This window comes from Colossoma macropomum, unplaced genomic scaffold, assembly GCF_904425465.1.
Source record: "Colossoma macropomum unplaced genomic scaffold, Colossoma_macropomum, whole genome shotgun sequence".
Taxonomy (NCBI): Eukaryota; Metazoa; Chordata; class Actinopteri; order Characiformes; family Serrasalmidae; genus Colossoma; species Colossoma macropomum.
Window position 1 is genome coordinate 1,509,792 of NW_023494793.1, and position 72,089 is coordinate 1,581,880.

General features: G+C 40.5%; 2 protein-coding genes across 2 annotated transcripts in view; both read right to left on the reverse strand.

Annotated features, from left to right (window-relative positions):
* Nucleotides 1-5,633: 5,633 nt before the first annotated feature.
* Nucleotides 5,634-55,797, reverse strand: LOC118814016 (glutathione hydrolase 5 proenzyme-like). Its single transcript, XM_036579687.1, is given in 24 exon segments — nucleotides 5,634-6,247; nucleotides 6,336-6,446; nucleotides 6,636-6,748; nucleotides 10,489-10,580; nucleotides 11,687-11,871; nucleotides 13,034-13,164; nucleotides 13,281-13,427; nucleotides 15,749-15,909; nucleotides 16,613-16,787; nucleotides 21,278-21,364; nucleotides 22,005-22,151; nucleotides 33,391-33,499; nucleotides 33,658-33,768; nucleotides 35,802-35,914; nucleotides 36,003-36,094; nucleotides 37,362-37,546; nucleotides 40,443-40,573; nucleotides 41,743-41,889; nucleotides 43,175-43,335; nucleotides 46,678-46,855; nucleotides 53,534-53,617; nucleotides 54,366-54,493; nucleotides 54,845-54,867; nucleotides 54,869-55,797. Coding segments are annotated over 24 exon segments (3,096 nt in total). The 5' UTR covers nucleotides 55,007-55,797; the 3' UTR covers nucleotides 5,634-6,100.
* A 2,492-nt stretch (nucleotides 55,798-58,289) lies between these two features.
* The window catches only part of LOC118813039 (glutathione hydrolase 5 proenzyme-like), an 18,406-nt gene continuing 4,606 nt past the window's right edge, over nucleotides 58,290-72,089 (reverse strand). The window contains exons 4-12 of the mRNA XM_036578172.1: nucleotides 69,488-69,668; nucleotides 68,088-68,248; nucleotides 66,393-66,539; nucleotides 66,146-66,276; nucleotides 65,130-65,314; nucleotides 63,969-64,060; nucleotides 59,000-59,112; nucleotides 58,723-58,833; nucleotides 58,290-58,636 (exon numbers count right to left, since the gene is read on the reverse strand). Coding sequence (XP_036434065.1) covers nucleotides 58,490-58,636; nucleotides 58,723-58,833; nucleotides 59,000-59,112; nucleotides 63,969-64,060; nucleotides 65,130-65,314; nucleotides 66,146-66,276; nucleotides 66,393-66,539; nucleotides 68,088-68,248; nucleotides 69,488-69,668 — 1,268 coding nt within the window. The 3' untranslated portion in view covers nucleotides 58,290-58,489. The remainder of the gene's footprint in view (nucleotides 58,637-58,722; nucleotides 58,834-58,999; nucleotides 59,113-63,968; nucleotides 64,061-65,129; nucleotides 65,315-66,145; nucleotides 66,277-66,392; nucleotides 66,540-68,087; nucleotides 68,249-69,487; nucleotides 69,669-72,089) is intronic.

Genomic DNA, 72,089 nt, shown 5'->3' on the forward strand with positions numbered 1-72,089 from the left:
AGCTGCACCCTCCAGCCAATGATGGCATTCCTCAAGGGCTAGTTTAATGGCCAACAATTCACAATCACCGATTTCTTGAGTGGACCAGGAAATTTGGGGGTCATGTTGCTGGAGCCGAGAAAGACCTAATATTAGGGAGAAATTGGATTAGTCTAATAACAAAATGGGTAACTGTTCCTTGTGGAGACAGATAGCTTCTAATTGAAGGGGTTCCATGATGGAGATGGGGTCCAGTCTGAGGTAGGAGCTGAAGTTCGAGCTGGAACTGGAACAGGGACTGGAGGTGGAGTTGAGACTAGAACAGAAGCTGGAGTTTACATAGGTGCGAGGATAACTCTTGTGCATAGGCTGTTTTTGCAAGAGTTGGTCTAGACAGATTAATGAGTTGGTCCAAATTCAAATTATCAGGTTTACTCACTGGGAAAACTGAATTAACACTGACTGGAATGGTCTCTGTAGGAGAGACTGGGACAGATAAAGAGGAAGGTGAGCAAACAGAGGTTATGCAGTTGAGATGAAGTGTCCTTTAGGAGCTGAGTGAGCTGGGCTTGCTGTCCAGCTTGCTGTTGTGTGAGGTTCCCAACTGACTGAGTAACCCCTGAAGGGAGGCAAAAATGTCTGCCAGTATAGTGAGATCATTTTACTTAATAAAATGACTTAAAACAAATTAATGTCTAGAAATAACCTAGACAATCTTATAAGAGCACAACCTCAATCCCAAAATGGGAAATATTAAATATATTGCCTAGATTTAAGATCATTTCACTTCACAAGATATATTATTTTGTGAAGTGAAAATAATGGGGTGGGGTGTGGGTGGAGAGGGGTCAGAGGAAAAGTCTACTCAGGCTTTAGCAGAGCTCAGTAACAATGAGATTCATAAATGATCATCACATTGGTTGGTTCAGGCTTTAAAAGGAACCTTAGTTTTTGTAAAGAAGCCTTTTTTAGTTGTTCTTTAGAGCGTGTCTTTACATGTTCTGTGCTAATTGTAAAATAGTTAAACAAAATTTGATGGGGTTTCTTTGAAACAGTATATTGTAGTGGGAGAATGCAAAAGCACTAGTGATTCTATTAGCCAATCAGCAGCCAGCACCCTGTTCTTATGACTCATCACAGGCTGCAGAACTAAACCCGTTAGCATAGTTCGGGTGCTGGGGCTAGACAGTCTGTTCTTGTATGTTTAAAAAGCAAAGCCTTCACTAAAGTGTCTAATCGATACCCCCTTTGTCTGTGAACTTCCTACCCAGGCCTGTCCCCTCACAGTCTCTCAGGAAAGGACAGTTTCCAAGCACCAGGGCAGCACAGAAAATGAGGTGAGCAAGCTGCTATATACATCAGGGACCAAATAAGCTGGCAAATTCAAAAGGAGCAGGCTAGTAAAGTTAACCTGCGGACCGCGACGGGCTAGTACATAGAGACTCCCCATGCACCACAGCTCTTTGTAGTGGCACATGTGTACAGCAGAAAGCAAAAAACAAGTTTAAAATGACTTTAAACGAGTGGCACAGAGGCAGTCTTGGACAAGTGCAGAGAGAGTAAACAGGCTGCATTAGCAACTGAGAGGGCCTGGTGTCCATTTTGTTTGTTCCTTGCCAGAGCGTTATAGAGAAGATTATGTTTTCCTGACAGAAAGGTCAAATCAGCGGTATGGTCAGATTTAACCACATAACACTGCATGTCAAAGCTTGAGTGAGTTATCAAAAGCTATCACCTGAATTTGCGTAAGAAGTGTGTCAGCTGGTCACTCTGGCATATCCAGGAGTGAATTTGAAGAGCAGTTGGTTGCTGATGCATTTTTAAGGGTGCTCCTCAGCCAACTAATCGCATGTGAGGTGATGAATAAAGACCCCCACACACACTTATGGCCCACAAGTATAACTTCAGGGCTATGCTAGGCTGAGATGTAGATGCACAGGGCCACAGACCATGAACTGTGCAACTGTACACCAGCTGAATAAAATAGAGCAGCTACAAGTTGCCATTGTGTCCTTAGCTCGTAATGGGACTGCTGCACATGTGTCTTCCCCAAGCTTTGAACAGGGGTGGCACAACACACACCAGCTAGGCTGTTACCATCATTCTGGTTGTTCCTGATCTTGAAGCCCCTCTACAAGCAGCAAGGCTGTGTGTTTCCACTGCAGTGTGACAGGCTATTTTATACAGCAGTGTTCCCGATCCAAGCCCCAAGCTGCGAAAATCTCCAAAAACCCAGGCCTTTTTTGGGGCTCTGCAACTACTATCTCTGAGATTTGCAGTGCATAATATGAGCTTCAAAGGAAAAATACAGATTTCCAGTGTCAGCTTTCAGAAAATAGTTGCTGTGTTAACCCCAGATTGAGTGTCATCAGGAAGTGCTGAACTACCGATAAGAGAATGATGCTGGGACCCTCACTTGACTCAGCCTGCTCATGCCCAAGTCTCTTATGAGGAAAGTTATAGATTCCTGCCACAGCCCACCCTTGTCTGGTCATCTAGGGGTTGGAAAAAATGCTTTATCAAGCCCAGTAACACTTTTTCTGGCACAGAATGGGAATGGATATTCAGCTCTTTTTCTGGAAATGTTCACAAGGTCAAGCAAGCAAATCCATTGGTCTGACTGGAAGAGCTCCCTTGCAGTTGTACAAGGCTGGAGCACCCATGGATCGGGTGCATCTGGATGTTGTTGGTCCTTTCCCCCTCTCAAACTCAGGCAAGTGTATACTGGTAATCATCGATCATTTACCTGGTGGGTTGAGGTGTATCCCATCCCAGAGCAGACAGCAGAGATTATGGCTTGTAAGATTGTGTTTGGGTTCATTGCCTGATTTGGCTCTCCTCTTTAAATTCATACTGATCAAGGCAAAAAAATTTGAGAACGTAAACTCCATTCATGATGGAGGGATACATGCAGGGTGCTGTGAGGCAAAATAGTCCCCAAAGAAAACGTATATTTCAGATTTTCCACTATTTTCCATCATCAACATTCCATATAAACTCAGAAGACTCGTGTAGGTTCACTGGTGGTTCTGGATAGTAAATAAAATGTCTATATTTGTGCTGTAGTCATGGCGACCCCTGGTTCCTATGACCATCACTGTAAAGAAATCTGAACCATTTCACACCAAACCACTCTGAATCACATCTCAATCACTGAATTATGTATACATTTTGAAAAATGAGTGGTATTCCCCTTTAAGTTTCCAAATAGTACTACAATATGTACTGTTCAGAAACTGAGCTCTTGTTCTAAATGATCTGAGCAGCTGAACAGTCTCACATCTTAAAGACTCAGGGAACCTAAATCTGTTTTCTTTCTAATCAGGTTAATCTGGTTCTTGCAGAGAAACAGTAAACATGTAATAAGTTTACATTGTGAATAATGTTCCACTGACCAATAAATGACTGATGTATTTCACCATATTTCTCCCACCCCTACACAGAACAGTTTCAGAGTCACATGTCTGTAGCTGCCTGTCACCCGTTCACTCATTTATCTATACCAACTCCTAAAAAGTAAAAGCTGAATAATGATGTTAGTTCTGTAAGAGGGGCAGAGCAGGCTAGGAGTGTTGGACAGAGAACCGTCAATCACACTGCTCATAAGCCACTCCCACACAGCTCTCAGATGGGGCAGATCAGCGGTTTTTAAGCCGTGTTGTTTTGTCATATCTAGTATTTTTCATTTAATTGTGCAAAAAAGAATATGAAGTGGTTAAAGCACAACAAGCTTTACGAGCTTTTGAATCTGTATTTGAGCGTCTATTTTTCTCTAATGGGCAGTATAACATCAGTTTATTTTAAGGGACCCCCAGGAATTTAGATTCTGAGACATTCAGGGGGTCTACAAGGTTAACTAGGAGGTCCCAGACCCCCAGAACCCCCTGTATTTTCCACTTGAAATTGCCCAATAGTGCATATGCATTATTTGTTTAGGTGTGTTACCATGGCTTAGTGGAATTGTTGTACACTTGTTGACTTTTTTAAGACAAAATAAAGCTTTTCATTGGCTCATTCAAATATAATCACATATAAAGTAACATATTTGCAGGAATATCTTATGTTTTAATTGTTTTTGCTGCTTTTCCTCACATAATTAGCTCAGAGGTTCCACTAAAGTACTAAACTGTTTTATGAGTAGCTGATCATTTCAGAGTTGATCAAGACCATGTTTAGAAATAAATCTAAAAATAAAAGTAATGCTGTTCATTAATAATAGCAGTCCAGTCCACCTTTCCATGTACGCATGAAGTAATGTGTCAATGGAACATGCCAACCAGATTCAAACGCTTGCAGATGTAAAAAAACAAATGAGGCTTCACTGAAAGATTCTAAGTCCAGAGTCGTCACCAAACAGGCAGGGGTCAATTCCAAAAGGCATAGCACATACAAACAGATGTACATAACACAAGGCATACAGTCCAAAAGGGAGAGGCAAAGATGTCAAAGATGCAGGCAAAAAGGTCAAAAAACAGGAGTCAGATGATGAGGCAAACAATCCAAAGGGCAGAGCAAAAAAGCAGAGTCAAAAGAACGAAAGGCAAAGGTCAAACATAAAATACTAATTATAGATCAGTAGATCACAAAATGGATACAATACCTCACAACCATCTAAGGCTAAAGCCCGGGCTTATAAACTAAACTATACAAGTCATATGACCAACAGTACAGGTGAGCTGTATGCGCTAATTGGAGCACGATGACCCACCAGGAGTCATCTCTCAGAGGAGTCTGGGAGATCGAGTCCAGATCCACGCTGGGACTCGGTGGATGCATGACCGTCGACAGAAGCTTTTTTTTCTTACCTACTACCAATTTCAAGGGCACTCAAGCCCCCATTTTCTTTCTTTAACAAATAAAATATTTCCATATTCACACTCCATAGTATCATATTGCTAGGGTTAGTATACACTGAACAGACATTAACATTCTGACCACCTCCTTGTTTCTACGCTCATTGTCCATTTTATCAGCTCCACTTACTATATAGGTGCACTTTGTAGTTCTACAGTTACAGACTGTAGTCCATCTGTTTCTCTGATACTTTGTTAACCCCCTTTTACCCTGTTCTTCAGTGGTCAGGACCCCCATGGACCCTCACAGAGCAGGTACTATTTGGGTGGTGGATCATTCTCAGCACTGCAGTAACACTAACGTGGTGGTGGTGTGTTAGTGTTTGTTGTGCTGGTACGAGTGGATCAGACACAGCAGTGCTGATAGAGTTTTTAAACACTGTGTCCACTCACTGTCCACTCTATTAGACACTCCTACCTTGTCGGTCCACCTTGTAGATGTAAAGTCAGAGACGATAGCCCATCTGCTGCTGCACAGTTTGTGTTGGTCATCCTCTAGTCCCTCATCAGTGGTCACAGGACGCTACCCACAGGATGCTGTTGGCTGGATGTTTTTGGTTGGTGGACTATTCTCAGTCCAGCAGTGACACTGAGGTGTTTAAAACTCCAGCAGCTCTGCTGTGTCTGATCTACAAAGTGCACCTATATAGTAAGTGGAGCTGATAAAATGGAAAATGAGCGTAGAAACAAGGACATAATGTTATGCCTGATTGGCATGTATGGATAATTTATTAGGTTTGTTGCTGCAGCTTCTGTTGAAGGAAACATTACTACTAGAGTGGTTGATCCTAGTCAGACATTTATTTAATGGGAGCAAGTTAAAGTACCAGTATATTTGGCAGTGTAGTTCATCAACATTCAAGTTTATTTCATTTGCAAATGAATGACCGACTAAATCCATAGTATGTGCCTACGTCAGGAAACGTGACTCAAGTCCAAGTCATGTGACTTAAGTCCTCACCTCTGGTAGACAGGATGTTACACAAAATCATTACATTGCAAAAAAAGTCTAATTTGAGATATAAATTTAAATATTTAGGAAATTCACTTGAATAAAACCAAAGATCAAAGCCTATAGAAAACCTTCCATCTCAGACACACAAACAAGAATTTCTACAAATCTTCTACTTGTGATTTCTTGATCAGAACTTAAAAAAAAATTATGTTCCACAAAACTTTTTCAAAACACCAAATTTTACTTCCACACAACATTTTCAAAAATGCCAAAATTGAAGTACTGTGATCTTCTGCGGTAAAGAAGGAACAGATCAGTAGCCGGCAGCCTCGCCATCCTTCCGAATATCTGAATAAGCGTAGATGGTGCCTCCTCGCTTTGATATCGCGTTGACCACATTATAGAAATACTTTTTGTATTTAACTGTGTCTTTACGGTCTTTGAGGGCCTCTATGACTTCCTGAAAGAGAGAGAATTAACAGTCATCAACATTCGCATGCAAGACCTGTCTATGAAGCTGAGTGTCTCGAGGTCCACAGCTTTCTTACCTCGTCAAAGTCGGTCTCAAAGCTGAGCCTATTCTTGCCGTCCACAAACACAACAGGTTCTGCGATGGAGTGTTTCAGACTGTTTCCGAACCACAGGTAGTTCATGAGAGCCTGAATAGGTTGCAATATCAGAATAATGTCTTCAAAACAAGGCTGGAAAAATTACTTCAGAAACCACTTGTAAATATCATCACTGATCAGAAATACACCACAGCATTCAGTTCTCTAAACTTTACCACACAGTGCTGCATAAGAATTCAAAGATCAATGTAATTAACCCATTTCTGGACCCAAACTCACCATGGTCACCCCGGTGGTGATCATGGTGCCCCCTGATCCTCCAATAATAATCAAGTCATCTGTTTTTGTGGAGCGAAGGATCATGGGAGCCATGGAGGAGGGGGGACGTTCTCCTACACACAAAAGCACACAAAAAGACAATCTTTAATAGAGATGTACCGATCCCACCTTGTTGTGGCTGCTACCGAAATCAATAAGCAATACTTTAAGATTATTTAGAATTTTAAAACAGGTTCACACTATAATCCATATACAACCAATAATTCAAATACTGAATAATTTCAAATAATATGCTTTGCATAATAATAAATAAAACCAAAATGCAAATCATTTAAACCCTTAATTTAATTGAAAATAAGGCAAAGACAGCATATCAAAAGTTTAAGCTGAGAAACTTTATTATTTTTTGAAAAATATATGCCAGTTTTGAATTTCATGCCAGCAACATGTTTCAAAAAGTTTAGATAGGACAACAATAAACTGGTAAAGTTGTGTAGTGCTAAAAACACCACTGATGGAACATCTCACGACTAATTAGGTTAATTAGCAACAGGTCAGTAACATCACTGGGTATAAAGAGCATCTCAGAGAGGCTGAGTTTTCAGAAGTGAAGATGAGGAGGGGTTCACCACTCTGTGAAAGACTGCACCATCAAATAGGGCAACAATTCAAGAATAACATTTCTCAACATAAAATAGCAAAGAACTTCTGCTTTTCATCATCTACGGTACATAATATCATTAAAAGATTCAGAGAATCTGGAGAAATCTCTGTATTTAAGGGACGAGGCTGAAAACCAGTATTTGCTGGCCGTGATCTTTGGGCCCTCAGACAGCACTGCATTAAAAACAGACATGATTCTGTAGTGGAAATCGCTGCATGGGCTCAGAAACACTTCTGAAAACCACTGTCTGTGAAAACAGTTCATCAATAATTCAATAATTTTGTGATTAAGAATCAACATTGGATTGGAATGTTAAATCTGTTAACATAAATTAACATTGACACTTCATTATATTGTTATATTGATCATTAATATTGTTTTAATGATAGATCACAATCTGGGACTGTATACTGATAAATACAAGCTCAAATATATGTTAATATATGTTACAAGCTTCAAATAAAACATATGGAATATCTTTACAAGATTCAAATGGCTGTGTTCAATCTAGAATGGCCAGTAGTTCATGTTCACCAGCACTAGCTTAGTCCTAACATATTGTGGCGTTTACAAAGAAGAACACGCAGAAAATATTGAGCATACGGGCAAATTACAAAGTGACTACAGGCCAGTAGCTCTGACCTCTGTAGTCAGGAAAGTCTTTGAATGCCTGTCATACATGTGACTCACCAAGACTGATTTCTTGTATGTGCAACACACTTGGTGAAAAAGTGATTCTGAAATCTAAATCTTTCAGATTTCATTTTTCTTGTCACTTTAAAATAAATCAAAGACCTTTTTTTATACATCAAAAATTATACAGTATTATTATCTGAAGTGTAAATTTAGGGGTTAGTTTTTGGGACAGACTCCTCCCAATAGAAAGCACCCCATAAATGATGATTTTGTATATATTTAGCTTATTACTACCTCTATTAATGCCTTGGGTTTAAATAGATCAGAACACAATCCTTGTAAATATCTAAGATCTAAATACTTCATTGTTTTTTCAAAATAGTTTTTTACTGTGGGACTGCAGGCTGAACTAATTCGGTAGGAACTGAAGACGGTTTGCTGAGGAACACGTCAAAACTGAGCCACAGTGCCGCAAAAAGCGAATCACTTCTTACTGTAGACGTCTTGCAACAGTAACTGCCGACAACAGCTTTGCAACTAAGTACTAATGTTATACGGGGAGATTCACTCGAAAGAGGCCCCGCATATTCTGTAATAACTGTTATATGGAGCATCGAACAGGCTGTGATGCCCCTGCATCGGAGCGATGAGGTAGGCACTGGACGTCGTTGCAACGTTTAATCTCTCTAATGCTGGCTGATACGTTCAGAAACATGGAGCGCCGAGTCAAAATGTGTCTGGCAGAAAATAGAGATCACTTCCAGCATCGCATATAATGCAATCAACTACACACACGTCAAGCTTTGTAGTGTATTTTTTTGGTTCTGATTGCTTCATCCTAACGGGAGTTACAGCAGAATATTCAGGGCCCCTTTCGAATGAATCTCCCTGTACTTTTGTGATGTCTGAATACTCTCTTTCCTATCAATTTCATTTTTTAAAATATCTTTGTTTATGTTTTAGTTCATACTTAGAAGTACTACTATTATGTGTGTAAATACAGTTACAGTAATACAAGAAATTATAAGTATTAATGTAGAATCTTAAGAAAATGATGCAGATAAAAAACTTTAAAATCTATCCTGAGCAATACAGGCAGCCAGTGCAGCTCTTTTAAAGCGGGACTGATCTGATCTCTTGGTTTTGTTTTTGTTAGGATGCTGATGCGTTTCATACGAGTTGTAAAGGATGTGTTGTTTTCTTAAGAAGTCCAGTAAGAAGATCATTACAGTGATCAACTCTGCTGTAACAAATGCATCAACAAGTTTCTCTGCGTCACTCTGAGAGAGAAAAGGCTGAACTTTACTGATTTTCTCACATGATAAAAAGCTGCTTTAGTGACTGTGTTTACATGCAGATCAAGAGTCAGAGTCTAAGATCACCCAGGTTTCTACTGCAGGTTTGGATTATGAAGATAAAGAGCTGAGTTTCTCATAAATCAGCTTTCTCTGAGTTTTGGTACCAACAATCAGTATTTCAGTTTTTTGTGATTTTAATTGTAAATTTTTTCTGACATCCACTGAAAAATATCTGACACACAGCTGGTCAGTCTGTCTACAGAGTACTGAACAGCAGAAGCAATAGAAATGTATAATTGTGTATTAGCATGCATGCTAGCAACTACAGAATGAAAGTTTTTAATATTTCTATGCTTATTCAAGAGAAAAATTCAGATTTCTTTGACTACACAATCATTTTTTATTGTATTTGTATGTGTGTATGTGCAGAAAAATGTAGCGTAGTTTGATATCCATACTAATAAGCTTGATAGCAATCAAGACTTTCAACCAATCTTGGTACCAATGAAGGCATAAACTGATAGAATAACATCACCATGTGTTAGTACTTGGTAATGTAATGAAACTAAGATTTTAGAGATACACACAGCTAGTAGTTAAGTGTGTCTTTGATGTGTCTTCCCATCCAAAACAGGATGTAAAGGGTATTCCCTGTAACAGAGGTCACTAATAGGCAGACCACGGTCTGAGTCCGGACCCAGACGCTGTCCTATGCGGATCTGGACCTATAACCGGTAAACTGTGGAGAATTATTTAATTTCGACGAGGTGGTCCTGTTTTAATCAGCGTAGCTTTTCTAGCCTTCACAGTACCAGTTTAGCAACCCGGGAGAGTCACAGACCAATCACATGCGTTGTAAATATCACACGTGACGCTACTCAGCCAATCAGATCTGTGCATTATGTTGAGCACTCGAGTGATGCACACACAGGGGAGGGACGAGGCGAGACAGTTGGAGAAAAAAGTGAGCCAGATTATTTTACATGCTGTGCTCTAAAAAGAGAAAACTGACAATTATTGTTGAAATGTTACTGAATTGTACTTTATTTGATTTGACATTCAGTTGTTGACTGTATAAGATGTTGATATACCTACTAGGCTACTTCAGTAAACAGTATATGACACTGAATCATAATGCAAGTTAGACATTATGATGTTCTGGACCTTTGTTTGTGGAAATTTTCTTTAACTGGACCTTAATGAATTTTAATTAAAGACCTCTGCCCTATAAAATACCTGTAGACAAGCGACTCACCAGTTTGAATCTTGTCTGCTCTGTCACAAAAATCTGCAAGTTGATTGTTAAAGATGACGCCTGTCTGGGGTGAAAACTCTCCACATCCAAACCTGACACGAAAGGTAATAATGGTTAGTAATCATCAGAGCCTTGTCCTTAATACAAACTCATTTCCAAAAAAGTTTGGCTGCTGTGCAAATTGTAAATAAAAACAGAACACAATGATGTGAAATCTATTTAAACTCTACTGTTGAAACAGAGTTTTTTGAAAAATATATGCCCATTTTGAATTTGAACATGTTTAAACATGTTCCAAAAAGTTGGGACAGGGTGAACAAAAGACTGGAAAAGTTATGTAATGCTAAAAAAATTCTGATGGAACATCTTACAACAATTAAGGTTAACTGGCAACAGGTCAGTAACATGATTGTGTATAAAAGAGCATCTCAGAGAGGCGGAGTCTTTCAGAAGTAAAGATGAGGAGGGGTTCACCACTCTGCGAAAGACTGCACGGATTCAGAAAATCTGAAGAAATTTCTGCAAGGGACAAGACCAAAAACCAGTATTTGCTGGCCGTGATCTTTGGGCCCTCAGACAGCACTGCATTAAAAACAGACATGATTCTGTAGTGGAAATCACTGCATGGGCTCAGAAACACTTCTGAAAACCACTGTCTGTGAACACAGTTCATCACTGCATCCACAAATGCAAGATAAAGCTTCAAAATGCAAGAAGAAACCAAATATAAACAGGATCCAGAAACACCGCCGCCTTCTCTGGGCCCGAGTTCACTTAAAATGGAGTGTCCTGTGGTCTGACAAATAAAAATTTAGTATTCTTTTTGGAAATCATGGACATTGCACATCCTCAGTTCAAAAACACTTACAGAGTGCTGTTAAAGAAGAGGTGATGAAACACAGTGGTAAACAGGCCCCCGTCCCAACTTTTTAAAACATGTTGCTGGCATCAAATTCAAAATGGGCATATATGTTTCAAAAGACAATAAGATTTCTTAGTTTCAACATTTAAGTTGTTTTTGTACTATTTTCAATGAAATATAGGGTTTAAATGATTAGTACATCATTGCATTCTGTTTTAATTTACATTTTGCACAGCGTCCCAACTGTTTTGGAAACAGGGTTGTATTTTAATTCCTACTTTGCCTTGATTGCACATTGCTGAGCATTATGGCTAAAGTGAGAGTAGATCTGCTCACAAGTAGTTGATGGAGCTTGTGACGGACACAGCCATGCCATCCTCGTCCAGCACAGACACATGAGAGGTGCCCTGTGTGTCCACTTCAGGAGTGACGTTGTAGTACTGATTATCGTGGGTTTGGTCATCTGTGATCATCTTCCTAATGCGGTCAGCAAACTCCTTTTCAGTTATAGCATATGCCTTCTGTTCAACACACACAGAGGCACACAAGCTGGTGACAGTGTCCAGCACTGAGGACGGGTTTAAATGTCCATTAATATCTACTATTATCGTATACACTGATCAGGCATAACGTTATGACCACCTCCTTGTTTCTGCACTCATTGTCCATTTTATCAGCTCCACTTACTATATAGGTGCACTTTGTAGTTCTACAGTTACAGACTGTAGTCCATCTGTTTCTCTGATACTTTGTTAGCCCCCTTTTACCCTGTTCTTCAGTGGTCAGGACCCCCATGGACCCTCACAGAGCAGGTACTATTTGGGTGGTGGATCATTCTCAGCACTGCAGTAACACTGACGTGATGTTAGTGTGTGTTGCACTGGTCTGAGTGGATCAGACACAGCAGTGCTGCTGGGTTTTTAAACACCTCAGTGTCACTGCTGGACTGAGAATAGTCCACCAACCAAAAATATCCAGCCAACAGCGTCCTGTGACCACTGATGAAGGACTAGAGGATGACCAACACAAACTGTGCAGCAGCGGATGAGCTATCGTCTCTGACTTTACATCTACAAGGTGGACTGACAGGGTAGGAGTCTCTAATAGAGTGGACAGTGAGTGGACACAGTGTTTAAAAACTCCAGCAGCACTGCTGTGTCTGATCCACTCGTACCAGCACAACACACACTAACACACCACCACCACGTCAGTGTTACTGCAGTGCTGAGAATGATCCACCACCCAAATAGTACCTGTGAGGGTCCATGGGGGTCCTGACCACTGAAGAACAGGGTAAAAGGGGGCTAACAAAGTATCAGAGAAACAGATGGACTACAGTCTGTAACTGTAGAACTACAAAGTGCACCTATATAGTAAGTGGAGCTGATAAAATGGACAATGAGTGCAGAAACAAGGAGGTGGTCATATGTTATGCCTGATCGGTGTATATTGAGGAATGCCAATCAAAACCACTTATCTTGATATTTTCTGGCTGATTTTATGCCGCTTAAAACATTTATGACTAACAGACAATTTGAGGCCATTTTTACTTCTTCTGGGGAGCTATAAAGTAAAACCAGAGAATGCCCCCCCAAACCATAAATCTAGTGACACAATTCTGCTAAGCACATTACCATATTGTTCTGTGTGTAAACAATTCAGGCATCTCATCCAAGGACCTACTGTTATATTGTTGAATCTGGGGTCTTTCATTAACTTCCTCTGTGCATTAGCAAATTTACAGGCCTCTACGTAGCGATGGTAGGTCAGCACACGCTCTTTTCTTTCTAAAGAGGCTGGATTTAGGTTGTAGCCTGGAGAACACACAGAACATCACCGTGACAATACTTCAGACAAAATAGAACTGTCTGGTGAAAATCATCAGTCCATCAACTGAAAATCAGATCAGTTAGTAACACAGTTCTCTCACCTTCCATAACATTGAGGATGAAGCTGACCACTGAGGCCCCTGAAGGCGGAGGGGGGAAGTACATGGTATAATCGCCCAGAGACACTTTCCAGGGTTCCAACTCAGACACCTCAACTGATCTCAGATCCTCCAGAGTGATACTACCACCTTAAACACAACATAACACACAGTTTAGCACACAGGTTTGTGGAGCTGTCAGATGTAGCCTGAGAGCTGGAGAGCCGGATCAGATACTAGGGTTTGAGTTGTGCCTGAGCTGTACTACAGTTGTATAATTGCTTGAATGGCTTAAACTGCAGCAAGCTGGGACTTTTGAACCTGCAGTGAATGTGAGCAGTTATCTTCTCAATCGTGACGTGGTGATGAGCAAGGCTGAATACGTGCTGATGTTCAATGATGCTGTAACACAGGTATGTCAAACTGGGGACTTTCCAGGCCAAAGTGCTGCAGAGATCAGTGTTCACCGTCATCTAACGCTCTGAATTCAGTTCATGAAGTCTTTGATAATTAGCTGATGAGCTCAATCAGGTGTGTTTAATGAGGCAGTGAGCTGAAGTCTTCAGTGTTTTGGCCTGTGAGGACTGGAGGCTGACACGTGTGGTGTAACCGTAGATACACATACCTAGATGCCACGTTGGGTCCAGCCAGGCACGTCAACGGTGCCACCATTTTGGGGTGGTCAACATCACTGCTGGACTGCATTCAGTACCATTACAGAGCGGCAGTTTAAGAAAGATACTGTCCAAAATTACACTATTTCAGGAATATTGCTCTCAGAAAGTGGGACAGGATTATATAACGGAGGGAACGCAGTGATCCACACTCATGTCTGTGTGATGTGTATTGTCTGTGTGATGTGTGTGTGTGTGTGTGTGTGTGTGTGTGTGTGTGTAGATATGGCCGTGTGGTTGGTGAAGCACAGAGAACCTGTTGATGTGATCCTCTGGTTTTATATTAAGCTTATTTCATTTAATAGTCTATTCAGGATCTTAACTCTATTATATATTTACAATGATGGTTAAAGCTTTGTAGCTGGGTAAGTTATAGCATTCCTTAATCCATGTAGATAGTAATAATAGATTAATGTCAGCACCTTCTTACATGAAGCTGAAGTCAGTGTATTTGCCAGCTTCTTATTCAAATTTTCCCGCTCCACCTTAAGTGGTGCATCAGCCAACTTCTCAGTCAAAGTTTCCCGTTCCACCTTAAATAGTGCAGCTTCAGGCACCAAACAGTGATTACTGCACCATTTAAGGAATCCGTCATAACTGTGCAGTGTGATTTTCGTGGGCAGTGAAGCTTCAACAGCTCAGAGCGTTCGTCGTTGGTTCCACAACACTGGATGATCTCCGAAATCGCACTGAAAGAGCCGTGAGTGCAGCGACACCCAACACGCTCAATCCAGTATGGGATGAGTTTGACTATGGTGTTGATGTTGTCTGTACAGCTGGAGGAGGTTCATACTGAGACCTTGTACAATTACATAATAAATGTTATGCTCATTTAAACCATTTACAGTTTAGTTCATTGATCTGTAACGATTTACAAGGGAAAATTTTGAAGTCAGACAAGTCTTCTTGAATCACCCTGTAAAATAGATCTCTAGGAAGACGTTTGATGACAACTGATCTTGGGGGCGTATGGGAGCAAGGTAACAGTGGTGTTCGCTGCTGTGGGTGGTGGGTCATTATGGTGGTCAGTATGGTTAATTTTGTGTTAGTATGTTTCTAAACTGCAACTATATCAGTGGGTCAACGTCATTTTTTATATTAGCTTTAGTCATAATTAACACACCATGCAATGGCCTAAAAGATGACATAGTAGAAACAATAGAAACAAATAATAGTGCCGCATGTTCAAGGAATATTTTTGACTTTTAGTTTAGGTTGTTTGCTCTTCAGCATTTATTTATTGGGTTTAATTTGCTAAGGCTGTTATTGGAGATGGTGAGGCTAGACAGCACCCCTGTGTGTGTGTGTGATAGAAAGAGACGTGAGCTGAGTCAGAGAACGAGCTGTTAGGCAGAGAAAAGCTTTGCTTATGTATGGCGTAGCTGCGGCCGACAACAGCTGATTAATAAAGCACCATGATACTCTTTTAATAGTGGTGAACACTGCAGTAGCTTTAAACTGTAGCTTTTAGTGCTATTAAAGGAGACACAGCTGATGCACAAGTCTTTGTGCTTTATTAATCAGCTGTAGTTGGCCACAGCTATGCCGTAGCCTAAGCTCTCAACTAACATCTGCTCTCCCTCAGCGCTCAGCTCCAACTGACCCAGTTCTTTCTGAACTACGCATAACACAGGCAGGTCCCTCCCTTCAGAATAAGAGTCCTTAGCAGAATAACCCGGTAAATAAACAATGCAGAGCACAGACATGCTTGAACACGCTACAATACTATACAGATATGTGTGGGGCACCCTTTGCAAAGTAAAGCAGAATGACTGATCTAAACCCAAGGTTTATCACCTGCTCGCTGCATATCACAGAGAAGCTTTTCGGCTGTTTCTCCTGTGTAGAATTCATCTGCTCCGTTCTCTGCTATCTCCTCCAGGGTATCGGCAAGTTCCTCAAATTTCATAGTGTCCCCTTCCTTCAGCATCCTTCCCTTTTCGTCCTCGAACAACTGACTGAGAAAAAGATACAAAGGGGGAGAGAAACGTCACAGGCCTGATTACTGGAGTTGGACTTTTTCTGAGTGACCTACGGTCTGTAGGGCTGTTGTAATACTAATGTAGTATAATAAACACAGGACATACATTCTGTGTTTCCTAAGAAGATCACATGAGAAAAAACAACACAATTACAATTACTGATTGAGCATATCTGTAACTACTTTGTTTTAGAAGAATCTTGTGTATTTTTGTGATTCAACGTATCCTAATTGCGTAAATGTCAAATCTTCTTGCTGAAGTTTGTGTGTTATGACAACATACATGTTCATATATATGGAAATACACCGATCAGGCATAACATTCTGACCACCTCCTTGTTTCTACACTCATTATCCATTTTATCAGCTCCACTTACTATATAGGTGCACTTTGTAGTTCTACAGTTACAGACTGTAGTCCATCTGTTTCTCTGATACTTTGTTAGCCCCTTTTACCCTGTTCTTCAGGGGTCAGGACCCCCATGGACCCTCACAGAGTAGGTACTATTTGGGTGGTGGGTCATTCTCAGCACTGCAGTAACACTGGCGTGGTGGTGGTGTGTTAGTGTGTGTTGTGCTGGTACGAGTGGATCAGACACAGCAGTGCTGTGAGTTTTTATGTGCTCCTGTTTGTGAGTATGTGAGTGTATAATTTAATGTCTTTGTGAAATACCGTGCACCGCGATTTTCTGATGACATGTAGATAACGCGCAACTATTTTGGACATTTTGACCCCCTCTCTGGCCAGGCGGATGGTGGGCTGAAACAGACGGGACCATGGCAGACGACCGTACAGCCTGTGAACACGCTCATAACCACGGATCTCACCGGGAACACCCATCCAAACAATACCTCCTACAGAGAGAAAGAGAGAGCGTTCTGTAAATCACAGGGTGGTGAGCACATGTATGTTGTGAGACTAAATCTCAGGTGCCAGCATGCAAAGCCATGTCTGAGTGAGTTAAGAGCTTCAGAGTCTTATCATTGTTTATAATCCATGTTTATTTTAATAATGTAAAGTGTAGAGCTGACATGACGTTTGGCTGTTGTTCAAAATAGCCACATTATGGAACGTGACACTTTCTTAAATAGATTATTAGCGTTTTATTGGTGGGATTTCCAGATTACAGGTTACTGACAGTCAGTACTGCATCAGAAGAGGCACCACGATCGATCTCATAAAAACCAGCCTTGCTGAAGTGGAAAAGGAAGAAGAGCTGGGGTAATATAAACAACCAAGACAGCACTTGTACAGTCTGAGTGCAAAGGGGCAGGGGCTCAAGCCCCCTTCGGGTCTATCTGTGTGCCTGGCTTGTATGCTTTTTGTTTATTGTCCTGCTAGTAGGTGTGAAAGGGTTATTCTCATGACCATGACAAACACTGGGACTCAACTTTATTTTGGTCATTTTAATGTTTTAACGTTTTCTTTTTTGGATGTACAAACAACATGCCTAGTATGCCTAGTTGAATAATAAAAAATAAAACTTAATTATATAAATATTTCTTGTCTGTGTGTAACAGTGGCAGATGGAACCAGACGCTCACAGCAAAGGCTTGAATTAAGGTCTTTAATAACAAAAGAGGTCATCCAAAATCCAAAAATCCAAAGCAGAAAGCTGAAAACCAGAACACCAAAACAGAACAAAAGGGAACAGCCGAAATCAAAGTCGTGAACAGAAAACAGGTCATACACAGGTCAGCCAACAGATACACAAGAGAAACGCTCAGTAGGGACATGGGTGATGAAAGTTGTCTTAGCCTAAAGCCTGGGCTTATATACTGAACTAAATGACAAGGTAATATGGAAGAGGTGTGAGTGCAAATCAGAAGTCCGGAAAAGACGAGCGCTGATAGGTGGATCTGTGAGAGTCTGTAGTCATGTCAGAGCCGGTTTATGAGGAGCCTGGCCACTTCGTATCCCCCCGTTATATCAAAAAACAGGACTGCTAAACAGCAGAGGGCGCCTGCGAGTCCTCAATGAATGGGAGTAAATGGAGCTCAACTGCTGCTTGTAGGGGCAGGAGTGGAGGTATGTGAGTCATGCAAGCCGCCCAGACTTGAGACCACTGCCAGCATTCTGAAAGTGCCGAGTCAGGGCAGAGAGAGTGTCAGTAGCCAGGGAAGTCACCCAGGCCAGAGCAGCAGATAAAATGAAAATGGATTTCAGTTGAATGTTGGTTGGACTGCGTTGAAGGATGGCAGACGGCCGAGAAGAAATCAGGAGAGAAGAGTCGAGGTCTGTGGCTCTGATTCGTAGCAGTGCTGGCGTCTCATGGCTGATGGTAAAAAAAAAAAAACTTTACAGTTGCTGGCTTGTCACTTACTTAACGTTCTGGAGTCTGGGGGCGTTCTCTCGATTTCTTAAACTCTCCTTTAAAGGCTCTTCATATAACATGATCCTCATATGTTTCATATCTAAATGCTCCGTTATCTTCATCACTACTTTCCAAAACTGCTGCAGCAGCTTCAGCTGTAAACTCTCTGCACGCCGTTTCACATGAGTCTCCGATGTGGACTGAATGAAGAATGAAGGGTTTCCGGCGTGATGGTCAGTGCTTAGTGATTTCCTGAGTGTCCGTCGGTCAGTTTCACACAGAATGTAGATGGACACACGAATCCACCAGTTCCACACGGTGAGAGGGAGATGGCGTGTATCTCAGCCCCTCTTCATAGGCTCATAACTCCGGATGTGAGTCTCGTATGATCTCGTGATAAGATGGAATGGAAAGGGCGACTCTACAGATTCAGGAAGTGTTTGAACCGTATTTCTGCGCCGTATTACTGCAAAGATAGAAAAAGATATATGGACACATCGAATTTGATGCATGGATGGACCCCAGAGGGCTAAAATGCATTAACAAAGACAAATTTACTCTTCGATCTCAGCTTAAAATCTCAGGGACTCCATCAGTTTCTCTGTCTTTATCGCTCTCTCTGTCAGCTTAAGCCTCAAAACTAAGGCTTGGAGACAGGTACAGTTTTAATATAGCAAAATCACAGTCTCTTGTACGGGCAGGGTCAATTCTGGGTAATCACATACAGATCCCTCACAGCAGAAACACAAATCAAAACGTAGAAACCAGAATACAAAGCAAAAGACCAGAACCAGGAAAGCAGATCCAGAAACAGAACGCTTAGAATTGCTTAGCTTGACTAGAACAAGACTTTGCAAAGAACAAAGTCTAGACCATGTGGTTATACACAAAATGGCCACTACTGAAGGTCAGATGACATAACTACTCTAGAATTCAGGAGAAAGTGAACTCTGTAGGCGAGGAGGAGAAACGTGTGGACACTCTCTCTTTCTCTTTCTCCCTCTCTCCCTCTCTCTCTCTCTCTCTCTCTCTCTGCATTAGTGTGTGTCTTTAACTGTGTTCAAGGCCGCTTAGCTGTTTAAGTGTTAAGTAAAGATAATTGTCTGATTCTGTATGAAGTAATCATGTAAACCATATTTTTAAAGGAAAATGCTACAAAGACAACATTTCAAATGTTGAAACTGAGAAATTGTATTGTTTTTTGAAAAATATATGCCCATTTTGAATTTGCTGCCAGCAACACGTTCCAAAAAGTTGCAGTGGGTGCATGTTTACCACTGTGTTTCGTCACCTCTTCTTTTAACAACACTCAGTTCCCAAACACCTTTAACACAGCGTTTGGGAACTGAGGAGACACTGCTGTAGTTCTGAAAGTGAAATGTTTTGCATTCTTGTTTGATACAGGATTTCAGCTGCTCAACAAATGTATTTTTCATTTTATAATGTGCCAAATCACGCAGAATGTGATTTTACATTGTCTTGCTGAAATAATCAAGGCCTTCCCTGAAAAAGACGTTGTCTGGATGCAGCATATGTTGTCAAAACATGTATATATCGTTCAGCATTAATGGTGCCTTCACAGATGTGCGCGTCACCCATGCCATGTGCACAAATGCACCCCCTATACCATCATGAATACTGGCTTTTGAACTGTGCACTGATAACAAGCTGAGTGGTCTTTAGCCCGGAGGACACAGTGTCCATGATTTCCAAAAAGAATTTCAAATGTTGATTTATTGGACCGCAAGACGCTTTCCACTTCACCTCAATCCATTTTAAATGAGCTCGGGCCCAGAGAAGGTGGCAGCGTTTCTGGATCCTGTTTTTGTAAAGTTTCTTCTTTGCATTTTAGAGTTTTAACTTGCATTTGTGGCTACAGTGATGAACTGTGTTCACAGACAGTGGTTTTCAGAAGTGTTTCTGAGCCCATGCAGTGATTTCCACTACAGAATCATGTTTGTTTTTAATGCAGTGCCGTCTGAGGGCCCAAAGATCACGGCCAGCAAGTTATTCTTGAATTGATGGTGCAGTCTTTCACAGAGTGATGAACCCCTCCTCATCTTTACTTCTGAAAGACTCCGCCTCTGTGAGATGATCTTTATACAAAATCATGTTACTGACCTGTTGCCAATCAACTACCAGGTGTTTTTTCAGCATTACACATCTTTACCAGCTTTTTGTTGCCCCGTCCCAACTTTTTTGGAACACGTTGCTGGCATTAAATTCAAAATGAGCAAATATTTTTCAAGAACAATAAAATTTCTCAGTTTCAACATGTGATATGTTGTCTTTGTACTATTTTCAATTAAATATAGGGTTGAAATGATTTGCACATCATTGTATTTTGTTTTTATTTACATTTTGCACAGCGTCCCAACTTTATTGGAAATGTTTTTTTTTTTAAACCTCATACAAATACACTTAATTAAACAGCAAAACTATGCACAGCCTTTCAGGGATTTTTTTACTTTGTAGGAAGCAGATAAATTAGAAAGACTCAGATAATCTTCTGACCATGAATTGCATGTAGTTTAATGCAAAACTTGTGCTTTACATGGCACACAGAAAGAAACTGATCAGTCAGCTCAGATTTTATTCTCATGTAACATGTTTGCCGTTAGTTTTGTTTGTGCAAATATTTTCAATGATATCATCAAGTCAATTCAGAAGTATTTTCAGACTGTAGTTTTTCAATAAACACATTTTTTACTGCTACTTGAGTAATTTCCTTTATTAATATTTCTACTTGTTCTCAGGTAAATCATCACTACAGTACCAGTACTCGTACTTAAGTAAGGATTTTCAGTACTTTTTCCTTCCCTTATAAAAATTTCCACCACTGTACAAATAACACAAAAACAGAAATACGACAGGAATCTGACCGCTTTCTAAATGCACTTTACCTGAGCACTTACAAATAGTGAGAAGGCATGTGTGTGCATGCCTTAACACGGTAGGTCGTACAAAGCAGTAAGCATGTTTATCCAGTAAATCCAGTGACAGGCAGTGATAACAGATTCTGTGTTTTACCTGTTTCACTGCACGGGCAATCTGATAAAAGGTCTTCTTTGACAGCCTTTGGAACCGTCTCTCTGGAGTTGATGATCTTCACCGAACCTAGAAATGTGTAAAAATAATATTATCTGATCAAACTTTCACTGGTGGAAAGATTCCTGCAGATGTGAGTCCTCCTTACCGTTTTTTGACATTATAGTGAAAACAGATCCTCCTCCGATGCCCGTGCTCTGTGGGTTTACGACTGAAGTACATAACAGGGCAGCTATTGCAGCGTCAGCCGCCGAGCCGCCTTCCTTTAGAATGTCTCTGAGAAACCGAAAGCAAGACACACTTAGTGACCTTCTCCTTTAAGATAATGACAAAACCTTAATAAACTGGACTATGAAAATCCCATTATCTTTGTATTAATTTGGAAAAATAAATCACTGTGTATTTTTGTCCAGAATTTGAATTTGCCACTGAGTTGATTGTTGTTTTCACTATATTGCAGATACCAAGCAGATATAATTGCAAACAAGATTAATAAAACCAGAGCAACATTTTGTGAATTTATAGGTTCAGCAACACTCACCGTCCGACTTCTGAGCAGATTTTTGAATCAGCAGCAACCACAGCTTTATATGGGCGGAGAACAATAACAATCACAGCAATACAAATACATATCAACAGACTGAAGGTGAAGAAAATACATATTTTTTTCCAGTTGGCCATGTGTGGGTCTGGGAGTCAAGCCTTAAACCTGCCACTAAAGCAGCAACACATTCAGCTATGTAGCCACCCACATGAAACACCTCCTTCTTCCTCTTCTCAGAGCTGGGCAGGTTGGATTGGTCCTGTCCAACTGGCAGTCCTTCAGGTTGGATTGGCCTTTTTTCTGTCAGATCTTCTGAGAGCACAGAATTATGTGCTTTGATTTTTTTATACTTCCAGTTCCCTCCAAGAGTATGGTCAGGTTTCTGTGAACATTTAGGTATCAACATCAGTCTCACCTCTGGGTATCATTCACAGTCGAACAGTCAATGCGAACGAGTGAATCAAGATTTAGGAAATTTTTTTTGGCCATTTTGTAGTAGTAACCCCACTGACTGGTCCCAGTATCTAATCACAAAAACTATTTGATTTAGTTCTGCAACTCAAGTAACTCCCTTTCAGTGTGTGCTGTGTGATATCAGCTTCCCTTGGCACCTTGCACTACTACCCCTTCTGACATCCCGGCTGTTGACGATGGGACGAGACGCCGTGAAGAGGTATGGGAACAAATCCACTGCAACATCGAGGTGGCCATCGGGCGTGCTAAAGAGCAAGTGGACAAGTGTCATGGCGGAGACCCCCTCCTTTCAGCCTGAGGACCAGGTCTCTATGTCCACATGGGACCTCAGGTTTGGGGAGGGTAGCCATAAGTTACAGCCCAAATACATTGGTCTGTTCCAAGTGATGAAAAAGATCAACGATGTGACTTACAGATCTGCCAGCTCATTTCCGAATCTCACCTTCTTTTCATGTTTCCCTCCTTAAGCCTGTGGTCGCAGGGCCCCTGGAGAAGGCGTCACCTGACGGAGTTTCCACCGGAACATCCTCAGCCTGCAACTACATTCCACTACCCATTCAGTCACAAACTACCCGGTGCCTTTGTGTCTCCTAATGGGGTTCGGCGAAGCATCGTCACAAACCGCTGGAGGTGGAGGGCACACCGATCTACGGTGTCTGTCAGGTGCTGGACTCGTGGCGGCGTGGAGGGAATCTCCAGTATCTAATCTACTGGAAAGAATACGAACCAGAGGAGAGGAGCTGGGTGCCAGCTAAGGACATCCTGGACTCTGGGTTGGTTACACAGCACAGTAACACCTCACAGCTCCATATCAATAACAATCAGCACAGTAACGCTCACAGCACTGTAAAACCCCACAGCTCTACATCAGTAACGCTCACAGCACTGTAAAACCCCACAGCTCTACATCAGTAACGCTCACAGCACCGTAAAACCCCACAGCTCTACATCAGTAATGCTCACAGCACCGTAAAACCTCACAGCTCTACATCAGTAACACTCACAGCACAGTAAAACCCCACAGCTCTACATCAGTAATGCTCACAGCACAGTAAAACCCCACAGCTCTACATCAGTAACGCTCACAGCACCGTAAAACCTCACAGCTCTACATCAGTAACGCTCACAGCACAGTAAAACCCCACAGCTCTACATCGGTAACGCTCACAGCACAGTAAAACCCCACAGCTCTACATCGGTAACGCTCACAGCACCGTAAAACCTCACAGCTCTACATCGGTAACGCTCACAGCACCGTAAAACCCCACAGCTCTACATCGGTAACGCTCACAGCACCGTTAAACCTCACAGCTCTACATCGGTAACGCTCACAGCACCGTTAAACCTCACAGCTCTACATCGGTAACGCTCACAGCACCGTTAAACCTCACAGCTCTACATCGGTAACGCTCACAGCACCGTTAAACCTCACAGCTCTACATCAGTAACGCTCACAGCACCGTAAAACCCCACAGCTCTACATCAGTAACGCTCACAGCACCGTAAAACCCCACAGCTCTACATCGGTAACGCTCACAGCACCATAAAACCCCACAGCTCTACATCGGTAACGCTCACAGCACAGTAACACCACTCAGGTATATATTAGTAAAATACAGATGAATTTTCTTTTTTTTTTTGCTTGCTTGAATGCATCATACATGAAAAAACTTATTTTCTTTACTTCTCACTCAGTGTCTGTCTTTATCAAAACTTATTATTTCTGTAGATCAAACTACAAAGATTTTCATACACTGTCACAAACCTGTTCCACTGAACTCCACCGCCTCTTATTAAACTGCTTTAATATGTTATATGATCTATTTAAACTGTTTTTAAATAGACCAATCCAAACTGATTCCTATCTGAGCTGAAGTCCTACCTACATGGTGATGATTTATAAAAAGTGGTCACTGCTGTAGTCATTTTGTTCAGAGTGGACAGTCCTTTGTGCTTATTAGTACATCCATTTATTTATATTAGGTGTGAAGTGTATTATAATATGTGACCAGATGATGCAGAGCATGTAGAGTAACATTTACAGTATTCTTTGCTAGATTATATAAACTCCTGGATTTTTTCAGATTCTATTACTTCATTTGTTCCTATACTATTAAGATATAACATTCTGTTCTGTAATGTTTTTTCTGATGTAAATAGTTTTTTGTTTTTTCATTCAGTGTAAAAAAAGTCTGTCGGTTCAACTAAAAAAAGGGATTTGCTAACAAGCAACTGAACTATTTTTGCATTTTGAAATTAAATAATTTCAATCAAAATAATTTGCAGTAAAATTTTAATTCAGATGAGCAAAATCAGTATCTCACGTAGATTTGAAACACTTCAAATGAGCTTCTGTCCTGTTCCACAGTTTCCAGAGTTGTTTGCATAATCAACCAAAGAACATAGTGTGAAACAAAACTACAGAGCAGGTAACTCTTTACCACTTCATAGATTTGTATTAAAAAGAGGATCTGCCCTAAAGCTAACAGTTGTTAATGATGATGATGATAATAATATCTTTATTAATGAAGCCCTTCTTGCTGTGAGGCGACAGCGCTACCCACCGCACCACAGAGCTGCCGATGCCCGCCTGGGCGACCAGGGTCCTCTCTGTGTGGAGTTTGCATGTTCTCCCCGTGACGGTGTGGGTTTCCTCCTACAATCCAAAGACATGCAGTCAGACCTATTGGACGTGCTGAATTGCCCCTAGGTGTGAGTGTGTGTGTGAATGTGTATGTCTGTCTGTCTGCCCTGTGATGGACTGGCGACCTGTCCAGGGTGTATCCTGCCTTCCACCCAATGACAGCTGGGATAGGCTCCAGCACCCCCTGCGACCCAGAAGTATGAGCTGTTTAGAAAATGTGTGTGTGTTGTTTATGAAACACTTTTCATACCGATGACAGCTCAGTGTGCTTTAGTCCTGCATCAGTCCTACTACAGCTATGAGGGGGTCTGGCCTTCCAGCTACAGGCAGAAGCTGCCCAGAACTCCAGCCAAAGTTCTCAGAGTTCTCCCCCTCCCTCAATCAATCTTCCCTCATACTATCACCACCATGTTGAAATCATGGTCTGAAGTTACAAAACAGGTTTTGCTGTTGGAATAACACTAGCGAGTTTATTTTTAGATGTTTTTCCGTTTTTTATAGTTGTGCAGCATGATCAGATGAGACACTTTACTCCAACCTATGTTATCCAATTATGACCCTATGAAGACATTTTACATTTCCTTTGCCATTGACATTTTTTTACCTAATTTGCAGTTGTGAAGCCAGATCCCAGCACACTCTTTTATGCCTGGAACAGTTGTTTATTTTTGGTTTCTTGATCCCATGCTCATTGTCAAGAATGGCCTTCACTTAACAGGATTCAGGATTGTGGGTTTGTACCATATGGGTCAATGGTAGACTTGTGATTGCAAGATAGACAGCCTTCAGATATGGTTCTGACTTCTGTGCCAGAACATTGAATGATGGACTATGAGCCAGCGAGCTAGGAGACCATTCAGTATATTAGAGCCAAGTTGAAAATGTTGTCTGACTGGTTGATCTGGTGCGGTGTTCTGTGTCAAAGGTGCAACGGTTCCTGTAGAACCTGTTGAATAAAGATTGCTCTTCATCCATGCTTAATGATGTGTTGTTTTTGCTTTTTAACAGTCATTTCCTTAAAGACATGCACAACCTTCATCTGCAGTGCCCACCCAAAAGTCTGCAATGGGATTTCCCATCGTGTAAGACTTTCTGCACAACCCATCCTTTTGTATGGAAACGGGTCGATTTTTGTCTTATTTGACAGTTCATCAATAGTATGTTTGTAGTTTAATGACAGCAAAGGCTTCCAAATAACTCGTTGGCATGTAAAGGTGACATCTAATTGTACTTTTGAAGATTTTGTGATGTCTGCATGTTAAGCTTTGAAAAAAAAAGTCTTTTATACATGAAAACAGCCCAAAAACATCAACCTAAAACATTTCCAAAACTAAATATGAATTCTAGATTTTCTTATTTTGGACTAGTTAAAAGATCTGTACAACCAAAAAACTTGTTGCCTTTAACGTTCAGAGTGTGAAACGCTGTTCTAGATAAACTTACTGAGTCAGAACTGTTCACAGTGGTGGTGATAGGAACCAGAGGGCCACCTCTAAAAGCTCCCTCACAGAAAGTCTCACTGATGTCTGAAACATTTTTTGTGATAGTTTTGATAGATTTTGGCCTAAAACACATATTTTAATATATTCAGGGTGGAGGGATAAATGCAGGGCAATGTAGTTCCCAATTTCAGATTTTCCACTATTTTCCATCATCAACATTCCATATAAACTCAGAAGACTCGTGTAGGTTCACTGGTGGTTCTGGATAGTAAATAAAATGTCTATATTTGTGTTGTAGTCATGGCGACCCCTGGTTCCTATCACCACCACTGTAAAGACATCTGAACCATTTCACACCAAACCACTCTGAATCGCTCTGTTTACATCTCAATCACTGAATTATGAGGAAACATTTAAAAAACACATCATCTAATCTCACCAGCAGTGGGCGGTCTGTTCACATGTATTAATGCACAGAGCAACCTGTAACAATAATAATGACTGTGATGATTATTAAGGCACAGTTTTTCATCTGTTTTCATTGAAGACTATAGATGCTGGTGTAAAACATTCTGTTATCAGAATATTATCTAGGTCAGTCCGTAACAAAAATAAAAGGAGTGTGTGTTGTGTATATTAACAGCAAAAAGAACAAAAGTGGATGTGGGAGATGGAAAAACACCAGTCACTATTATTAGGTTTAAAGATGTTTTGATCTGTTCACACAGAACACCAGCAACAGACTTCAGGGGTGACCCAGACCAACACAACAAACAAAACCCACACTAGGTCAGCAAACCCAACTACCCTATACACACGCAAATAAAGCAAAAGACAAAGTGCTAACTTACCTACCTGACTAGGCGTGCACAAAAACAAACCCCATTCCCAAAAAAAAGGCAGCCACTCACTATAACCGGTGCTCACTGACTCACTGACTCACTACAACATATTAAAAATATACACAGCTACCAGTTTTACAGGGGACAAGCTAAATCAAAGTCTAATACAAGCAAATTCAACAACAAGCAAAATATGGCAAAGGATTGAGTTTTAACAAAGTGTACAAGTGGCAAAACCGAGGGTAAGATGAGGAAGTTTCCTTCTGAGGGTCCTGGTGGTGCCTTTTAAAGCTGAAGGGAGGAGACTAACCACAAGGTGTTGGACAGCAGGATCCCAGAGTGGAAGAGTCGAGATGGAACCTGGAATGCACACACAAAATACTCAAAACCACTTCAATCAAGAGCAGTCTAAGATTAAATACTTCCCAATATTGTATTTAAGACGATTTTGGTGCCAATGTCCAGAAGCACTTTAATCAGTGAGGAACCCTCAGGGCCTTCTAGTTCTTCAGTCTAATGATTTTGATGATATGATGAATGTCTAATGATGAACTTTTGGTTCATATTTACAACCCCAATTCCAAAAAAGTTGGGACGCTGTGTAAAATGTGAATAAATGTAAATAATAATAGAATGCAATGATTTGCAAATCTCAGACCCATATTTCATTCACAAGAACACATATCAGATGTTGAAAGTGAGACATTTTACCATTTCATGAAAAACACTAACTCATTTAGAACTTGATGGCAGCAACGTGTTTCAAAAAAGTTGGGACAGGGCCGTGTCTACCATTGTGTAGCATCCCCTCTTCTTTAATAACAGTCTGTAAATGTCTGGGAAGTGAGGAGACCAGTTGCTGGAGTTTTGGGAGAGGAATGTTGTCCCATTCTTGTCTGATGTAGGATTCTAGCTGCTCAACAGTCCTGGATCCCCTTTTCAGATTTTTCATTTCATGATGCGCCAAATGTTTTCTATTGGTGAAAGATCTGGACTCCAGACAGGCCAGTTCATCACCCGGACTCTGCAAAGCCATGCTGTTGTGATGGATGCAGTATGTGGTTGATTGTCTTGCTGAAATATGCAAGGCCTTCCCTGAAAGAGACGCTGTCTATATTGGAGCACATGTTATTCTAAAACCTCTATATACTGTTCAGCGTTGATAGAGCCAGATGTGTAAGCTGCCCACGCCATAGGCACTAATGCAGCCCCAGACCATCAGAGATGCAGGCTTTTGAACCGTACACTGATAACAAGCTGGATGGTCCGTCTCCTCTCGAGTCTGCAGGACACGGCGTCCATGGTTTCCAAAAAGAATTTCAAATTTTAATTAATCTGACCACAGAACAGTTTTCCATTTTGCCTCAGTCCATTTTAAATGAGCTTTGGCCCAGAGAAGACGGCAGCGTTTCTGGATTGTGTTGTCATATGGCTTCTTCTTTGCATGATACAGCTTTAACTTGTGTTTGTGGATTGCACGGCAAACTATGTTCCATGCAGTGATTTCCAGTACAGAATCTGTTTTCAGTGCAGTGCCACCTGAGGGGCCAAAGATCATGAGCATCCAATACTGACTGTCGGCCTTGCATACAGGGATTTCTCCAGATTCTCTGAATCTTTTGATGATATTATGTACTGTAGATGATGGGATATCCAGAGTCTTTGCAATTTTACATTGAGAAACATTTTTCTGAAATTGTTCCACAATTTTTAAACACAGTTTTTCGAAGATTGGCAAACCTCTGCCCATCTTTGCTTCTGAGAAACTCTGCCTCTCTAAAATACTCTTTTATACCCAGTCATGTGCAGTAGTAGGCAATTGCAGTAGTAGGCAAACTGGTGTGGGTCCAGTGTAGCAGGCAGACTGGACTTCAAATGTGAAAGTACTAGTCTTTCAAAACACTTGGAAATGATGGAGGTGAGTGCGACAGGGCGGCAGTCATTCAGAGCTCAAGCTAGTCAGGACAACCGACTAGGCCAGCGACAGATTGAAAATGTCTGACCCCAGCCAGCTGCTTAGCACAGGCTTTTAGGTACTCCATCAGGGCCAGCTGCCTTTTGTGCATTCACTTTGCTCAGAGCAAGTATAGGAGTGGTTGAGCTCATCGGAGAGTGAGGCACAGGTTGGTAATGGAACAGTGCTGGGTGGTTTAAAGTGAGTAATTGACAGCATGCCTTGTCACATATGCCGGGGGTCAGAGGAGTTGAAGTGCTCTTCAATCCGCTGTTTGTAGCAGTGTTTAGCCTTTGAGATGCCTCTTCTGAGGTTGGCTCTGGCTGAGCTCTAAGCCTCCTAATCTCCAGACCTGAAGGCAGCATCTCTTGCTTTGAGCAGAAGGCAAACCTCTCTGTTCATCCAGGGCTTCTGGTTAGGGAAAGTCTTTATTATTTTGTGAGTTGTCACTCTCTCCACACAGCCGTTGATATGATCCAGGACAGAGTTGGTGCAGATGTCAGTGTCTGTGTGGTGGCCTGGGTTGCAAGCACACTCCAGTCTGTTTGCTGAAACTTGTGCTGAAGCAAGGATTCAGCCCCTTCTATCCAGATCTTCACAGATCTTGTTGTGGGTTTCACAAGGTTGATGACTGGGGAGCTGAAACAAAGAGGTGGTCAGACTGTCCCAGGTGGGGGAGTGGTGTGGCTTTGTAGGCGTAAGCCACACTGGTGTAAACGTTTTCCAAAGTTCTTTGTCCTCTTGTGGTGCAGGAGACATTCTGATGAAACTTTGAAAGTACAGATCTCAAATTGCTGTGATTAAAGTCCCCAGCAACAATAAAGCCTCCGTCCGGGTGCACAGTTTGCAGTTTGCTAATAGCAGCACAAAGATCTTTCATAGCCACATTAGCATTAACGTCTGGGGGGACGTAAACCGCAGCAGCAACAATGCAGGTAAACTCATGTGGAATATAAAAGGGTCTGAACATAATAATCAGAATCTCTAAATCTGCAGAGCAGTGGGCATCAGCCACGACCGAGTCCGTGCACCATGCTTTATTTACATTAATACAAACACGACCACTGCGGCTCTTACCCAAAGCTGTGGCTGACCTTACCCAAAGCTGTGGCTGACCTATCAACTCTTCCATTGGCAAGGAAGATGCTAGGTAGCACTGGCCACTGTGGGTTTAGCCTTAGCTTAGCACGCAGACCTCTGCGCTTACCCCTTCTTTGTTTACGGTCTCACGGTCGGTGCCAGGCTGTTCCAGTCGGTATGAATGATTCGCTCTGTCTAGCTGGTTGAAATCTAATGGAATTTCCAAAATGTTGTTTGTGCAGCGATGATTAATATCAAGCAGTGTCTGTCTGACGTATCTGAAGTTTGCATGAGTGAGTTGAGTGAAAACGCAAGAGATTGTTAGGTAAAAAATCACTATATTGCTAAAACTGGTGAGACGCTGAGATTCGCGATGCACATCTGCTGCCATCTTGTTACATCTCACACACTGAAATATGAAGAAATTTTGAAAAATGAGTGGTATGCCCCTTAAGCATCTAAATAGTACTACAATATGTGCTGTTCAGATACCAAGTAGTTCTTGTTATAATTGATCTGAGCCTTAACAGCTGTACAGCTTAAAGACTCAGGGGAACCCAAATCTGTTTTCTCTCTAAACAGGTTAATCTGGTTCTTGCAGACTGATATATTTATATATAAATATAAATACATAACTGACCGATATATGTCATTATATTTCTCTCCTCTCAGTGTAAACTGTGTGGTCCTAATCTCGGGTAACGCTTCCGTAAATATTCCAAATATTTCAGAGTCAGGGAAGCTTAGTGAGCTAAAACTAACCTAGTATAATCAAAAGCCAGCAAGCCAGACGACCTGTCTGTAGCTGCCTGTCGCCCATTCACTGTCTGTGACTTTGTTGTCCAGTTAGCGTCACATGAAAGCTGGATAATGATGTTAGTTCTGTATGAGGGGCGGAGCTGGCTAGAAGTGTTGGACAGAGAGCTGTCAATCAAGCTGCTCATTAGCCACGCCCACACAGTTCTCAGATAGGGCTAATCAGCGCTTTTTATCATATCTATGTTTTTCAAAAAGAATGAAAAAGAACACACACACACACACACACATATATATATATATCTCATATTATATGATATATAGTATATATATATTCTCCTGGGCAAAAAAACAGCTGAAAAACATTACCAAGCTAGTTTGTGTTTAATGAGAGACCAAATATTCTCTATAGGCTTATATTCTCTAACACAAAACCACCAGTAAAAACCATTATATTTTGGGCTTGGCCCATTTTTTTGCCCAGGAGTATAGATATACATATGTAGAGCCCAAACGATCCAGACCCAGCTTTGTAGCTATCGCCAATGCAGTTTAGTAGCCAGCCTTAATTAATGGTGCTGAAACATGTTTTTGTGTCTGTATTGTAAGGATGTACACATTGTCAGTCAACACTTCTGTAGTATTAGAGAATACTGTGGCAACAGCAAAGAAGGAGACACGGGGAGAGACCGTTATACCTGACACCTGAAGTGGGCTCTTTTATTTACAGCAACAGAAAAGGCACATGAAAAGCAGCCAGGCACAGCAGGCAGGTCATTTCCAGCCATACAGTTTCACTTTATGGCAGCCACACTAATCCACACCCCACAGCCCAACATGATAACACAGCATCATCACATACACACATCTTGAACTGACACACTGAAGCAGTAGAACCCAGAGGGAGTGTGTTATAGTGAAATAACATCACGGCTGTGATTCGGTCGCCGTAGATCATCACAGCTGTGATGTTATTGGCGATAACACACTCCTCGAGTGTTCTACTGCTTTAATACAACAGTTAAATAAATAAAGTAATAAATTAATAAACTGGGCCGTGAACGCGGCGTTTAATATGTTTTAATGTTCGCAGTTCCTTCACCCAATTATAGTTCCTTAACGAGCAGCTCGTTGCTACGTCAGAGTAACGAGTTCCGCCCACTCGCTGCACAGCCGGCAGTTCGTTCTCCAGCTCCTTACACTAAATTCCCAAACGGTCATCACCACTGAGCAGCTTTTTTGTGTTTTATTGAGTCAGTTTTATGGCTCAGTCTGATTTGGTCAGACTCTGAAGATCAGACTACACGTTTGGCGAATGGTGTTGGGTTCATTTCTGGCTGATTCCAGGTTGTTCAGCTGTTCTTCTGTCTCAGCTGCCGACTGAAAAGCTGCTCAGTGGTGATGACAGTTTGGGAATTTAGTGTCGTCTCATCTTCAGAGTCGGACCAAATCGGCTGTCGGTCAAATGTGATCTTAAAAGTGTCCGTTTTCTGTTTGTGGCAAAGTAAGAAGTAAAAACATTCAAATGGCTCGAGCGTCTCCTACAGCTGTCAAAGTCGTTGCTTAGCAACGGCGCCTCAGCGGAGTGATACAGTGTTTGTGAAAAAGCTGTGATGTTATGGTAAAATAACAGCTCGGTTCTGTTCTTTGCCTGCTCATTGCACATGACAGCAATGCGTTCCTGCGCCCTTTTCCTGAACTGTCCCTGCTTTTCAAACTTTTTAGTATCAAGTTAAAAGATCATTTCAACTGACCTACTGATCTACTACTTTCAACTGAACTATTCATGTTTTTATCTCTTATTACTATTATATCTAGTATATGTTTACATTATATTTATCTCTTACTATATGTTTTTCAGCTCCACAACCTTCTGTCTCATTTGAGTCGACAGCTCTTTGGTTTTACCCTGTTGATGGACGACAAAAGGATTGTACAGGTGTGTAGCCTCATATTTATTCTCCAGGGAAACAGGAAATACCTAACATATCACACACAACAATGGAGCTCCTGGAGAGTGGAAGCAAATAACAAGAAAGATTTTTTTACTCAAACGTGCAATTTTATTTTGATGTCATTTAAAATGCTCTTTAGGGGTGCTAATAATTTTGCTCCACATGCTTTTGAAAGAATATGCTATTCTTAATATAAAGCAATTCTCTTACTGGAATGGTTTCTGTTACATTAATGGTAAACGGTTTTTGAGAAACATTTAGATCATTAAATGTACTGTTTAGTTTAGGATTGTTTTTGTCCATTTTTTTAGGGGTGTCAACAATTCAGGAGTTGACCGTTTGATTGAAATGGATGAGGAGCCCTTTTAGAGGTCAGTATCCTGCAGCTTCGCCCATCTTCCGACCATCTGAAACAGCCTCAATGCACTCTCCATTTTTCTTCGATACAGCGTTGACTGCGTTCTGGAAAACTGGGACGCTGTGCCCGAGTTCTTTTAGAGCCACGATGACCTTCTGAATGAGAGAGAGAGAGAGAGAGAGAGAATACAGTAACACAGTAAAGAGTTTATAAATGTCTCATAAACTGTATTAGCATTTTGCTCTTTATTGTAAGAACCACTGGTTAAGCTGAATGGCCCAGGATTCAGGCCTCACAGTTTTAGTTTCAGTACCTTGTCGAAGCTGTGCTCAAAATTGAGTTTTTTTTCAATGTCCACAGTCACAATGGTTTCATCGATGGAATCCTTCAGACTCTTCCCGAACCACAGGAAGTTCATTAGTGCCTGTTGCAACAGTAGAACGAGGTAGACTGACATCAGAACACGGATAGAGCAACTACAAAATCCACCTCCACTTGCTTAAATATAGTTTAAGTTATACTTAAAGGGCCCAAATCACTGAAACCAAATGGCCATGAACATGTTTACACACCACCACTGATCCAGCTGGATGTATTACAGTCCCCTTTTTTTACCTTCTATAAAACAGCTGTAGAAATAACCTCAGGTTATATTAATCCCATACAAATCAACATTAAAATGTAGATAAAGTTCCTATGGTATTCCGCAGAGAAGGAGTTGAAGTAGATTCGAAGAAGCATTTACTTTTGTTCTCTGCAGTTAAAATCAAACCAAAGTATGCAACGTTACTGTCCTGTCTCACATTTACAACTCAAATTACTGAATTAATAGCACAGATCAATCAATTAGATTACAGCATAAATTAGAATTACACACACTTACACCATCTTTAAAATTTCCTTTCCAACTTATTTATTGGTTTTCACTGAAAAACAAACTTTTCAACCCTTTGAATATTTTAGTCCAGGATATTTCCTTGGAAGAACAAAATATTAATATTTTGCTAAACAGCTTTAGGCTGTCTAAGTAATCTCCATAAATGCTGGATTATATGTGGTCAAAAAACAGTGTTAAAACAGAGATTCTTCTTTTCAGAACTTAAAATACTACTAAACACATGCACAGTACGAACACACATAAAACACACATATAACCCAAAAGCGCACATACAAGTCCCAAACTAAATCAATAAATTGCTCTCACATATTGTTTAGTCTTTACCCGACTGATGCTGCTCTTACGAAGTCTCGTCCACCCTGGCTAAGGCTAAATCAAGCTCTGAGTTCCAGTCACGCTGACTAAAACCACCCTCCTGGTCTCTCACTGGTAGGGAATGGTGAAACTTCACCGTACTCCAAGGACCCCCATGGACCCTCACAGAGCAGGTACTATTTGGGTGGTGGATCATTCAGACACAGCAGTGCTGCTGGACTTTTTAAACACTGTGTCCACTCACTGTCCACTCTATTAGACACTCCTACCTTGTCAGTCCACCTTGTAGATGTAAAGTCAGAGACGATAGCTCATCTGCTGCTGCACAGTTTGTGTTGGTCATCCTCTAGTCCTTCATCAGTGGTCACAGGACGCTGCCCACAGGACACTGTCGGCTGGATGTTTTTGGTTGGTGGACTATTCTCAGTCCAGCAGCGACATTGAGGTGTTTAAAAACTCCAGCAGCACTGCTGTGTCTGATCCACTCAGACCAGCACAACACACACTAACACATCACGTCAGTGTTACTGCAGTGCTGAGAATGATCCACCACCCAAATAGTACCTGCTCTGTGAGGGTCCATGGGGGTCCTGACCACTGAAGAACAGGGTAAAAGGGGGCTAACAAAGTATCAGAGAAACAGATGGACTACAGTCTGTAACTGTAGAACTACAAAGTGCACCTATATAGTAAGTGGAGCTGATAAAATGGACAATGAGTGTAGAAACAAGGGGAGGCTCATAAGGTTATGCCTGATCGGTGTGCATCCAATCAATAATGGAAGACCCATATAAGATTAGACTGCACTGGGCACATGCTCTGCATGTCCAAACTAAACTTTGGACACTTTTTTTTCCTTTTAGAACCATACAGTTCTTTTTAACTCTAAAGTTTTTCTCTTCTTTCTTATAATACTTTCACAGCTAAACCATTAAAACGTTTCTTTAAAACAACTGTTTAAAACAAACTAATTATTGCTTTTCTTCTTTTCTTTCCCAAGGGTTACCTGTGCTGACTTAATTACACTTAGAAAATCAACAAAGACATAACACTGTATGTTTCCATGTAAAAACATGCACTATTACTATGGTGAAATGGTTCTTCAGATTGATGGAGGATGTGCGTAAAGGCCTTTAGTGGTGCTGGTGGTGCAACAGCTGTAAATTCCTCTCTAAAATATGGTTTTAACTACAACTGACTTAGCAGTTAAGTCCATCTTGAGGTCTGTATGGACCCAAACTCACCGTGGTCATCCCATAGGTGATCATCGTGCCCCCTGAGCCTCCAATGACCACAGTGTGGTTTGTAACTTTGGAGTGAATGATCATCGTAGCCGTGGACGAGGGAGGACGTTCACCTACACACGCAGAGCTCTTTTATGTCAGATATGAAATGCTGTGTTTCTATGGAATTTTATTATACAGTCTCCATATAAGATAACTCACCAGGTTGAACCTTGTCTATTTGCTTGCAGAAGTCTGTCAGCATGTTGTTGAGGATGATGCCTGTTTTGGCTGAATAAACTCCAGACCCGAATCTAACAAGACAGAAAAATTAAGGATGTAACAATACAGCATAAAATGCTGTTTAAGCAACAGAACATTGGGGGTGGGGTTGTTATTGCGAATAACATCACCATTCATCACAGCCATGTTATTCGCCATAACAATCTCTAATGTTAAAGCAAAGAAGCCCCAAACATGGCATCAAATGTGCTTTAATTTCGACAATTCCTTCCACCACAAAGAAGTAGTGCCCTATTGCGTCACAGACAAAGCCGTAAAACTGAATATCAGGTTGAGCTCAGCTTTTCCAGTGTTTCTAGAAGAAGCTGAATGTGCTTTAGTTTCAGTGTGTAAAGTGTTTCACAGCCTGTCTTGTTTGCTGAATTGTATTCTCTTGGATTCTAGCCGACACCAGATTGTTTAGTTGCTCAGCTGCTGACCAAAAATCTCACTTAGGATCACCAAGAGTTTTGGAATCTGATGCAGTCCTGCGCCATCTTCATCAGAATCTCACCAAACAGGCCGCAGGTCAAATACTATTTTACAGAAGTTTTTATTTTGTTTTTATATGTGTAGAAAGTACAAACTTAGAAGCTGCAGAGTAAAGCCAGTTGCTATTTAGCTGTTGCTCAGCAGAATGTGAAGGCTATAGCTGGCCCCAGCCGCGCTGTGCAAAAGACAGCTTTTGTCAAATAACTCGCTCTAGACCACGGGTCAGCAACCCGAATGTTAAGAAGAGCCATTTCGGCTTTCAATAAAAATCAAACCACCTTGGCGGCCACAACATTTTATGTCAACTTCCAACTACTATCTTGGCTGTAAATATGTCTCAGTATTTGCTGATGTGCTAGTATAGACAAAAAAAATCTAATATAAAAGAAAACGCAGACTTTGCTCTGCTTTAAGCTTTAGCTCAGCTATAGCTGCTTTTCTCACATCTCCAGCAGGAAACCTTTCCTTAAAAGTAGAACAGTTTCTTGTAAAATGTCTCTCAACGTCTGCCTGCTGCACCATTTAAGGTGGAATGGAAAATTCAAACATTTCAGCTTTGCGACTTTTTAGTGTTTCAGTTTCTCGCTGCAGATTAAACGTATCAGGAAACCAGCTGGACTGATTATAAACGCAAATAAGTCCGTTCGTCTCCAAAATATCGATGTCCGTCTTAAATCTCTCTCTTTGCCATTTCGTTAGCTACTAGTTGTACTGTCCACATCAGATTATGTAATCCAGATGATGTGTGGCCCATTTCTAGCCAGCACTGACTGTAAGAGATGAGTTTCATATAGTGAAAGTGCTCACATGTAGTTGATGGAGCTGGTGACGGATACAGCCATTCCATCCTCATCGAGAACGGACACATGTGTGGTGCCCAGTTTGTACTCCTTTTTGCTGATTCCGTAGTGCTCATCATCGTGGGTGCTGTCATCTCTGATCTTCTGTCTAATTTGGTCAGCATACTTCTTCTGTATTACTTCAGATGCCTTCTGTTTAACACAAATACAGATGATATGATTACAAATAGGGCTACATCTACAGGCAATACGACCCAGAGCACCCAACCACTGCCTCCACCACAGCCGACTCAGGGCCAAACCACACTTCTGCATCTGCAAATCTGTTGATCAGGGTAGTATTGCACTTATCAAACCAGGATCTAATGAAAACAAAGGAGGAACAGAGAAAGAGCCGTTTATTTTTCAACCACAGTCACAGATGGTGGGCTCTCAGAATTAGCAAGGTGGTGATCAGGAGTTCTGTAGAGCAAGCAGGGCACACCACAGCGTATCAACTCAAACCACCAAGTCGTTTAAAGTATTCTGCTGGCTTGAGTTTGAGTAGGTTTAGGCCCAAACCCATTTCATCCCTCGCCCCTACCACTGAGCCCTTAGCCCTCTGTTTTGTGCATTCACGTCCCGATTCTTGTTGAGATAGAGGGGTAGGGCGAAGTGTTAGAGCTACGTGACCCTCCAAACGGAGGTTTTTCAGAGACTTCAAACAGAGAGATGTGATAAAAAAAAGAAAAACCGGCAAGATGGAGAACAAGAGACCAAAGAAACCCACAAATGTGAGAATCTTTTTGGTTAAAAAATTACGATAACCATTGTATTATCTTAGTTTAATGTTGTTTCAGTGTATTTTGGTCATTTTCTTCATAACAAGCATTAAAAATCGCTAATAGCACGCCAATGTCTCGGTAGCTAGCTAACTTTCCCGTTCCACCTTAAATAGTCCAGCAGTTCTGACACCTGAAGCGCCAGAATGTAACTGCTGCACCATTTAAGGTGGAACGGGAAAATTCGAACAAGAATATCTGACTTCAGCTTCATATCACTGAAGAATTAGTGGTGGGTGATAATAAATAATTGCCCCCCTCTTTGAAAACATATGTTACCCTAAATGTAACTAAAGCCCAGCAGTGAGGAGCTGAACTTTACCCTTCTCTCCTATCACTGAAGTCGGGCCGGGTCGCCTACAGAGCAGCACTAGTAGCTGTTAATGAAGTAATGTTTTTTATTTTATTATTTTTTTAATTTGAGGGTCCCATTTCATAGGGCAAGATTTCAGCCACTACCCTTTGTAACTCTGTTCCAAGGGGTTACGGTGACACTCGAAAACAGGGGTAGGGGTGAAACGGGACTGGGTCTAAATGTTAGTAGGGTAAGCATGTAGTAGGCTACGTAGGCTGACTCCATGCATAAGCATCCAGGCCTGATCCAATTTTCATGCCCCACTACATGCAGGAGTTGTGGCTATGGAGAGCAGCCATATGCACTGACTCTTGGAAGGTTGACTCAAGTCAAGAGGCTTTTATTGTCATTCCATCTGTGTACGAGTACACAGTGGAGTGAAATTACGATCCTCCAGGACCAACACGGTGCAACACGGAACAAAATAGACAGTACAAAGTGCGAACGTGCAGACATAAGTGTGCAAAACATTAAACTAGAAACAATAAATATGATAAATTAAACAGACATTAGACACAGTAAACAGACAGGACAGTGCAGCGCCGACACAGCACTCATTTCAGAGCATGAGGTAGTGGACAGCAGTTACTGAGGTAGTACATGAGTAAACACAGTGTAAACACAGTTGGCAGCAACGTTCCAGATAGTGCAAGTAGAGCATCAAAAGAGGTGTGTGTGTGTGTGATATTCAGTTCAGTCCTTGTGAGTTTAAAAACCTGATCACTTGAGGAACAAAGCTGTAGCAGAGTCTGGCAGTGATGGCACGGATGCTCCGGTACCTTCTGCCAGACGGCAGCGGTGAAAAAAGTCAGTATGGGCGATGGATGGGGTCGTTCACAATGCTGGTGGCTTTGCGGATGCAGCGTGTGGTGTAGATGTCCATGATGGAGGGGACAGAGAGTCTTGCAGTCAGAGTCGGAGGCGCAATTCCCAAACCAGGCGATGATGCAGCTGCTCAAGATGCTCTCCACCGGACCGGAACTCGGTTAATCGATTGACTTTAAATCTTGTAAATAGTTCTTGATCTTGGTTTGGTAGTGTGGTATGTGTTACTTGTGTTATTTGCTGAGCTGTGGGGTGGAAGTGCAGTGTCTGTGCGTACCCTCAAGTTGAATTGTAAGGCTAGAAGTGCCCTGCCTGCTATCTCGGCCATTTCAGTAGCGCTGGACGGCAGTTCTCCGGCAGTGTTCAATAAAGAGCATTCAGCCAAAGCCAATGTTTCCCGCATCTCCAAGATCTCATTGTATTAATGAAGTCATTTGCACTGACCTCTGACTCTCACTTCAGTGACTCGGGACTCTACTTGTACCTCAACGGCTCACACCTCAGAGACTCAACACTCAGACTCACACTTCATAGACTCGAGACTTACCTTGGACTCCCACACTTGAGACTCGTCTCAGGACTTGCTTGAGGCAACTTGTGAACGTCTTTGTTGCACATGTGCACATTTTCAGTCTGGGATCCGCATAATGTTTTATAACTGAGGCCCCTGGATTAGAGCCCACAGGGCCAGTACCACCTGCTTGGGGAGATTTTGCTGGACTTTGTGGTTGCTGCTTGAATCATGATTCTGTGGTTCTGCTCACCAATTACTCTGATTTTAATCAGTTAAAAGAACTTTTTTGTTACGTTTACTTCCACTTCCAGTAAATAAAGAGTTGTGTTTGTGGATTAGTCTCTTAGGAGAGGCTTTCTGACTGTAACTGTCTGAAAATGCCATCATGACCTTTTGATAAATTAATGATTTACTTAATTAATTTTGTATATTCTGCTGCCTGAAGTAATAACGGAGCGGAATAGTGCTGTCATTACTTCACTACAGATACAGGTGCAGATAAACGTCCTGAGTCAACCACAGACAAACACACTGACAAATTGTTTTGCTCTCAAAAGTTCTAGCAGAACCCACCGTTATGTCATTGAATCTGGGGTCTCTCATGAACTTCCTCAGTCCTTCAGCAAACTTACAGGCCTCTACGTAGCGATGGTAGGTCAGCACACGCTCTTTTCCTTCTAGAGAGGCTGGTGTTGGTTTATAGCCTGGAGAACACACAGAACACATCTCTATCAGCCTGTTCAGAAGTCCATACTTTCGGTTTGGGTTCTTGTGTTTGTTCCATTTCAGAAATATGCAAAAACACTGTGTGCAAGATCACACTATACACACTCTTTTCCCACTATAATACTGTATTAAAGCAGTGCTAGTACACTCCTGGGCACAAAAACAACAGTCAAATAAGCCCAAAATTTCAAAACATTAAGCTTTTAATCATCTCAACAACTAATCATTAAACAAATAGATAAAGTAAGTTAATATAAGAGAGCGTTTCACTCAGATTTCTTCAAATAAACAGTTTTTTACAGAAAGAAGAGTCAGTATGATTCTCTCAGCACTGACGGCTTCAAACAGCTGAAAACATTGCAGAGCTGGTTTGTGTTTGATGTGAGACCAAATATTCACTATAGGGTTTAAATCTGGACTCTGACCAGCCAAAACCATCAGTAACAAACATGATATTTTGGGCTCTGCCCATTTTTTTTTGCCCAGGATTGTATATCCCACAGTTCAACACGCTGGTGAAGTTTTAACCCTGTAGTTCTGTTCATTCTTCACTTTTGGAAATAGAAAGCCTTTTATGGTCTACATTGATATTACAAATAAATGTAAACTATTAACTGACAGTGCCATAAATATCACTGTTTATAATAAAAACAAAACTCCAGCAGCTCTGCTGTGTCTGATCCACTCAGACCAGCACAACACACACTAACACACCACCACCACGTCAGTGTTACTGCAGTGCTGAGAATGATCCACCACCCAAATAGTACCTGCTCTGTGAGGGTCCATGGGGGTCCTGACCACTGAAGAACAGGGTAAAAGGGGGCTAACAAAGTATCAGAGAAACAGATGGACTACAGTCTGTAACTGTAGAACTACAAAGTGCACCTATATAGTAAGTGGAGCTGATAAAATGGACAATGAGCGTAGAAACAAGGAGGTGGACTGAAGTGCTTAGTGAGTAAAATGACTAAACGACACGTTAAATGACACACAAGTGTACTTAAAGAGAAAAATTATGATAACAGTGTACAATACATTAATGAGATACAGTCCACTTAACTGAGGAACGCTGGGTCAGCTGAAACTGGCAACAAAATATCTGTAAAATATCTACAGAAAATCATTAAGTAATAATTTATCTCACCTTCCATAACACTGAGGATGAAACTGACCAACGCTGCCCCTGAAGGTGGAGGGGGGAAGTACATGGTGTAATTGCCCAGTGACACATTCCAGGGCTCCAACTCAGTCACCTCAACTGAGCGCAGATCCTCCAGAGTGAGAGTACCACCTTAAACACACCACACATCAGATAATGTACACACACACAAGAGCTCGCAGACCCCTGACACGTACTTGCACAGGCTGCTGATGGACTTTTTCATGTTGAATTAAACTGAATGTGAATTGGTCAGTGGTGGACAGTGACTAAGTAAATTCATTACTGTACTTAAGTAGTTTTTTGTGTATCTGTACTTTACTGAAGTATTTAAATTTTGGACAACTTTTTCCTTTCACTCCTCTACATTTCAAAGTCAAATATCTGACTTTTTACTCCACTACATTCTGAGAAATCTGTCGTTCCTTTTGGTTTATGTGTGAATAAAAACGTAACATGTCCTCCTGGGTTTCGGCACCAATGTAGCACAGCATGGGGCTGAATATGAGGTTTTGAAACGCAGATGTCACAGTCAGAGCTGGAGAAATATTTCACTACAAACTGGCTGCTGATTTGAAATTAAAGAGAGTGATGCAGCTATACAGAAGGTCGACTTAAAACCTTTGGCAGGTTGCTGTGGTTCACATCCCTCTCTGTCTACATCAAAACGGGATCCATGTCTTCTGCAGGGGGAGGTAAATATCCATGATATTATAATTGATTTAGGTAGCTTGCAGCTCATTGGCTAACTACATACCTACTTGGGGCCTGTAGTGGCTCCTGGCAGTAATGAACTTGTTTCAAAATACAAATGAAGAATTGTTGATGTACATTATTAGATATTATACAACAGTTACTTCCGGGAAACGCGAGCTGATTGGTTGAAAAGCGTCCTAACTGTGCTGTTATTTCACCATAACATCACGGGTTTTTCACAAACACTATCACTCCACTGAGATACCGACAGCCGATTTGGTCAGACTCTGAAGATGAGACGACACTAAATTCCCAAACTGTCAGTTGGTCTGTGTGGAGCTGGAGATCAAACTGCCGGCTGTGCAGCGAGTGGGCGGAGCTCGTTACTCTGACATAGCAACAAGCTGCTCGTTAAGGAACTATAATTTGGTGAAGGAACTGCGAACATTAAAACATATTAAACGCCGCGTTCACGGCCCAGTTTATTAATTTATTACTTTATTTATTTAACTGTTGTATTAAAGCAGTAGAACACTCGAGGAGTGTGTTATCGCCAATAACATCACGGCTGTGATGATCTACGGCGACCAAATCACAGCCCTGATGTTATTTCACTATAACACACTCCCTCTGGGTTCTACTGCTTAATTGTTATTGCCTTACTGTTATATCAATAACTTGTTATTGTTTTATTTATTTATGTTTATAAATGTTTTATTACCTGCTTCCTGTATGTCACTGATCAGGTCTCTGGCTGTTTCTCCTGTGTAGAACTCCTCTGCTCCACGCTCTGCTATCTTCTCCAGGGTGTCTGCAAGTTTCTCATACTTCACAGTGTCTCCTTCCTTCAGCATGTTCCCCTCTGCGTCCACGAACAGCTGCCTGAGAAAGAGGAGAAACCCACAGTGATTTCCACAGCGGCTGGAAATGGGCTGGAACACACTGGAACCCTGTTCCAGAATTAATAGTAGAGACAGAACGGTGTTCCGGCTCAGATCTCATAAACCTAGGTATAGGGAAACCTTGCAGAGCAGTTTTACTCTGTTTTACTGTGTTCTAAAGTGTGAGTATCAGGCAAAGTGTCTATTAAAGGCACCTCAAGTTCGACCTACACCACCTTCAGCCAATGGGAAGTCATGCTGCAGCAGGCTCTGCCCACCCAGTCTCCATGGTAATGACTGTCAGTATGCTATGGAGGACCAGATTTGCCAAATTGAAAAATAAATAAAATGAAAAAATAAATGGCTCAGTAAATTAATCAATAAATTAAAAATCTAAATAAAGTATATATTGCTTATTGTGATTGCAATTATACACATTTCCTTTTTCTGCAGTTATATATTTCTCGATTTATTTCTGTATTATTTATTGTTTTTATTAATGCCATTTTTATATATTTTTTGTATCTATGTTTTTAACAATTGTTCGCTTTATTCATTGATTCATGCATTCATTTATTTATTTATTTTTTCATTCATTCATTCGTTTATTTATTTTTTCATTAATTCATTTATTTATTTCTGTATTTCATCGCTCATATGATAATGAGGGGGCGTGTTTTTCACGTTCAGGCTCAGCAATCAAGCCCAGGAGGAGAAGAGCTGATTAAACTGTTCTTTCACTCCATAAAGAGCTGCAGTGCCACCGACAGACAGACCTGCTGATGAATAACTCTCGATGGCTTCCATAGGCCGTATGTGAGACGAGCGTCCGAATGTTTGAGTGATCTGAATTTTTTGCAGAAAAAGGCGATGAACCGCCTCCTCCAAAGCTCTGAACACTAGGGGTCGACCTCTGAACCAGCCTCCAATGGAAGAGTCAATAATCCGGACCTGCATTTTCAGCCAGATCAGCCGAGACTCTCAGATCTCTGACTGTCTGCTGCTGTAAGAAGCCGTTACTGCACTGCCTGGTCCTGCCTGATAGAGCAAGACATGAACAATCGATCTACATAATCTGATATTGATCAACCAATAGCAATATTAAGATGCTGTGACATCATTGACTGACAGCCCCTGTATTAGCATAAGGACAAGGAAATACAGAAACAAATAAATAGAGAAATAAATAAATATAGAAATTAATAGTTATGGAAATAAATGAATAGAAAAATAGAAACAATGTTAATAAACAAATATAAGTAACAAAAAAATAAATACAAAAATTAGTGAGAAGGGGAAATTACTAAATAGACATAAATAAATGCAGACATATTAATTTATATAAGAATTTATTTATTAATTTATTAATTGTTATGTATTTTTATTTTTTTAGATTTACCATCATTATTCTTTGCAATTCTACTTCATATATTAATTTACTAAGTCGTTTATTTTTAATTTTATTTATTTTTCAATTTAGCAAATCTGGTCCAACATAGTGTGTTTGAAACGTGAAGGCAGCCAAAAACTCCACAATCAGTAATATTAGTGGAGTTTTGCTTTCTAATGCTCTTCGAACTTTGGTTAGTTGGTATTTGGTTAGCAAAGATACTTTCTCTAGATAGACAAAGCACTGCTTGTAAGTCGCTCTGGATAAGAGCGTCTGCTAAATGCTGTAAATGTAAATGTTTGGATCTGTGATCTGCTCACTGTAATTAATATTATGCAATGTTTTGCACACTGAATGCTGAAAATTTCAATCGGTTTAAAATGTCCACTATAGTTTAGCACGAATACAAGGCAGCGTAATGACAGACGATCAGCTAGTTAGTTAGTTAGTCAGCCATTCATTCCAAGCTTGGTATCCAAACATAAACACGTCTAATGTAAAAGTAATTGCACACTGAACGCAGTGAAAGAGGTCGCTTAGTATTTCTGATGCAATAGTTGTTCTGTTGTTTTGACAAGCGTTGGAAAGCTTGTTTGGATTCCTGCTAGTTAACGTCAGTTTTCAGTGAAAGTGCCGTTGACTTTCAGGAGGCATCTAGACCCCTTATGTTATGAACAGAGTCAGTGATGCTTTTAAACTTTCGGATTTTGTTCCATTTTCCAGACTATCAACCCTACACAGGTTACCAGTTAAATTTCGCATTGATTATAAAATTCTCTTACTGACCTATAAAGCTCTAAATGGACTCGCCCCTCTGTACCTGAGTGAACTTCTCTCTCACTATGAACCATCACGCCTACTTAGATCACAAGGTGCTGCTCACTATTAGTACCTAGAATTAATTAAGTTACGTTAGGGGGGAGAGCCTTCTCATACAAAGCCCCCCGGCTTTGGAATAATCTTCCTGTTAATGTTCGGGACTCAGACTCAGTCTCAGTCTTTAAGTCTAGGCTAAAAACTTACTTGTATAGTCGAGCCTTTGGTAATTAGTTTTCCCTGTCAGATCCAGACCTGACGGCGTCTCTGCTGCTCTGCTAACACTGTAATCTGTGATCAGCCACCCATTACAGAACTGACACCCATTACAGAACTGACTCTCTGTGTGTTTTGCTTTCTTTCCTTTGCCGAGTTGAAACAGCTGCCCATCCTGTGCATCTGATGCTGCTGCCTCTTCTGTCTTGATCAGGTGCCACTGCTCGCCATGCAAACCTCACCCTCATGACCTGACCCCACTGATGCTGCTGCTGCTGCATGAACTAAACTAATCTAATTAATCATTGCTCCACCTGTTTTCCCCATTTTGTACTACAATACCTTATACTAACAATGTTTACTATCCAGTGTTGACCAGAGGAGGATGGGTTCCCCTTCTGAGTCTTGGTTCCTCTCAAGGTTTCTTCCTGTTTCTCTTTTTTGTTTTTTTCTTGCCACTGTCGCCACTGGCGACGCTCATGGGGGCTCGGACCCGGATTTCTTTCTGTAATGCTGATTTCCTTGTAAAGCTGCTTTGTGACAACACCTGTTGTAAAAAGCGCTATATAAATAAACTTTGCTTGCTCCACCAGCTCCTGGTGTTTAATCAAAGCATTGATGATTATGATTTAGCTTTAACAATAATTTGTCTTTCAGCATTAGAGAAAAACTGTACTATACTGTAGCGTGTTCAACATGTTTATTGTAGGTTATGTGATTCTACAGCATTTGTTCTCTGGGTTTGCTCTTCTGGGAACTCTGATAAGTGCCAAACTGTGCTGGGGGAGATTTCCCCAGACCCCCCCGGAGGGTGGTGGAGATGGGGGGCTCTGCCTGAAATAATGCATAAGCTAGCTGTTAGCAGGTAACAGATTTAATACATTTTTTATTACATTTTTTTAAATAAATCTGCCTAAATACCGTGTACTTTGCCTTTCGGCGATGGGGAGATAACGTGCCACTATTTCAGAGATTTTGACCCCCTCTCTGGCCTTGCGGATGGTGGGCTGGAACAGACTGGACCAGGGCAGACGACCATACAGCCTGTGAACACGCTCATAACCACGGATCTGACCAGGCACACCGATCCACTTACTACCTACAGAGAGAGAGAGAGAGAGAGAGAGTAAGAGACAACACACACACAGAGAGAGAGAGAGAGACAGAGAAAGGGATGGACAACAGACAGAGAGCAAGAACAGGGAGACAGAGAAAAGGAGAAGTGGTCAGGAAATGTATGTTCAACCGTAGTGTAACTGCTCACCTCTCAGGGTTTTTTATTACCCGAAACGAAGCGTCCGTTAAACCACAGTGTAGCTGATGGTCTCTCAGCTTTTTATTGCCCACACCTCCACACTGTGTCTGTGACGCTGAAGTGCGAATGGGCTGTAAGTGTGAGGTTTGTTTGTGTAGAAATAAAGCTCACAGTAAATCACTCAGGCAGGATTCAGTGTAGAGATGGGGATAAATGACAGATTTGGTTTTTTATTGATGAGGTTTTTGATCTTTATGAAGGGGAGTTTGTGCCAAATTGAAATGCAGTGGAACACAAGCTTTCCTGAAATGCAGTCAGCACACAGCACCACACAGTAACAACCAGTTAGCCTTTTCACAGCCTTCAGGTGCAGATCAGACACATCCTGCCCTTGCGTTGGGAACAAATACAAATGTTTGCTATGGTAATGGTACGCGGTTTCTAGGTTGTTGGCCCTGCCAGGTAGTTTTAGACAGGTTTTTTGGTGATTTCTAGTGTTGCTAAGTGGTTGCTATCCAAGGTTGTCCCTAGGGTGTTACTAGGTGGTTGGTAGTGTTTCAGGTGATTGCTAGGGTGTTACTAGGTAGTTGCTAGGGTGTTGCTAAGTGGTTCATATGCTATTCCAAGTCATTGCTTGGGTGTTGCTATCTAGTTGCCATAGTGTTTCAGGTTGTTTGTAGCCATAGTGTTTTAGGTGGTTCTTAGATTGTTTCTAAGGTGTTGCTAGGCAGTTGCTGTCATATTTTTGGTTTCTAGGGTGTTGCTTTGATATCTAGTTTATGGGTTAAAAAGCCGCACTTCCAAAAGATTTTAGAAGTGCAGCTGATTATATATTCTGCATGACCTACTGAAGTTTGAACAGTGGCAGCCAGTTTTGTGTTGATTTGCTCTGCTTTTCAAAACCAGGAGTGCGTTTGCTTCTTATTTAGGTTCTCAGAGAAGTGTCTGTAGACAATTACAGCAGACTGGACAAATGCATGAGCCTTGAACACAAGCTGAAAAGTTTACCATCAGAATAACACTGTTTAGACTTTCTGGATCAGACGTATGCGTATGGGAATGTGCTGTGATGAGCTCGCAATATGCATTCTCAGTGTCATTTTTCCACAAACTCTATTTAAATCATGCAGTGGGGTTTAATTGGTGGAGAGAACTGTTTTCTGTGTTGTCTCAAGCTTGTTATTTCATTATCCTTCACACCACCACAGAGCAGGTATCATTTGCGTGGTGGTGCATTTTCAGCTCTGCCGTGACACTGATGAGGTGATATGTGTTGTGCTGGAATTCAAAAAGGTAAATCAGTGTAAATACTTGCATGCAACAGTGTATTATTCCAAACATGACATGTGTAGCTGAGGTATTATTACTTTTTTTATTATGTACTTTTCCCTGTTTTATTTGTTTTGCTGTAATAATGTTAGGAATATTTGTAATGTGAACTTCATTTTGGTTTTCTAATTGATGTCTTTTGTGTAATGAAAAGTTAATAGTTAAATAGCTAGACATTTTCTCTTACAGTTTTTGGTTCCTCCCATGTGTTGTAGCTGGGGCCTCAATTACTGTGACACCCAGGGGAAACCCACGCAGCGGTTTTACCCGGTTTGTTAGAAGCACAGTGGATGCTTGTGCGGGTGAGACGTACTGAACAGCTCTCTTCCTAAAATGTCTTAATAAACCTATAAAAACCATGAATGCTGTTTAAACGGCACATAGAATGTAGATCTTAGAGAGACAGAATGTGTTGAAACGCTGTGTGGTGATTTTAGGCTGAATTTGAATGGAGCTTTGATGATGTTTAGCTCAGTCACGTTTTGGCTATCAACAGGGGGCGGGAGAGAGCAGTTCTGGCTGCATGAGCTCACTAGTGCCCCATGCTACTCTCATTCAGGCATGTCCATGTCTTGTGTGTTTGTAAATGGTTTTAAATGAAATGTTTTGAGGTCTGTTTGGTTCTAATATGTTAGTTAAGACGCTATACGGTCACAGTGCATTTTTAAGTTGTACTAATGTCGTTTTTTTGCTCTATGTTTCCCGAGCGCCATCTGGTGGCCTTATTGTATACAGCACTTGTGCTGAAACCAAGCTGCACAGTTAAGAGTAGCTGAAATGATTATCTGCAATACTTTAAACATGTAAATTGAAATTCATCCTAGACTGTGTTTAAATCGTAAGTGAATCTACCTCATTTTGTTTCATATATTGTACAAATGTATTACACGTTTGTGTACACGAAGAGAAGCATAGTGGATGCTTGTGCGGGGAGTGTGAGAGAGCTGTTCTGGCTGCATGAGCTCACTACTGCCCCATGCTACTTTCGTTCAGGAATAAACCTTCCGATCTCCACTTCCTGGGTGTGCGTGCCTGGTCTCAACTACTGTTTCGAGTCTGCTACACATGCATAGACCGGCAAATATCAAACTAGAACAGTGCAGAGTGATTGTGCAGCTTAAACAATTTCCAGATGGTTGCTGTGGTGTTGCCATGTGGTTACTATGGTGTTTTAGGGGGTTCCTAGGATGTTGCTAGGTGGTTGCTATGATAGTCCTGATGGTTGCCGGAATGTTGCTAGGCAGTTGCTATGGTGTCCCAGGTGGCTGCTAGGGTGGATGATATTAGGAGGTTGCTGTGGTTGCTAGGGTGTTGCTAGGTGGTTGCTATGGTGAAGCTAAGTAGTTTCTAGGGTGTTACTAGGTGGTTGGAATGATATCCAGAAGGTTGCTCTGGGGTTGCTAGGTTGATGCTATGGTATTCTAGTTTGTTGCTAGGTGAGCGCTATGGTATCCCAGGTGGTTGCTAGGGGGTTGCTAGGTGGTATGATATCCCACATGGTTGAAAGTGTTTTGCAATTGACTTGTATCATTGTGATATAAGCTGGGTGCACAAATACTTGTTCCCATTCATTCTTATGGAAGAAAAATCATTAATTAACAATGATTGACTTGAAAAAACTTATGTCCAATCAAAAAGGTGTATACAAGCTCACATTTGTTGATCACGCCAAACATTCAGGAGTTGAAATGGTGTTCATATCTCAAAAACTGCAAAACGAGTTAGAGGACAATAATCCAGCAGAAGAAGAAAAAGAAGAAGAAGAAGAAAATAATAAATAGAACAGCAATAGAGTTGCACATTGCTTTAAAAACAGAATTAAACTTAAAAATAGAATTTAAAAATGGAATTAATAGAATTATTTGTTTTAAAAAATGCTTTAAAATAGGATTAAACTCAATTACACTAGAAAGGGAAGATTTGCGAACAGACTGTAAGTTGGCTCGACAAAGCCAGCTGATAACACAAGTTAAAGCTGTAAATGGCTTTGTAATTGTTGTTAAACTTGTGTGGGTTTGTATAGTAATGACTGTTTGAAGCTAATGCTTAGAGGGGTTTGTGTTCATTTTTAAGTTTATGGGTTATCTGAAGCTTAATGGATGAATTGTGGGGGTTTTTTCAATGTAAACAGAGACCTTGGTATTCCACATAGTTGGTGTAGTGTGGATATACAGTTCTTACAAAATTCCAAATGGTTGCCATGACAATGTTACGTGGTTTCTAGGTTGTTGCTAGGGCATTGCCAGGTGGTTGCTATGGTGTTACTAGGTTGGCTGCTAAAGTGTTGCTAAGTGGTTCATGTGCTGTTCCAGGTCGTTGCTAGGATGTTGCTATGTGATTATTGTGGTGTTTTGGGTGGTCTATATGGTGTTGTTAGGTCTTTCATAGTTTTTCTTAGAGTTTTTCTAAGGTGTTTGTAGGTGGTTGCTGTTGTATCTTGTGTGGTTGCTAGGGTGTTGCTATGATATCTCTAGTGACTGTTAGGGTGTTATGTGCATATATATAAGAGTTCAACTGAACAGCTGCATCAGGGTGAGGCCTGCATGTGGGAAAAGTGGTTTAGACAATCACTTCCTGTTTTCTGTCTGTAAGCGGGTGTTTGTCTGTGTGAGTCTGTTAGGTGTTCTGCACATTCACTGAGCTTTCAAGTTTGAGTCCTTTCTGCAGTTTCATTTTGCCTGTCTCGTACACTACCACTTAAAAGTCTTTCGTTCACTTAAACCTACTTTATTTGAAGATACGTGTATAAAATGATTACACTATAAAAGTAATTTCTTAGAAGTTTAAGTTTGCTGTAAAAATGAAGATGTTTTGGATGATGAATGGAGCTGTAAGTGATTTCATGATAATCGATAAATCTGTACAGTACTGAGAATGAACTGATAAACAAACTGACATCATGCTTTATATTTAAAACCATAACAAAAACTTGCTAATTAAGCAGATATTCAGAGTGTTTTAGTGAATTGTTTCTGACCACAGATTCCAATAAATAGAAAACTGTAGCTTATTATTTTTTTATACCACAGTGAGTTCCGGCCACGCGAGCTGATTGGTTGAGAAGCGTGCTAACTGTGCTGTTATTTCACCATAACATCACGGGTTTTTCACAAACACTGTATCACTCCGCTGAGACGGCGTTGCTAAGCAACGACTTTGACAGCTGTAGGAGACGCTCAAGACATTTGAACGTTTTTTCTTCTTACTTTGCCACAAACAGAAAACGGACACTTAAGATCACATTTGACCGACAGCCGATTTGGTCAGACTCTGAAGATGAGACGACACTAAATTCCCAAACTGTCAGTTGGTCTGTGTGGAACTGTAGAACGAACTGCCGGCTGTGCAGCGAGTGGGCGGAGCTCGTTACTCTGACGTAGCAACAAGCTGCTCGTTAAGGAACTATAATTTTAACACTTCCATTGTTTTTACCATGTCCTAACTTTATGTTGTTCCCAAAACACTGTAAACTGTGAATAACGTGTTGGTTTAAGTTTTGGTGTTTAGTTTATAGCATTTCATTCTGTATAGTATGTATATGTTACTGAATAACAGTTATTATAATGACAGGTGAACCCAAACCTTTGAGCGGTAGTGTACGCACATGCTCCACTACTGCAGGTGATGCTATGACATTTTATGATTCCATGACGACTGGAAAATTCGATCACAGTTCTAGCCATGGTAACAGGCGTGTTACTGGAAGCTTATAAAGAAATGCTAGAAGAAGAAGAGGATAAAGAACTCTTTGCTGCTCTGTTTTTACAAAGAGAAGGAGAAATCTTTGTTTCATGGTTCGCCTCTATCGAAACCGACCAATCACAGGCATACCGTAATTATTCTTTTAATGCTGGTAACACTTTCTAATAAGTATATTGGCCAGCTTAGAATTTTGACCTTCCGTCCAGCAGTTACATGCTGGCACCTGAAGCATCACAATAGCTGCTGTGCCGCTTAATCCTTTAAAGTCCTCACCAAGAAAAAAGCAGTGCAATGCAAAAAAGCAATTTTTTTGTATTTTTTGTTTGTTTGGGGCAATAATAAAAAATTTTTTTATTTATTTTTTTTTGACCCCGCAATTTTTAAAATATTCGCATCTACCCAACGGTCAAGATGGCACTTTGTGGCATATGTAGTGACTCAAAATGTGCTCTACCAAATGGTTGAGCAGATCATTAAAGGGTTAAGGTGAAACAGGAAAATGGCCAATAAACGGCTGACTTCAGCTTTGTAGTTTTAATGCTGGTTGTATACTTTTTTCGATAAGGTGATTTAAGCTTTCAAAATATCCTACTTAGAGGTTTTATGTATGGGACTACATATAAATATCTGCTACAATAGGACATTTTTACAAGCCTTACTTTCATGTAGCTTAGTGATAGTTGCTAACGTGCAGCAGCATTAGCTTGCATGTAGCGATACTAGTAACTCAACTCTTTCGAGAAAAACGTACACAGTACAAAACGTTTCTGAAGTTCTGAACTTTTTTATTGAACACAGGGGGCGATAGAGGTGATTTTTCAAAAACCCTATTCATTCTGGCCATAGAGAAATGGAGCTCAGACCCGGAGTTCCTAATATGTGCATAACAAGGACTACAGAATGACCACAACTACAGTGGTCCAGGTGCACAGCACATTGTTTTTTTCTGCAATTACGTCATATTGTTTGTTGAAACTGGCCTTTAGTGTATTCCTCTATACTCTCATTTTTTGAATAAAACTATTAATAATGCAGTATATTTCCATTAAGATGCAAGGGAAGCACATTCAATAGTGATGACTGCTTTATTTATAACATAGAAAAAAATAGTTTGATTTCCCAACTAAAAATATGTAACATTAAATAAATGAATTGTGCTGATGCTTTTTTCTTGTTCTGATGCACCTGATATCAGCCTCATTATCAACAGATAAATGTTAAAAAAATCAGCATTGGATATGTGATGATGTGTTTATTGACCTCCAGAAGAGCAGAGTGTTTAGGAGTTACAGCACTGAAACATCTGTATTTGTAACTCTACAGAAATTAGTGTTTTATTCCTCTGTAGTGCAAATCCAGGTAGATTTCATCCCAATTTCTACATTTTATACACGTTTATCAACATTAGCATTCACAGATAGGTAAATATTGGATATCAGCATCAGTGCTGAGTGACCAGACGTTTTACCTGCTGTTGTGCCTGTGCCCTACCTGTACTGTCATATGAGCAGGTGGAGAGAACTCCTTTGAAGTTCTTTGGAACAGTTTCTCTGGTGTTGATTACTTTCACTGTACCTAAAAATGAAAGTGAACATTATTTGATCAGACTTTTATTATGAAACGGTGATTAAGACATGTCAAAGTTAACATTGGTCTACTACAGTGATGCTCTGAACTTACACTACCGCTCAAAAGTTTGGGGTCACTGATTTCAGTCATATAAACCAGTTTCTTTGAAGATGTGAGTATAAAATTATTCTATGATTGATGTCATTTCTTACGAGTGTCAGTCAGTTTGTATGAAGCTGTATAAATGAAGATGTTTTGATGATAATCGGAGCTGTAAGTGATTTCCATTGATTAATCTGAGATCTGAGAATGAACTGATAAAGAAACTGACACCCACAATGACTCATATCTGAAAACTGATCATCAAAAACTCACTAATTAAATGGATATTCAGAGAGTTTTAGTGAATAAACAAAAAATTATAGCTTATTATTTAATAACACTTCAATTTTTTACCATCTTCTAACTTTGTGTTGTTCCCAAAATTCTGTAAACTGTGAATAAAGTGTTGGTTTTAGTTTTGGTGTTTAGTTTATAGCATTTCAATCTACACTGTATGAATTATTACTGAATAACAGTAATTATTATGACAAGTGACCCCAAACTTTTGAGCAGTAGTGTATGTTGCCTGCTTTTTATTTGAAACTGAAAAAGAATAACTTGTACTTAATTGCTTCTGACTTCTATAAAGTATATAAATAAATAAAAAGGGTGGTCTCTGGGGTTTTTTACTGCATGTCTCATTTCTGCTTACCGTTTTTGTCCATTATGGTGAATATGGCTCCTCCTCCAATGCCCATGCTCTGCGGGTTTACGAGTGATGTGCATAGCAGAGCAGCTATTGCAGCATCGGCCGCTGAACCGCCTTCCATCAGGATGTCTCTGAGAAACCGAAATCAAAACAGCTGACTGCACCACCAAAACACACAGCTGCTAACTAGATACGAAACTCTTTATGACAAAACTAAACATTTGGACTATTAGAGACATGTTTACCATTTTTACACACTGTAAAAAGTGGTTTATTTTTTAAAGGAGCATTCTGACTTAAAACTAGCATTTATTTGGTATTTGTTATGCAGTGCAGTGTTCTATAGTGCAGTATTACACTTGCTAAATTTGTTTGGTGAACATTCCAAACTGTTTCTTTCAGTGCACTATAAATAAGCTGTAATTGTGCTTTGCATTCATGCAGAAATCATAAAGAGCAATTATTTGGCTTAAAACACTCACCGTCCAACTTCTGAGCATGTTTCCTGAGTCAGCAGCAACTGCAGCTTTCCTGAAACTTCCACTAGGACACTTGTCTATCCCATAATAGACACCTATGACTGTAACAGTTATTATCAAAATAATGACGAAGATGCCGCAGCATACCTTTTTTCTTCCAGCCATTACTGCAGGAAGCAGAGTCAATAAACCAAATCTTGCACCAAGAAAGTCATGCAGTGAATGTGGGTGCGAAGGCAGTTAAACAAACACCTCCCCTTCCTCCTGTCACAGTCACATCGGTCGGCAGACTTGACTCCCCCCAACCAAAACCCACCACACTGCAAAAAAAGTGATGCTTTGAATTGACTTAACTCAATCATTGCATCCTTTCCACTTGAATAAAATATATTACATCAACACATTTACTGCCAAAAGTACATATTATTATTATTATAATTATTATCTATTATTAGTACTAGCAGGTAAGCCCACTGAGAACAAGGTCTCGTTTGTAATGGGGTCCTGTAAAAACATACTTAAAATACAGTACAATAATATAGTTCTAAAACTATGAGAATGATCAAAATAAATGAAACAAGCCTTGAGTTACATAGAAAAACACCTACAACCCTCATCAGCCAGTTTTAAATTGACTAAAAGGTAGAAGTTGTATTTTCACATAAACTGAAGGACTGAATTATGTAATATTTATTTTATGTAATGTAATATTGCAATATTTTGATGTAATATTTTATTTATGAGGAGATTATGTAGGCAGGAGCATGCCACGAGCTAATGCATTTTGCGTTTGTTAAATAAAAGTTTTTGAGCAAGACTAATATTAATATTAATCACATTGAAGCGTATGCATCTCTGCTAGAAATAAAAACTTGTTTCCAGCACTTAATGTTTATGAACGATTCAACCAAAAGTAGTAGCAGCAGAACTCTAATAGGCCTCTCACACCATGTTCAACTCTCCCTCAGCCCACTGCAATTATGCCCAGCGCTTCGACAGCCACATGCTCTGCCCCTCATGTCCTGATATAGATCATATAGCATAATGTCAGTCTTTCTGACAGGGCTTAACCCTCCAGCACCACCCGAGGCCTTAGTGTAAGGTTTATCACTGAGTGTGTGATACATATACTCATATACATACTGCAATCTTCTCAGGTAAAGAAGCTCACTGGTGTTTATGAGGCCATCATCTCACGCTCGTAACCAGACACAGTGGTGAGAACTCTAGTGATCATGGTAGAACCTGCTCATTAAAACCATGGTCACTTTATGGCTTTTTGTGTTTAACAGCTCAACATGGATAACACCATCGTCCTACAGGCAGAACAAGGTTTGAATCCTTGCCTTCCTGCCTTTTTTATCAGCTGGCCTTCACCATAGTTATTACAATACAGCAGTTAGCATGGTCAAAGTACATGAAACTGGAACTGTCCCTATTTTTTTCATTCATAGATGAAAACATTGGATATGTTAATGATATATTAATGATATTTTGACCACCAAACTGGAAATGTTCCCAGTTTTCATTTCAGGAATCTGGTCAACTTACACAAAACGCCACGTTCAAGTTCAGTTTCACACTTTGCTCGTATAAATTTGATGAAATAAAATGTCCTACGTTTCTATCATGTATCTCGTTTGGTATGAGCTTCTTTACAGACTCCCTGAAAAGATACGAGGTGGAAAAAGACGAGGCTGTAACGTTCGCTGAGGTCACAACGTTATCATTCGTCTGTTTATCTAAAAGACTGTATAAATTTAAAGCCATATGTGTTCCACTGCGGCATTCTGTGGTCCCAGTATGGCTTCAATTTAATGCAGTAATGGCAAAATACTATGTGGTGTGCTGAGAAATTGGGCAGTGCTGGGAGTTGGTGAGCGCTGCTGCATGTTGCCGCCAAATGTCAGCGCCAGTTTATGCACCTTCATTGAAAACAATGGTTTCAAATTTTTGGACGCTTCACAACGTGGCACAGCACATCCAGTGTGTGGTGGCCTCAAGGCCTAGATGTACAAGCACTTGGCTGACCAGACAATCTTCTAAATGGTTTCCCCTCAACGGTGTTTTTTTTCCCTTTAGTTCTGCTTCAACCTCTCATCCAAGTTCTAAATAATAAGAAGAGCTATCCTTCCACACAGAAACAGAGCCTAAAATCTACATCCCCTAAGGCTAGATATAAAAAAGAAATTGATTGTGCTAAAGGGCAACTTCACCAATTTTTCAAAATGTCTTCATAATTAATATGTGAACAGAGTCGTTCAGACTGGTTTGGTGTGAAACGCTCCGTTCTAGATAAACTTACCCAGTCAGAACTATTCACAGTGGTGGTGATAGGAACCAGATGTCCACCTCTAAAAGCTCCCTCACAGAAAGTTCCTACATGAAATGGTTATGAATTCACTGCCTGATGACTGAGACACTGTTTTATGATAGTTTTGAGAACTTAAACTCCATTCATGGTGGAGGGATACATGCAGGGTGCTGTGAGGCAAAATAGTCCCCAAAGAAAACTTATTATTTCAGCTTTTCCACTATTTTCCATCATCAACATTCCATATAAACTCAGAAGACTCGTGTAGGTTCACTGGTGGTTCTGGATAGTAAATGAAATGTCTATATTTGTGTTGTAGTCATGGCGACCCCTGGTTCCTATCACCGCCACTGTAGAGACGTCTGAACCACTGCACACCAAACCACTCTGAATCGCTCTGTTTACGTCTCAATCACTGAATTATGTATACATTTTGAAAAATGAGTGGTATTCCCCTTTAAGTATACAAATAGTACTACAATATGTGCTGTTCAGAAAGAAGAGGAGTTTTTGTTCTAAAAGATCTGAGCAGCTGAACAGTCTCACATCCTAAAGACTCTAACCTAAATCTGTTTTCTTTCTAATCAGGTTAATCTGGTTCTTCCAGAGAAACAGTAAACATGTAATAAGTTTACATTGTGAATAATGTTTCACTGACCAATAAATGACCGATATATTTCACCATATTTCTCCCACCTGAAGTGCACCTATATAGTAAGTGGATCTGATAAAATGGACAATGAGCGTAGAAACAAGGACATAATGTTATGCCTGATTGGCATGTATGGATAATTTATTAGGTTTGTTGCTGCAGCTTCTGTTGAAGGAAACATTACTACTAGAGTGGTTGATCCTAGTCAGACATTTATTTAATGGGAGCAAGTTAAAGTACCAGTATATTTGGCAGTGTAGTTCATCAACATTCAAGTTTATTTCATTTGCAAATGAATGACCGACTAAATCCATAGTATGTGCCTACGTCAGGAAACGTGACTCAAGTCCAAGTCATGTGACTTAAGTCCTCACCTCTGGTAGACAGGATGTTACACAAAATCATTACATTGCAAATAATTTTAGATATAAATTTAAATATTTAGGAAATTCACTTGAATAAAACCAAAGATCAACGCCTATAGAAAACCTTCCATCTCAGACACACAAACAAGAATTTCTACAAATCTTCTACTTGTGATTTCTTGATCAGAACTTAAAAAAAAGAATTATATTCCGCAAAACTTTTATTTTTCAAAACGCCAATTTTACTTCCACACAGAACATTTTCAAAAATGCCAAAATTGAAGTACTGTGATCTTCTGCGGTAAAGGAGGAACAGATCAGTAGCCGGCAGCCTCGCCATCCTTCCGATTATCTGAATAAGCGTAGATGGTGCCTCCTCGCTTTGATATCGCGTTGACCACATTATAGAAATACTTTTTGTATTTAACTGTGTCTTTACGGTCTTTGAGGGCCTCTATGACTTCCTGAAAGAGAGAGAATTAAGTCATCAACATTCGCATGCAAGACCTGTCTGTGAAGCTGAGTGTCTCGAGGTCTGCAGCTTTCTTACCTCGTCAAAGTCGGTCTCAAAGCTGAGCCTATTCTTGCTGTCCACAAACACAACAGGTTCAGCGATGGAGTGTTTCAGACTGTTTCCGAACCACAGGTAGTTCATGAGAGCCTGAATAGGTTGCAATATCAGAATAATGTCTTCAAAACAAGGCTGGAAAAATACTTCAGAAACCACTTGTAAAGAAAATCATCACTGATCAGAAATACACCACAGCATTCAGTTCTCTAAACTTTTAAGATCAATGTAATTAACCCATTTCTGGACCCAAACTCACCATGGTCACCCCGGTGGTGATCATGGTGCCCCCTGACGCTCCGATAATAATCAGGTCATCTGTTTTTGTGGAGCGAAGGATCATGGGAGCCATGGAGGAGGGGGGACGTTCACCTACACACAAAAGCACACAAAAAGACCATCTTTAATAGAGATGTACCGATCCCACCTTGTTGTGGCTGCTACCGAAATCAATAAGCAATACTTTAAGATTATTTTGAATTTTAAAACAGGTTCACACTATAATCCATATACAACCCTGTTTTCAAAAAAGATAATAAATAAAACCAGAATGCAAATCATTTAAACCCTTAATTTAATTGAAAATAAGGCAAAGACAGCATATCAAAAGTTTAAGCTGAGAAACTTTATTATTGTTTTGAAAAATATATGCCAGTTTTGAATTTCATGCCAGCAACATGTTTCAAAAAGTTTAGATGGGACAACAATAAACTGGTAAAGTTGTGTAATGCTAAAAACACCACTGATGGAACATCTCACGACTAATTAGGTTAACTGACAACTGGTCAGTAACATGATTGGGTATAAAAGAGCATCTCAGAGAGGCTGAAGACCCCAGAAGACAAGAAATTAAATGTTGAAACTGAGAAATTTTATTGTTTTTGAAAAATATTTGCTTATTTTGAATTTGATGCCAACACTTTCCAAAAATGTTGGGACGGGGGAACAAAAAGGCATAAAGTTGTGTAGTGCTGAAAAAAAAAAACCTGGTGGTTGATTGGCAACAGGTCAGAAACATGATTGGGTATAAAGAGCATCTCAGAGAGGCGGAGTCTTTCAGAAGTAAAGATGAGGAGGGGTTCACCACTCTGTGAAAGACTGCACCATCAAACAGTGCAACAATTCAAGAATAACGTTTCTCTACGTAAAATAGCAAAGAACTTTTGTTTTTCATCATCTACGGTACATAATATCATTAAAAGATTCAGAGAATCTGGAGAAATCTCTGTATGTGAGGGACAAGGCCAAAAACCAGTATTTGCTGGCCGTGATCTTTGGGCCCTCAGACAGCACTGCATAAAAAACAGACATGATTCTGTAGTGGAAATCACTGCATGGGCTCAGAAACACTTCTGAAAACGACTGTCTGTGAACACAGTTCATCACTGCATCACAAATGCTAATTAAAACTCTAAAACGCAAAGAAGAAACCAGATATAAACAGGATCCAGAAACGCCGCCGCCTTCTCTGGGCCTGAGCTCATTTAAAATGGACTGAGGTGAAGTGGAAAAGTGTTCTGTGGTCTGACAATTCAAAATTTGAAATTCTTTTTGGAAATCATGGATGCCACACATCCTCGGCGCTAAAGAGGAGAGGGACCATCCTGCTAGTTATCAGCGCACAGTTCAATGGTACAGATGGCGCCGGAATGTAACTGCCGCACCATTTAAGGTGGAACGGAAAATTCCACTAAGAAGCTGCTGGCGAAAAAAAAACTTCAGCTTCGTACATTCATCATCATTTTTCTGTCTTTTCTGAAAATCTTGTTCAGCTTGGTCGTTTTGGTTTCTATTGTCATTTAAATTCAATTCAAACACCACTGTTTTTAGTTAATGGAGCTCTTTTAGTGCTGAGCTAGTTTTTATTGTAATCTCCCAATTTTATTGTGTGCTCCCAATATCCCAATAATCAAAATTATCTTCAAATATAACATTTTTAAATTAAGTACTCTTTTCATGTGTAGTGCACTTCTCTTTGTTGTATACCAGTATGTCTGTCGTGCTCTCTTAAAAAGGAAGCTTCTTCAAAGGTTCTTTAGTAAAGAATTTCTTTTCAAATAGCTTCTTTATAGAACCATTTACAGCACATTCTTAAGAACCCTTTCATGATGCAAAGAACACTTTAATTATGCCAAGTGTTCTTGGTTCTTTTGAGAACTGTTATCTTTACTAAAGAACCATCATTTCTAGGAGTGTGGTTATCTGCGTACCACGAATTCTGTATTTAAGTTGGAAAGGTAACAAGAAATTAATTAAAAAAATCTATATACAGCCATATATACTAATGTGCTGTCATTAAAAGACTGAGGTACTGTTACCTTTATTCAGTGTTGTGGCCTTAAATTAGCTGAAGAATGCAGACTGACTTGTTTAGGACTCAAAGATTAGGGCTTGGGACTTGACTTGAGACTCGCCTATACTGACTCGGGACCTGAATCGAGACTCAAATATCTTGACTTGAGACTTGATTTGGGACTTGAGTGTCAAGATTTGAGACACCTCTGCTGTACAGATGTTAAATGTTTTACAAATCTTCATTTAATTCTGTAATATTCTGTATATACGTCATTACATTATGTGTCTACTCAGACCTGTATATGTACAGATATTCATATCTGCGTATGTACAGTGTACATCTGCAATGACACGTCTAGCCACCACAGGGGGCACAGAACCGCCACATGGTAATCAAGGGTGGTTTGTGACACCTATGTCTACATTCTTAGGCCAAGCTCACCTACAGACTCACACTCAGTCCTGACTTTTTTGAGAAAGAAGACCAGATCAAAAAACAATTTTGAGCTTTGGCTTTCCATTTTGAGCCAGTCAGCCTTCGGCTTTTTATTTGTTTTATCTTTTCAGCATTTTAGTTGGGAAAAATAGGTCTAAGAAAGAAACAATTTTCCTCAGTACATAAGATTGTCTGTATTTTTTCCCTGGCATCCTTAGTTTGTTGTTTCAGCCCGGTGGCTCACTGGTAAGGCACCAGCTTTCTACTTCAAGGGCCGTTGGCTTGAATCCACCTCCAGTTGTCTGAAGTTTCATTTCCATAAACTTTGTTAACGATAGTCAAATTTTAATTAATTAAATTTCAATTAAATGATCACCTTTCCGGAGATGTCCCTGTTCTTTGTTTTCCTTGTTCTGTTTGTTATTTTTGTTCAAGCCCTAAAGTCGCCCTGCACTTGAGTCCCTCTGTTGTTTCCAATTGGTGGCTTACTAAGTTTCCACTAGCCTCCTATATAAGAAGGCCTGGGTTTGATCCCCACTCTGAGTGAATCACCACATTACGTACAGCTATTCATACATCTCTTTAGCTCCTTTCATGTTGGCTCTTAATTATTCTTTCTTGTACTGTATTCTGTTTATTCTATTATGTTATTTGTCCCTTAGTTAAGTACCTGTTATCAGTCTGTGTTTGTCTGGTCTGTTCAGTGTGTTACTGTCATACATGTGACTCACCAAGACTGATTCCTTGTATGTGAAACACACTTGGTGAAATAAAGTGATTCCTAAATTTACACTTCAGATAATAATACTTTATAATTTTAGATGTATAAAAAAGGGTATTTGATTTATTTTAAAGTGACAGTGAAAGATTTAGATTTCGGGGTTAGTTTTTGGGACAGACTCCTCCCAATAGAAAGTACCCCATAAATGATGATTTTGTATATATTTAGCTTATTACTATCTCTACTAATGCCTTGGGCTTAAATGGATCAGAACACAATCCTTGTAAATATCTAAGATCTAAATACTTCATTGTAATTACTTCATATAATTACTTCTTACTGTAGAAGTCTTGCAACAGTAATTGCCGACAACAGCTTTGCAACAAAGTACTAATGTTATACAGGGAGATTCACTCGAAAGAGGCCCCGCATATTCTGTAATAACTCTCTCTAGGATGAATCAATCGGAAACAATGTGCAATGAGCTCCTCAGTATATGGAGCTTCGAACAAGCCAGGACGTTCCTGCATCGGAGCGATGAGGTAGGCAAGGGACAGCCACTGCTACGTTTAACCTCCGTTTGCAACTCCCAGGTGCAGACCCCTACCTTTATGTGTCTGGCAGAAAACCTAGATCACCTCCAGCGTCACACGTAATGCAATTAGTTACACACATGTCAAGGTATGTAGCGTATTTTTTTGGTTCAGATTGCTTCATCCTAACAGGAGTTACAGCAGAATATTTGGGGCCTCTTTCATGTGAATCTTCCTGTACTTTTGTGAAGAAAATGATGCAGATTAAAAAACTTTAAAATCTATCCTGAATGATACAGGCAGCCAGTGCAGCTCTTTTAAAGCGGGACTGATCTGATCTCTTGGTTTTGTTTTTGTTAGGATGCTGATGCGTTTTGTAAGAGATGTGTTGTTTTCTTAGGAAGTCCAGTAAGAAGATCATTACAGTGATCAACTCTGCTGGAACAAACGCATCAACAAGTTTCTCTGCGTCACTCTGAGAGAGAAAAGGATGAACTTTACTGATTTTCTCACATGATAAAAAGCTGCTTTAGTGACTGTGTTTACATGCAGATTAAACAGAGCTCAGAGTCTAAGATCACACAGGTTTCATACTGCAGGTTTGGATTATGAAGATAAAGAGCTGAGATTCTCATAAAGCAGCTTTCTCTGAGTTTTAGTACCAACAGTCAGAATTTCAGAGTTTTTATGATTTAATTGTAGAAAATTTTGTGACACACAGCTGGTCAGTCTGTCTACAGAGTCTTGATCATCAGAAGGAATAGAAATGTAGAATTATGTATTAGCATGCATGCTAGCAACTACGGAAGGAAGGTTTGCTTATTCAGTATATAATTCAGATTTCCTTGACTACATATGATCATTGTTTATTATTTTAATGTGCATTACGTGCAGAAAAATGTAGCATAGTTTGATATCCATACTTATAAGCTAGATAGCAATTAAGGCTTTCAACTAATCTTCGTACCAATGAAGGCATAAACTGCTAGAATAACATCAAGTGTTAGTACATGGTAATGTAATGAAATTGTAAGATTTTAGAGATAATTTAAAAGTACATATGATTATAGGTAACTTATGTCAGAATGTGCCTGCAAAAAAACAGTTTATCATTTGACGTCTGTAAAGCCTAGTGTTACAGCTAGTAAGTGTGTCACCAGTCTTAGGTCTTTGATGTGTTTTCCCATCCAAAACAGGATGTAAAGGTAATTCCCTGTAAAATACCTGTCGACAAGCGACTCACCAGTTTGAATCTTGTCTGCTCTGTGACAAAAATCTGCAAGTTGATTGTTAAAGATGACGCCTGTCTGGGGTGAAAACTCTCCACATCCAAACCTGACACGAAAGGTAATAATGGTTAGTAATCATCAGAGCCTTGTCCTTAATACAAACTCATTTCCAAAAAAGTTACGATGCTGTGCAAAATGTAAATAAAAACAGAACACAATGATGTGAAATCTATTTAAACTCTACTGTTGAAACTGAGAATTTTTTTATGTGTTTGTTTTTTGAAAGAATTTTGCCCATTTTGAATTTGAACATGTTCCAAAAAGTTGGGACAGGGTGAACAAAAGACTGGAAAAGTTATGTAATGCTACAAAAATTCTGATGGAACATCTTACAACAATTAAGGTTAACTGGCAACAGGTCAGTAACATGACTGGATATAAACAAGCATCACAGAGAGGCTGAGACTTTCAGAAGTAAAGATGAGGAGGGGTTCACCACTCTGTGAAAGACTGCATGGATTCAGAAAATCCAGAGAAATCTCTGCAAGGGACAAGACCAAAAACCAGTATTTGCTGGCCGTGATCTTTAACAGACATGAAAAACAGACATGATTCTGTAGTGGAAATCACTGCATGAGCTCAGAAACACTTCTGAAAAACACTGTCTGTGAGCACAGTTCATCACTGCATCCACAAATGCAAGTTAAAACACTACCATACAGCAAAGAAACCATATAAAACAGGACCCAGAAACGCCACCACCTTCTCTGGGCCCGAGCTCATCACTGAAAATATTTGGCACATTATGAAATGAAAAATACGACAAAGGAGACCCCAAAATGTTGAGCAGCTGAAATCCTGTATCAAACAAGAACAGGAAAAAAATTCACTTTCAGAACTACAGCAGTGTCTCCTCAGTTCCCAAATGCTTACAGAGCGTTGTTTATCACAGTGATGCAGCACCATGATAAACATGCCCTTGTCCCAACTTTTTTAAAACATGTTGCTGGCATCAAATATAGGGTTTAAAATTCCACATCATTGCATTCTGTTTTAATTTACATTTTGCACAGCGTCCCAACTGTTTTGGAAACAGGGTTGTATTTTAATTCCTACTTTGCCTTGATTTGCACATTGCTGAGCATTATGGTTAAAGTGAGAGTAGATGTGCCTACATGTAGTTGATAGTGCTGGTGACGGACACAGCCATGCCATCCTCGTCCAGCACAGACACATGAGTGGTGCCCTGTGTGTCCACTTCAGGAGTGACGTTGTAGTACTGATTATCGTGGGTTCGGTCATCTGTGATCATCTTCCTAATGTGGTCAGCAAACTCCTTTTCAGTAATAGCGTATGCCTTCTGTTCAACACACACAGAGGCACACAAGCTGGTGACAGTGTCCAGCACTGAGGACGGGTTTAAACAACAGGACATCAGCAAACGTGATCAGTGAACCACTTTTGATCAGTCAGACAGAACTAATGCTGACGGCTGAAATAACAGAATTCGGTGTACTTTAAAGGATACGTTACAGCAGCTGATCAATAAGCATCAGCAGACTCCACTGCAGCATCTGCAGACGTCCACGCATGAAAATCACTTTCATGAGGCATGGAAAATTTTGGAGAATCAATTGACTGTTAGCAAGCAATTTCAGCATGATGTCTCTGCACTCATACTTGAGCTGTTCATCATCCAATAAACTAGAAGATACCCCATTTTTCCTAACAGTGCTGATTAATTTTGGGTCATTTCTTTCATCCCAACAAAACGAAATAATCTTAATATGCCTGTTAACATACCCTATTATTATATATGCAAAAGGGAGAACTTATATATCGCTGTTCAATGTTCAAAATGGTAACTTTACAGGAGAAGGAAAAACATACTTTACTTTTAATGTAAGTCAATGGAACCAGACTTTTTTACAAGTCATTTTGGGCTGTTTCTTTTCGTTCACTCATCATGAAATTTACACACAATGTAAAGGGTAACAGGTTTTTTCAAATTATGTCAAAAACTGAAAAATGACTACATATATATACATATACACACACACACAATACACACCCCCAAACCATAAATTTGGTAACACCCCTGCTTGGTGAATCAAAATTCCAGTTCTGCTAAGCACATTATCATACTGTTGTTTCTGTAAACAATTCAGGCATCCCATCCAAAAGGACCTACCTTTACATCGTTGAATCTGGGGTCTTTCATTAACTTCCTCTGTGCATTAGCAAATTTAGAGGCCTCTACGTAGCGATGGTAGGTCAGCACACGCTCTTTTCCTTCTAGAGAGGCTGGATTTAGGTTGTAGCCTGGAGAACACACAGAACATCACCGTGACAATACTTCAGACAAAATAGAACTGTCTGGTGAAAATCATCAGTCCATCAACTGAAAATCAGATCAGTTAGTAACACAGTTCTCTCACCTTCCATAACATTGAGGATGAAGCTGACCACTGAGGCCCCTGAAGGCGGAGGGGGGAAGTACATGGTATAATCGCCCAGAGACACTTTCCAGGGTTCCAACTCAGACACCGCAACTGATCTCAGATCCTCCAGAGTGATACTACCACCTTAAACACAACATAACACACAGTTTAGCACACAGGTTTGTGGAGCTACACTGAATTACACTCGACAGCCATGTTTATTATACATTATGAATTGTTAATATAATGCATTATAAGTACTGTTAATAACATGTTATACTGTCAGTGCCAAAGAAGTCAGTCCCAGCTTGGAGAGCGTGAAGACAAATACAAAGTTTATTTACGTCCTGAGATTTCCAGTATTGTATTTCTCAGTGCTGGTGCTGTCAGGGCTGCATCTTCAGTCCTGAATATTCAGATGCTCCAAACAGGCTGTCCAGCCTAGAATTACTGCTACAGTGTGCTTTTCTTACCCAGCGTCTCACTTTAAACACTACATTACATCACAGCAAACCAAGTACCCATCAGCCCCTCCCCTGAACCCCCTCTGACATCACACTGAGCGTGAAGTCACTGTGGAGTGAAGATCTGAAGAGGGAGGGGCGAGATAGTAGAGTGCTGTCATTGTAATTTGTTCCCTCACTGGTTCTAACATCAAGCGCTAGAACCCTTCACTCTGTAACATCCCTACACTACAGTACAGTAATGCTAATTTCTGCTAGCATTCTATTGGATATGCAGTGTTAAGTTAGCGCCAAGCTAACGGTGGTGTACATTACCTTTCCCACACTGGGTAAAACACTGATGGAGCACTAGTTTAAACTCTGACATTTGACATTTAACTTGAAGCCTCACTCTGAACACTGGAGGAGGCTTTAGTACAGTACGCTTCACTTTACTTAGAGCAGACTAATACAACTTATGAGCTCTTATAATTTGTAATGAACAGTACTTATAATGTATTTTGTTAACGATTCATAATGCATAATAAGCGTGGCTATAATGTATAATGCATTTTTATAAATATTTATAGCCATGTTTAAGATACCTTATGAATGCATTATAACATGTTATGAAGGTGTTTATAGATGCTTACAAACGTGACATTCATAGAAAGTGTTACCCATTTTACTCAGCCACAGAGAGTGGAAGTTTCTTCTGACTAGATATTTTATTGTGTGATGCAAAGCACCACTCCTCCTTTGCACCCCTAGTACTTTGCCAGTAGTCATCTCCCCAACCTAGCATAACCTGCATCATCATGTTATAAAACATGGGATATTTCAGCAAATTCCTGATCTTATTTATTTTGTTCAGTGTGTAATCATGAGCATGTGACACCTGTGCATGTGCATGACGCAGCATGTTAAATGGAGGTTGGGACTTAATTCTGAAGTACAGGGTGATTCAAAAAGATTCATCCGATTTCAAAGCGCCATGTTTTTACAACCGTGAGGCGCCTAGGAACAAATCACAATCCAATTGAAAGAGGGGGTCATAGAGTTTCTGACTGTGCTACGCATAACACAGGCAGGTCCCTCCCTTCAGAATAAGAGTCCTTAGCAGAATAACCCGGTAAATAAACAATGCAGAGCACAGACATGCTTGAACACGCTACAATACTATACAGATATGTGTGGCACCCTTTGCAAAGTAAAGCAGAATGACTGATCTAAACCCAAGGTTTATCACCTGCTCGCTGCATATCACAGAGAAGCTTTTCGGCTGTTTCTCCTGTGTAGAATTCATCTGCTCCGTTCTCTGCTATCTCCTCCAGAGTATCGGCAAGTTCCTCAAATTTCATAGTGTCCCCTTCCTTCAGCATCCTTCCCTTCTCGTCCTCGAACAACTGACTGAGAAAAAGACACAAAGGGGGAGAGAAATTTCACAGGCCTGATTACTGGAGTTGGACTTTTTCTGAGTGACCTACGGTCAGTAGGGCTGTTGTAATACTAACGTGGTATAATAAATACAAGACATATATTCTGTATTTCTAATTGTATTTCCCAACACAATTACAATTACTGATTTGAGTATATCTGTAACTACTTTGTTTTAGAAGAATCTTGAGTATTTTTGTGATTCAACGTATCCTAATTGCGTAAATGTCAAATCTTCTTGCTGAAGTTTGTGTGTTATGACAACATGCATGTTCATATATATGGAAATACACCGATCAGGCATAACATTCTGACCACCTCCTTGTTTCTACACTCATTATCCATTTTATCAGCTCCACTTACTATATAGGTGCACTTTGTAGTTCTACAGTTACAGACTGTAGTCCATCTGTTTCTCTGATACTTTGTTAGCCCCCTTTTACCCTGTTCTTCAGTGGTCAGGACCCCCATGGACCCTCACAGAGCAGGTACTATTTGGGTGGTGGATTATTCTCAGCACTGCAGTAACACTGACGTGGTGGTTGTGTGTTAGTGTGTGTTGTGCTGGTCTGAGTGGATCAGACACAGCAGTGCTGTGAGTTTTTGAACATCTCAGTGTCGCTGCTGGACTGAGAATAGTCCACCAACCAAAAACATCCAGCCAACAGCGTCCTGTGACCACTGATGAAGGACTACAGGATGACCAGCACAAACTGTGCAGCAGCAGATGAGATATTGTCTCTGACTTTACATCTACAAGGTGGACTGACAAGATAGGAGTGTCTAATAGAGTGGACAGTGAGTGGACACAGTGTTTAGAAACTCCAGCAGCACTGCTGTGTCTGATCCACTCGCACCAGCACAACACACATTAACACACCACCACCACGTCAGTGTTACTGCAGTGCTGAGAATGATCCACCACCCAAATAGTACCTGCTCTGTGAGGGTCCATGGGGGTCCTGACCACTGAAGAACAGGGTAAAAGGGGGCTAACAAAGTATCAGAGAAACAGATGGACTACAGTCTGTAACTGTAGAACTACAAAGTGCACCTATATAGTAAGTGGATCTGATAAAATGGACAATGAGCATAGAAACAAGGAGGTGGTCAGAATGTTTAGCCTAAACGGTGTATGTATAGTTAAATGTATTGGTGGCTTTATGGTTAAGTGAGTATGTGAGTGTATAATTTAATGTCTTTGTGAAATACCGTGCACCGCGATTTCTGATGACATGTAGATAACGCGCAACTGTTTTGGACATTTTGACCCCCTCTCTGGCCAGGCGGATGGTGGGCTGGAACAGACGGGACCAGGGCAGACGACCGTACAGCCTGTGAACACGCTCATAACCACGGATCTCACCGGGAACACCCATCCAAACAATACCTCCTACACAGAGAGAAAGAGAGAGCGTTCTGTAAATCACAGGGTGGTGAGCACATGAATGTTGTGAGGCTTCATTGTTATTACACTGAGTTTAAATCTCAGGTGCCAGCATGCAAAGCCATGTCTGAGTGAGTGAAGAGCTTCAGAGTCTTATCATTGTTTATAATCCATGTTTATTTTAATAATGTAAAGTGTAGAGCTGACATGACGTTTGGCTGTTGTTCAAAATAACCTCATTATGGAACGTGACACTTTCTTAAATGGATTATTAGTGTTTTATTGGTGGGATTTCCAGATTACAGGTTACTGACAGTCAGTACTGCATCAGAAGAGGCACCATGATCGATCTCATAAAACCCAGCCTTGCTGAAGTGGAAAAGGAAGAAGAGCTGGGGTAATATAAACAACCAAGACAGCACTTGTACAGTCTGAGTGCAAAGGGGCAGGGGCTCAAGCCCCCTTCGGGTCTATCTGTGTGCCTGGCTTGTATGCTTGTTGTTTATTGTCCTGCTAGTAGGTGTGAAAGGGTTATTCTCATGACCATGACAAACACTGGGCCTCAACTTTATTTTGGTCATTTTAATTTTTTAACGTTTTCTTTTGTTGGATGTACAAACAACAGTGCCTAGTTGAATAATTAAAAATAAACCTAAATCATTTAATTGATATCAAACTGAATTTTTCATTGCCGAAACACAATCACAAGGTACTCTTGTTGGACTATTTGAAAGCTAATTATAAAAATTATTTATATTTCAAAAAATATATTATTTTGCAGTTTTATACCAAAACACATCATGTGTTTTTTCACTTGTAACACAAGTTTTTTTTACTGTTTTGGTTCACATCCTTTCTGTTTACAAGGTTAAGAGATTCAAAAAAGTTAAAAGTAATACGAACTGAAAAAATGATAAACACATTTGTGGACACAATGTGGTATTAAGAGTTAGGGTAAAAATTGCAAAAAAAAACCTTTAAAATAATTTAATGAACTCCACAAACATTTTGCTCTATCATATAGAGCTCCAGCTGATCTATTTAATTATAGAAATATTTTATACATACACAGGTCAGCCAACAGATACACAAGAGAAACGCTCAGTAGGCACATGGGTGATGAAAGTTGTCTTAGCCTAAAGCCTGGGCTTATATACTGAACTAAATGACAAGGTAATATGGAAGAGGTGTGAGTGACAATCAGAAGTCCGGAAAAGACGAGCGCTGATCGGTGGATCTGTGAGAGTCTGTAGTCATGTCAGAGCTGGTTTATGAGGAGCCTGGCCACTTCGTATTCCCCCCGTTATATCAAGAACAGGACTGCTAAACAGCAGAGGGCGCCTGCGAGTCCTCAATGAATGGGAGTAAATGGAGCTCAACGGCTGCTTGTAGGGGCAGGAGTGGAGGTATGTGAGTCATGCAAGCCGCCCAGACTTGAGACCACTGCCAGCATTCTGAAAGTGCCGAGTCCGGGCAGAGAGAGTGTCAGCAGCCAGGGAAGTCACCCAGGCCAGAGCAGCAGATACAATGAAAAGGGATTTCAGTTGAATGTTGGTTGGACTGCGTTGAAGGATGGCAGACGGCTGAGAAGAATTCAGGAGAGAAGAGTCGAGGTCTGTGGCTCTGATTCGTAGCAGTGCTGGCGTCTCGCGGCTGGTGGTAAAGAAAAGACCACTTCACATGAGTCTCCGATGTGGACTGAATGAAGAATGAAGGGTTTCCGGCATGATGGTCAGTCCTTAGTGATTTCCTGAGTGTCCATCGGTCAGTTTTACACAGAATGTAGACGGACACACAAATCCACCAGTTCCACACGGTGAGAGGCAGATGACGTGTATCTCAGCCCCTCTTCATAGGCTCATAACTCCGGATGTGAGTCTCGTATGATCTCGTGATAAGATGGAATGGAAAGGGCGACTCTACAGACTCAGGAAGTGTTTGAACTGGATTTCTGTGCTGTATTACTGCAAAGATAGAAAAAGCCCCAGAGGGCTAAAATGCTGAGTTGAGATGAGGGTCTGCTTTGTTGTATTTTTCATTTTATAATGTGCCAAATCATGCAGAATGTGGTTTGACATTGTCTTGCTGAAATAATCAAGGCCTTCCCTGAAAAAGACGTCGTCTGGATGCAGCATATGTTGCCAAAACATGTATATATCATTCAGCATTAATGGTGCCTTCACAGATGAGCCTGTCACCCATGCAATGTGCACTAATGCCCCCTATACCATCATGAATACTGGCTTTTGAACTATGTGCTGATAACAAGCTGAGTGGTCTTTAGCCTGGAGGACACAGTGTCCATGATTTCCAAAAAGAATTTCAAATGTTGATTTGTCGGACCGCAAGACACTTTTCCAATTTGCTCAGTCCATTTTAAATGAGCTTGGGCCCAGAGAAGGTGGCAGCGTTTCTGGATCCTGGTTA